The 72,089-nt window shown below is 35.5% G+C and overlaps 1 protein-coding gene across 1 annotated transcript; it reads left to right on the top strand.

Annotated features, from left to right (window-relative positions):
* Positions 1-15,932: 15,932 nt before the first annotated feature.
* LOC149580011 (uncharacterized) lies at positions 15,933-59,444 on the top strand. Its single transcript, XM_089788376.1, has 6 exons — positions 15,933-16,522; positions 56,717-56,956; positions 57,166-57,277; positions 57,547-57,721; positions 58,408-58,660; positions 58,803-59,444. The coding sequence occupies exons 1-6, from the start codon at positions 16,363-16,365 to the stop codon at positions 59,102-59,104; spliced, it is 1,242 nt and encodes a 413-aa protein (XP_089644502.1). The 5' UTR covers positions 15,933-16,362; the 3' UTR covers positions 59,105-59,444.
* Positions 59,445-72,089: the final 12,645 nt, after the last annotated feature.

The following is a 72,089-nucleotide window of genomic DNA, read 5'->3' as shown; positions in this document are numbered from 1 at the left end:
AAATAACTACAAGAAATTAAATGGTAAATGATGCAAAGTCCATTCACCCCAACATGCTACAAAAGACGGAATCAAGAAATGCATTTTCCATCTTGAAGATATCTTGCAATCTGAATATATATACAAGAAACAATGATAGTAAAAGCACATTTAGAGAAAACTAAAGTGACACAAAGTTCACAATTAGTGGAAAGAGGATCGATCAAACTCAAAGTTTTGATAAACAATCAACTTTCAAGTCTCCCTTCCCTAAAGCATAAAAGATGTAAAGACCTTATTATACATTTTCAATTACAATCACCATTACAGAAAGCTAAAACTCCTCCTCTGCATTACATAAAAAAATCACAACTATCCTACTTTCTAACATATGGTTTAGAAAGAGAAAATAAACCCTAGCTCTATTCCCTATAACCTTCATAAGAAAATGGCATAACTTTGAAAACTTCTCCCTTTTTGCTGTAGCCCACAGTCTGCAGCCTCCGAGAGAAAAGATGGAACCACTTGTTGTCTCTATTGCTGGCATCTTTATCTTTCCTGTTGTTGGTTTCTTTTCAGTTTGAGTAACTGATTCTTTGAAAGAAAACCCATATTTTCATCTTCCTGAGGTATTAGATCAACTCCAATCTTTTATAACATTACCTCTCCTTTAACTTTTAAAAAGTTTTTCTTTATAAGATAAACTTTACCGCAAGTTTGATTATTTTCAATGGCCTTTCATCTTTATAATATCATACTATGTTAAATAGCTTTCAAAGCTTTTAACACATTACAAAATTTCCCTTCGGTTGTATTTAATTAAGCACTTTGTGAGCACCTCTATGATATATGCATGGATAGGTGGCATTTGCTAGTGACAGAGGGTTGATCCGATAGTGTTGCACTCAAAAACCTATAACTTTTGATCTAATCATAATCAAGAAAAATAGCTTGGAGAGATTTTATATAATTAGTTTTTTTAAAACATATCCAAAATTTACCTTGATCCAACGGTTTGATTAGAAGATATAGCCCTCAAAACAAAACTTATTTTCCTGTCATCTGCATTTGTTACTGTCATTGCTAACCTGACAGTAGTGCACTCAAACACCTATAACTTTTGATCCATAATTAATATAAAAAACCACTTTGGAGAGGATTTAGAGAACTAGGTCTGGCCATACATAGCCAAAATTTAGCCCAATTCAAAAGTTTGATTATTAGATATGACCCTTGAAATATGACTTTTTTTATCATCTGCATTTGTGGCTGTTATGGATAATTCTGATAGACTTGCACACAGTCACCTATATCTCACAAACCAAACCAAATTATTGAGATCACTTTGGTGACAATTTATATATCTTGATTCTGTCCAACATATTTCAATTTTAGAAAGATCCAACGTTGGAGTTGGGAGTTATGGCCATGGAACTGAGACTGTTTTTCTAGAACAACAAACATCTGATTTCAACAAATCTTGATCTATTTTCTTTTATTCAAAACACAGCCCATTTGATAACATATAGAAATGTTAGACCATTTATGTTAAATATATATTTCCTTGGATCCAAATAGATGCATTCATCTTCTTCAACCACGAGCTCTGAATGATACAATCTATTCATTTGCATGCATGTTTTCCCATTGGCATATGGTTGATTATTGCCTCATTAATGTTGTTTTCTCATTGTTTAACATGCAATAGAAAAGCATTCAAAACCTTCATCGAGTACATTAGATGGAATATTAATATTCATTTTAAATTTATAATGCCAATAGTTGTCTCTAGTGCTCTTTGGTTGAACCTGTGCTTTGAACATATTGAACCAGTAAACTGAATCTTAGACCTCTGAACTTGACCTTACTATGAACTTTGTATCACGAAGCCTCCAATTTTTTGGGATAACAAACTAAAATTCTAACCTAGGAATTGAATCATTGAAACCAAGCCATTGAAACATACATATGAACCTCTCAGAACAAATCATTAAACCTGCATAAACAAATTGAACAATTTTGAACTAGTTTGAACTGCTTCGAACTTCAGTTCGAAGTGGTTCAAGACTCTGCACTTGAAGTTTGAACTATTGAACCTTTGAAACATCAAACTCACTGAGAACCTTTGCAACTACTGAACTAACAAAAATTGATCATGAATTGTGAACTTCTTTGAGTCAACCATTCTACACTTTCAACCATGAGTTTGAATTTTGCTTATATTGAACCTTTAGGACGGATCATTTGAACCACTGAACCATTTTGAACTACTTTGAACTAAGGTTCAAAGTGGTTCAAAAACAAAAATTACAAGTTTTAAAACCATGTCCATATTGGGTACTAACACAAAGACATACCACCTTAAAGCACAATCATAAGAAAGCATGTTTGAAATCCAACTCACAAGTTTTGCCTTTTTCTATGTCTCAAGTATCAAGTCTAAAGTTTCAAGTGTTCAAGTTTGAAGTTTCCAAGTGTTGAAGTTGCAAAAGATACATAACATTGTTTACTTTTCATTTTAGTTCAACTAGTTCAAGTGTTCAAGTTTGTAATAGATACATATAACAGTTCAAGTTTTGTTTCAATTCAACTAGTTAACAACTAGTGGTGTTCTAATATACCCAAAGCTCACAATGTAGAAACCTAAGCTTTGATACCAAATGTAATGCCCCGCTAGGGAACCCAAAAGAAATAAACCTAATATGTTACAAAGTTTACTGAACTATTTAAAAAAAAAAAAATTAAACAATATCAAAGTAACAATAATGCAAAAGCAATATATACATACACATCAAGAACACATAATCAATTACAAATACAGTTCCAATTCCTCAAGGGTTCCTTCAGATTGAGTCACATTTAAGAAAGTTTTATTAATAAGTTTAATTCTCAATGACAATATCCATAATCATAAAATGAGTAAACATATACATATTCATATAAGAAAATGCATAAATACAACTAACAATATGAAAGCACATCTAATGAATAACATCCACTGCACATGTCACAGGGTATGTGTTCAAAAATAGATACAAGTAGATCAATATACAATACAATATCCCATAGGATCTCAAAACACATGATACATAGATACATCAAATGAATAGAAGTCTTCAAGATAAAAGGAAGAATGATAATGGTACCACTATATCAAAGAGCATCCAACATCTGTCAATCTATGGGAAATCCAAAATGGCAAGAATACACTACCTCCCAACCACATGGTCACCTAATCAGACTCCCACTCTCACCATGCAGGAGAGATAATGTACAATCCACACGCAGATAATCAAATCATAAAATAATCCTAGGCAAGGAATCCTGATAGTCAAAACTACCTCAAGGGTAACACAAACTACTCAAGAAGAAAAGATAACCAAAGTTGAAATAACACTCATTCAATACCAACACCACAAACCAAGTCAACATCTAGATACCAAACATAAATCAAGTATCAAAACCCAAAAAGACACAACCACTTCCAAAACAATGTCAAGTGTCATAAGCACATTAACTAACATATAACAACTATCATCAACAAAAGTAAATTGCCAATCACTAACTCCAACAATAAAAAAACACCACTAATGAATAACTAATCATTCATTAATAAAATTTAATTGTCAACAATAAATGACATCTAATCAATGAGTAACAACTCATAATAAATACACTATCAAAAGTAATATCCAACAAGTACACCATTAGAGATAAATATAAGAAAACCATGAAGGACACTCAGGCTAAATATTATGGAGTGTCATCATATGAGTCAACTCTAAGGTTACCCTAGCAATCTCTTAGGACCCCGACCCCCTAGTGACTCTATGCAGAACCAAAATACTCTCCTGTGATGATGAGAAAACTAGTCATACCTCTCAAGGTATCATCTCTATCATCTCCATCTCATTCTTAGTTTATACAAGCACTGAAGGGATGAGAAAAAATCTCTAACTTATCTTTTTAATGTATCTCAAGGAAAAGGGCTAGGCAAAATATTTTAATTACTATGTTATCACTTGTTACACAACTTACAATGAGTTACCCTGGCAGCCACTTTGGGCCCCGACCCCCATTGCAAGCCACTCCCATAGACATGCACCTGGACTACCTTTTTAAAAATCGTAAATCACAATAGTGTCCCATATCAAAAAATGTAATATTGATCAAATTTGGTTCCTTAACAGGCAACTTAAAAAATAACATTGGTTTTCAAAACTCAAGTTCTCATAATTGCTCAATAGCACAAAACTCATAAAACATAAATTTCAATTCAAATCATAAATTTCATCATGTCATCCAATCAAATAATCATACAAGAAATCTCAAAAATGTTTTTAGTGCACATCCTAACTTGGCCAACTAAACAACCCACAAAAAAAACTATCAATAAAATAAAAATCACAAGACTAAATAGAATATTAGAAAACACATAGTTTTCAACTACATGATTTAATTCTACCAATTTTTCTTGTTTAGTTTGGGTCATAAGGATGTGTTTAAAAATAAAGTAAGAATATATCTGTTAATATAAATTGTTATTATACTTTTTAAAATAATAAGTATTTAAATATTCAATCTTTTTGTGCATATAAAATATCATGCAATACTATCATGTTACTAATTTAAATAATCTTAAATCACAAATGATTTAATTAATAACTTAAATGTATATTATTATATTACATAGTAATATCAATTTCATTTTCTAAAATATTAATATGACTTCTATTTAAGTCTAATATTAATATTTACTTTTCCTTTAATTCATAATGCACTTAGAGATAAAATTATAAATTTAATTTAGTTATTTATAATTTCTCTCATAAAGTCAAATAGTTATTAACTAAATGATTACAAAGTGAACTCTACCACAACTTCTCTTAAAATATAATAAAACTCTAAATATTTATTTATTAACTTCCCTCTTGCATTGATAATTATAAAATCATTTATATGCAACTAAGAGTTTAATTAAACTTAAATAATCATTAATACTAACATTCACTTTATAACTAAATGGATAATATTTATTTCATTTAGAAATTAATAAATTATTATTATTATTAAATAAATAAATCTGAAAATTATATTATATTTTTATAAAATAAAAATAAACATGCAATTAGAATATTCACATGTCTTCAATCTCTCAAATCATGCAAGCATACTATACTTAGTTTTTTTATTTTTAGCATATTTGTTTTCACGTGCATGTAACCATAACTTAGCTTTCTATTTTTAGCATATTTGTTTTCATATGCATGTAACCATACTATACTTAGCTTTCTATTTTTAGCTCATTTATTTTCACATTCATGTAACCACATTATACTAAGTTTTCTATTTTTAGCATATTTTTTTTCACATGTGTGTAACTATACTAAGCTTCTATTTTTACCGTATTTATTTTTACATGCATACATAAGTTTAGTTACAACATATTTTCCTCTCAATTAATCTTTTTTCTTTTTCCAATAAATATTGCAATTAAATTATTTTAGATGTAAGAATAATATTAATCTATATTTATAGAATTCATGATAATCACATAGTTATAATGACAAATTTAAAGTTGAAATCCTAACTATTCAATTTATTGATTTCTTCCAATTTTCAATAATCAAATTTTTGTTATATTAGAAAGAGGTTTATAAGAATATAGTCACAACAATTTTCTACAGCTTTTTCTATAATTTTCCTCAATCAAGTTTTCTTGATTGATAAGTTTTCATTTTTAAAATCTACAATATAATTTTTTATTCAACAATCAATAAAGTAAATTAATAAGCAATATGCAAACACCTAGGAAGACACAAAGATCTTTCAATAAAATTCTACAATGAGTTTTCAAACTCTACCTCAAAACCACAGCTAAAATTTGAGACAATCTATGAATGCATGCAAATCCAAACCCTCTGAAACTTTCAACAATTATTTTGATCCGATTATGAATTTACACTCCCAAAAACTTATGTAATTGCAAAATGAGCTCTAGATCTCTGATAAAGAGTTCTCCCCTAAATTGGGGCTCTGATTATGCAACCACGAGAGAGAACTCATTGATCAATTATTGTTTATTACTTTATTACCTTTCACCTTTTCATACACAACTCTTTTAGATATTTATTTACAAAATATCTTAATTTAAATAATTAGCTTTCTCTCCTTAATTATTTTTCAAAATATTTTTAATAATATATCTATTAATTTAATTAATAACATTATTTAGAGTTTATTATTAAAATAAAAATCTTAAATAATTATCATTAAATTAAATAAATATAACTACACCACAATTAGAACTATAACTTTATCTTTAAAGTTTATTCTTTTATATTTTATTTTCCTCCAGTTTATTAATTAGTTCAAGCACTAATTAAAGCATATTTTATTATTTAAATTAATAATAATAATCAAAGCTCATTGTTTAAATGTAACTCTAATTTAATTATTATTAAATAAATAATTATAATAAAGCAATATTAAATCTTTAATATTTTAATTCTCTTTTTGTCCAACTTCTTAAATTAAACTTCTAAATTAAATCTTGTAAACTGAAATACATATTTAATTAATTAATAATTAATTAATTTAATATCATCATATTTTAATTTTCCTTTAACCAATTTTCTAGATTTAGACTTTTAAATTAAAACACATATTTAATTATTATTTTTTATTAATTAAATATTCTCATGCTTTAATATTTTCTTTTTAATCAAATAATATTTAATTATATGATTAACTCAAATATTATAATTAAATCATTTACCAAATAAATCACATAGCAAAATCCACATAAAAACAACATTACCAAAATATACCAAAACTCAAAATCAACAACACAAACAAAAATAATCTCACAGGTTTAAAAAGGGTGGGAAGTTAGTTACGAGTCATCCTTGCAAGAGAAGTATTTAGGCTATGGTTGGGATTGGACCTGGACATTATCTCCTCATTCTTACTATTGAGTTATTGTGATAGGGCACGCTCATCCTAACAATTCAAGGAAGTCAATGCCCGGTACTTGCAATCTTGCATAAAATCCAAACATGTACATATGCATATATATTGAAACTGAACAGGCAATGGTGGGGAGTGGTACATCGTGTGGATCCTGACTAGCAGATGACTATGACTCCCTCCCTTAACCACATCAAACACGACAAATAGAAAGAGAAAATAAACACACGCACCATACAAATGCAAGTATGGGGTAAGTACCATAATAATTATAAGTCAAACATCAAATGCTCAGATAAAATAATGCATCGTTACAAATATGAAGTAATCATCATTGAAGCATCATCTAACATTGCTATGATAGGAATCACATTTATTAACTACAAATCATTAAAGCATCATTAATGCACCAGTAACCATAATCATTAAATAACAAATAAAATATAGTCAACTAAGTAATTATTTATTGTTATACATGTAATCCAAGTCATGAAATTATTTCATAATTATAAATCCAATACCCTTGAAACTAACACATGCATGAAATAGGCATAAAAAGAGTTTGGTAAATATAATGGAAAAGCAAACTCTAGGTGAGCACTACATCATAAGTGTATAAATGAATCCTCCCCCATCCATAGGAAGAATTCTCAAAATGTATGATATCTTTAGAAAATGAATAGGAGTATCCAACATAAGAGTATGATCAACTTGAACCATGCAATCCAACATCTCAAGTGAAGTTTAAGACTCATGAATACCAATCTCCAAAGACTCAAATATCTTCTCTGAAGATAGAGGGACCTCCACTAAATGTGTTATCAAAGGATCCACAACCATATCATACTCAAAGAAGGATCAAGTGGAAAACAATGATGAGGGTTAAAGTGTTCTCTCACAACAACTAAAGAAGTATCATCCTCATCAAAGAGAAGATTAATGTCATGAATAATGTATATGAAACCCTCATTATAGGACTCCTCAAACAAGTATACAATATTTTTCAAGAAGTCATCCCATGATCTATTTTTGGAAGATGAGAAATGCCCAGTTGCATAAAATCACAACCATCCATGGGTGTAGGAATGCAAGCATCATTGAGAGAAACAATAGAAGTGATCTAAATTGAATAAGTATAAGTTTCAACATGAATATCTATAAATCATCACCTCTCTCATGGAATGCAAGGCATCTAATCTCCCTTGAGGTATACCCATTATAGGAAATTTCATTTGCATAATCAGGTGGAGTGAGACAATATGCATATAGATCTTTTGGTAATGTAGGAACATGAAGGTCTCCAAGGTGTTCCCAAACAATGATCCATTATGTGTGTAGGAACTTAATACCTTTAATCTTGGACTTGACTTCAGTTAAGGAAGACCAATTGTTGTTTTAAGTAATTAATCCCATGATATCTCAATTCCTTTCCTTCCAAGCTAACTTTTTCAAATTGGACTTTGGCTTAGGAATGCGTCTATAAAGATGTGACAAGAATATTTTCCATCTACAGTAAGTGACAATGCCCTTTTCCTATAATGCAAAATTATCCCCAGTAAAATGTACAACTATGGGGTAGATTTTATGTTTCATTATTTTAACTATGATGCACTTCTCACATGATAAAATAAGATTAGCAAATAATTAAACCCCCTCTCTCCATGATGCAATAAATCAAAGAACCCACCCAAAATAGATAATTTTGGTACTTTGTATGTAGTGTGCATACAATTGTCACTTAAAATGGCTAAGTTGATTTCATATTTTGGAGATTACAATAGAAAATATGAAGCTGTAACATACTCAACCAAATAAGACACATTATCACTCAAGGATCCAATCAATATAAGTGCCAAAAGTAGGGCAAAATAGATCAATTGCTTAAAACGATATTGTTTCCTAAATAATCTGATAATCTAATAGAAAATATAGGAAGTACTCAAAAAATTATTCATTTAAAAAATAGCACCTAAAAATGTGTTAGTATGACCTGAACAAAGCCTCCTAAGTAGTGAAATTGAGGATTTCTTAGTTATAGCTATAAGAAATGATTTTTCTAAAAAACATAGTTCATGTTGATTATGACACTAGGGCACACACAAATTCTAAAGTTCTATGTGTTGATTAATCCCACATTTAACAAAATAGGAACTTTGTGAGCATTTATAGATGAATATTTGATAAAGGTTTGGCAAATAGCAATGTGAATTGTAGGGGTTTACCTTGGTCTCTAATGTCATTGGGTAGGGTTCGTGCTTTTCTGATTGTTGATGCTTGACATCTGTATTGTCACGAAACTTGACAAAACCAAATGGCTCTGGCCTTAAAAAAATCTTAAAAAATATAACTAATAGAAAAATAAAATTTATTTGCAAAACTGAAAAGGGAAATAATTGTAAATCCAAAATTTAATTTAAAAAATTCTTTTAAAAAATCAAATTACAAATCAGACTTGTGATTCAAATTAGACTTTTTCCCAAGGTAAACAAGTTTATAGTAAAAAATCATTGAAATGGCCACCCATATATAATGATGAAGTCATATCTTTCTCTATACACTTTTATAATCTATTGTACCTCCAAATTTGAACCATGACCCTCCAAAAGTTGAAATAAAAATCTCTTTAATGGTTATGCAATGAACACTCATATGGATTTGACATCATGTAAGAATTTCCCTAAGACAAAGAATGAAAATGCCAAAATCTAGAAGCTCGATAGATAACACAACAAGTAAGACAAAATGATATAATCCTCAATTTACTAGATTCAATGTTGATCAATAATCAACCAATAATGGATGAATGCAAAATAGATATGCTTGAGTATATAGGCAATGCATGGTAACTAGGAGTGATGCAAGATAGAACCTATCAACCACATAAGGTGAAATTACATGTCCACCAGTGGTGGATCATCCTCCATTGTACAAAAAAGTATGTGCAACAATGAGCTGATGATAATGTGATAAGAGAACTAAAGATGGATCTCACACATGAAGAGATATAACAAATAACTCCACCTCAAGTGGATTTTGTTAGAAATAGGAAATACTAAGAGGGGGGTGAGTCACTATTCCAACAATTTTTTGCCCAAGTATGGCTATAAAGGATTTTGTTAGAAATAGGAAATACTAAGAGGGGGGTGAGTCAGTATTCCAACAATTGTTTGCCCAAGTATGGATATAAAAAATAAACCTTATACACACATAGATAACTACATTGAATAGTAATAATGAACATCTCACAAAGAAACTCATAATACCACATTTTGTTAACTAGGGAAACCATAACAAAGGAAAATCCTCAGTGGGGATAGTGCCCACAAAATAATCTACTAATCAAAAGCACCTCATGAAAGATTTTGACCATGTTAGAAGTATATTATATACATATAGTGTATCTCTCCTTATTAGAGAACTTTGACATTGTTATAAGTCATAATCATGCTAGGAGTTGTATTACAAAATGAGCTCACAATTCTACAACACTATACAACTTTACAAGTAGTATAGAGAAATAACAAAAGTTGATTTTACAAATATCTCAAATATATGATTAGTTATATGTCGTTCCTTTCACCTAATCATGTCCATATACCTTTGCTCTTCTCTAACCATTAAAATTCAATATATCCAGCATAAATAAAGCTCACATATCATAAACATAACATAACATTATCATTGGTATCTTCACTAATCAAAATGTCCTTCCTTTATACCCTTCACCCTTAACTCTCAATCGAGTTAGCTTGAAAAACCAAGTAACACATCACCAAAACATATTATCACAATCTTCTAAGTAAGGGTTTACATCTAGGATGTCATCCCTACATTCCTAAGTCTTTGAATTGATGTGCCTTAGCCAAAATAATCATTATATCCTATTTACTTTGCTTCTACAATAATAATTGTCGACTAATTATTCATCCAAAACATACACTAACTATGATACTAACATAAGTGATTATACATAAATTATGTATACTCTACATTCTATCATATTCCAAATTATAGCCTTCCATCCGCTTCTAATGAAGCTCACTAAAAAGAATATGACTGATCTTTGTTTTCCTTTGTCATACTTAGGCATTGCTTCACTTAGTCATATCAAAACTACATTTGCAATATACGTGGTCTTAACTATGGATAGTGTTTCCATTAATGACAATATCCCAATACTTACCTAAGCCAACTTGCCAACAAATTTCTCCGACACTGTGTGCTAAACTAAAGTTCAACTTACCTTAGTTCTACATGACAACTAATATGTGAATGCATTACCTTAAGTAACTTAAGTGAAGTGTAATTATGATTAATTAATTACATTAATAATGATACCGATTAACACGAGTGTTGAAGTCCGATGACAATGAGAACACACCTAGGGCCCATTTGGTTGCTGGCATAGGAATTGAAAATTAGAATGGAAAAATGGAATGGGAATGGAAATGGGGAATGAGAATAGAAAATGACAATTCCAATCATGTTCAGTTCACTTGGAATTTGATTGGGAATATGTGAATACATTTTTTGGTTGTATAAAAATGGAATAGGAGTAAGGTCAAGTTTTGTATTTTTAAAAACATTTCACTTAAATTTTTTTATTTTAATTTATTATTTTTTGGTTAATTTTTTCAATAATGGTAAAAAGGTTTTTTTTTAATTTTTTTTTTTAATTCATTGAAATTAATGAGAAATATAATTTATTTCATTTTAAAAAAAAGATGTAATTAAAAAATGTTATAAAAAAATTATTTAAAAGTAAATGTAAAAAAAAAAATTGTTAATTTTTTTAAATTTAAAATTTAAAAAAAAAAAAAAAAAGTTAAAAAACTAAAATCAGGGTGAAAATAGAAATGGCCTATTCCAATAACATATATTTTTTTGGCATAGACATATGCTCATTTTATGGGCAAAATTGGACAATTCTGATTGAGCATACCAAATAATGAATATAAAACATATTCTAATTTTCTCTTCCTATTCCAACAACCAAACGAGCCTTTATATAAATATTACATTGTTTACATTGTAAACTCATAGTCTAAGAAGAAGTTACCACTTTTGCTAAGTACATAACAATTTTAATAATATCCTATTAATATATTTTTACATTATGACTATGCAATTAAATTCTATTATAAATTTTTATTTACATGATTTATAGTTCTTATAAATTATAAGATAATTTATAAATTTCTCTAAGTCTACTTAAAACTACAAACATTGAATTCTTTAATTATAGATTTTTTTAACTACAATTATACCTATACTTTTTTTTTCTTTTAAAATTTTGATATATTCTATTTATGTTTTCTCTAAATCATAAATGTAATTATTATATTAAGATCAACTTGGTAACTTTATTTTTTTACAAATTAATAAAAGTTAACATTTGTAAAGGTCGCATTTAAATTATAAATATATTTATAAACCCACAAAAAGGTAAAATAATCAAAATTTATTTTTCACAAATAAATAATTTAAATATCAACATAGTTTTATATCAAGCTTGCAACGAGAGGTGTTGCTACAAATTTCTTCTTATTTACTTATATTTTATATTTTTTAAACATAGGACTATTTTGCAATAGCAATAAGAAGATTGAAAGACTGTGTACATAAGGTTGTCCTTATTCAATTACAATTTTATTTTATAAAATACATAAAATAAAATAAAATAAAATAATAAATAAATAAATTTTACATGTTTTACAGTTCTTGTAAATTATAAAATAATTTATAAATTTCTCTAAGTCTACTTAAAACTACAAACATTGAATTCTTTAATTATAGATTTTTAAAAAAACTACAATTATACCTATACTCTTTTTTCTTTTAAAAATTTGATATATTCTATTTATGTTTTCTCCAAATCATAAATGTAATTATTATATTAAGATACTTAGTTTTTTTACAAATCAATAAAAGTTAACATTTATAAAAGCTACATTTAAATTATAAATATATTTATAAACCCACAAAAAGGTAAAATAATCAAAATTTATTTTTCACAAATAAATAATTTAAATATCAACACATTTTTATTTCAAGCCTGCAATAAGAAGTGTTGCAACAAATTTCTTCTTATTTACTTATATTTTATATTTTTTAAACATAAGACTGTTTTGCAATAGCAATAAGAAGATTGAAAGAGCGTGTACATAAGGTTGTCTTTATTCAATTGCTATTTTATTTTAGAAAACATATAAATAAAAATAATATAATTTAATAAATAGATAAATTTTAATATAAAAATAATATAAACAAATATTCCTTTTCTCACTATCCAATTATCCACATGTAAGATATAAATTATAGATAGTAGTTGTAATTATTTATCATCTCTTTTACAAATATCATATTAAGGACTATTTTCTCCAGCGCTTCTATCCTTATCAATCATTTTTAGTTATTTATATGGTTAACTAGGTTTTAATTTGTACAATGAAAGTTTATATTTGACCATTTTAATTTTTAATATAAGTTTAACAATGTCTAAGGTATATCAAAGTATTTTTTAATTAATTTTTTCCAAATGCGAAAACATCACTCCAAAATTGTATTGTTTTGTTTAAATGAAAAATTCGGGAAGAGAAAGAACTTACTATCATCCCAAAGTGATAGATGTTGATCATTACAATGAGATTGAGCTTCCTATTGGTACATGTGAGTGTGGCATTATTAAAATTAGTTCAAAAGTTAAAATGATTATGGGAATGAATGTGTTTTGTACAAATTTTTTATACTCTATTTATGTTTTTGAAAGTTAATGCAACAAAACAAGGGTGTTGGCCCTATAGAACACATCACAAGGGTAAAGAAACATAAAAAATACACACACAATCTATTAATTGTCAATAGATTGACAACCTCAACAAGTAACCAACAACATAAAATCCTTATAGAAGAACAAAATCATAAACTTCAAAACCAAAATAGCTAAACTATCACTGATAAAGAGAATATGAACCAAACTAGTAGTCAAAGACTTATAATTAACCATCCAAAAAACACGAGTGTTTATCATAGTATTTTTCGTAGTAAAACTAAAAGCATGTAGAGTATCAATATTAAACTTAATCCTACTAGGGGCTAACCTTAACACCAAAGTATAAGTCCAATAATAACTACTAAATAAAATCACCATGAAAAGGTCATGGGAACCTAGAAGGCACAAAAAATGAGACCTTAAAAGAGGCCAACAGCCTAATTTTTTTTTTCTTCCAATCATCATCATGTATAAGGGTAGCCCAGTCCTTCATGAAGAATTTAAATAACTCCTTGCTCTCCTTTACATCCTTCTTGCTCTTCTTGTTCATAGCCAACATTAAACAAAGAGAGGTGGTTGAACTACGCACAACTTTGATGGCAAATTGGTAAACATTGTACAATTTGGTATCAAGGTCCTCCAACTTGCTATCCGCCTTGCCAATTTTAGTCTCCACCTCCACCAAACAGTTCTTCAACGTGTCACGATCATATGTAGGTGGGAATCAACTTACTCCTCAAATAAGGGGCCCTTTTCTTTGGAATCAATTTTGATGGTCCCATTCATGGTCTCCATAACTTGATTGTGCTCAGTAGGGTTGAAATTAGTACATGCATGGAGTTGTTGTTAGTTTCGGACACAAAAACCTCTTCTACCCCCAAATCTACACTTTGGGTCTCTTTAGAATCAAAGTCAAAGACCACAATCACTTTCTTCTTCTAAGAGTTTTTGTTAAGACATTTGGAGCACGAGACATGTTTGTTTCCTCAGTGATCTCAATGTTAGAGTCCACTCTCATTTTAACTCTTTTTGGGGCCTTTGGATTAATCGGGGGGGGGGAGGGGGGAGGATGGGGGGGTGATCACCCTTTTTTGGCTTTCCTCATTTTTAAAAATTGTGGGTTCCTAATTAAGGGGGCAATCAAAATTGCCTTTGGGATGGAAGGGTTTGGCATTGTGACTAGGGCCAAGAGTGTCAATGTTGCAACTAGCGCACAAGGCATCAACAAGGCTTCCAACACAAGAGGAAAGGCTTTGGGGAACTCACAATAATTTGATAGGGAGGGCACAATGCTAGGTGGAAGTGTGTAGGTGAAAGATTAAACATTGGTGAAGGATAGTGAATTGTTTTCTAATGCTCTTGGCCTCATTGACTTCCTTAACATTACTTTCCAAAAGTGTAAAAAGGAAAAAGGAATGGAAATGTAATTGTGATTGCATAAGTGATTCAAAAAGGGCAAATGATAATAATAAAAAACATCGAACCTACCCTCCAACGTGAGGTACCTCATGGCAAGGATACAAATTTTGTCCTAAGGTTTCAGTAGCTCCTCTTAGTCGAGTCCACCCCCCAACTTCATAAGTTCCTCGCCCTCACATAAGAATTGGTTGAGAGTAGTAGTCTCTGGTACTTTAACCATTTTTTTCCCACTTGTGACCTATAGTGAAGAGGCCAATCACCTTAGCACCTTAGCAATCACTTCCTTGTTCACCTCAAAAGAGTTTTGACCCATACCGACCATTCTTTTATATATTATTATAACTAAGAGGTTATGAAGATTGTAATGTTTTAATATTATGACATCCCGTATTAGGATATTTTTATTTTAAGAGTGCCAGATCTAATAGAATTTCATAAGGTGAGCTATTTTATACTTGTATAGGATATAAAAAGATTACTGATCTAGATATAAGCCGGTTCAAATTTAATCATTGACCATACAAAGAGAGACGTCCACATAAATTTGTTTCCATAAAATTATATGAAAAAATAAAGAGCTTTCGAGAATAAACTGTATTTTTTTTGAAAAAACAGGCGGGATTGGATCGCGGCCTGCGGGTTACCATCATCGACATCTAGTCACTTTCCAACCACCGTTCATACACGTAAAGACTGATAGTTGGAATCTGTCGAATACTGAAACGAATATTACTCTTCACACGTGTGTACGAGTATCATCCCTTCAAACTTCACAGCCCTCTTCTTTTAGCACACGAATCCCGTTAATACATTCATAAAATTCTGATCAGGCAGTTAGGCTACCTTACAAGTTTACAACTAAACGGTAGCAAATGCAAGATCCTACACCTTATCTTATCATCAAGGTCAACCTGCTATAATCCCAAATGCTAAAAATATTCCTGCAGTCGGTATAAAACACAATAACAAAATCAATTTTAGAAGAGTTTGCAAAATCAAATTTCTGGTATTATGTAGAAAAACACTTGGATAGGAAAACTCGGGAGCTAAATCGTTTTTCATCCTCCTGTTGTCTTTTTCTTCAACTCAGCGCCAGGGTATTCTGAAAATTTTCATCACAAGGAAATCGGTAGAGTGAACAGGAAGAATTGAAGAGTTGGGTATTGAGTATTTTGTGAAAAAATTCAATACGGCAACGTGGTTATAAAAGAGGAGGATTAAATATGTGGGCAGCTACCTGCTGTTGTGGGGCGTGCTCGTCTGTTGCAGGAGGAATCTCTAAAAGATCTGCGCGGCTCGCCTATTGTGGGTTATTTGCATTGTCACTCATAGTTGCATGGATTTTGAGGGAGGTTGCTGCTCCTCTCCTGAAGAAAATCCCCTGTAAGATTTTTAACCAATTTTTACAAATGCATGTTTTGCATTTTTTCGTTTTTCATATTTATCGTATTGGTTTATATGCATGGATTCTAATCTCTTTAATATTTTCTATCAAATAGCTTCTTCTAATCTTCCTAAAATTTCGTTGCATTGGAATTTAGCTTTTGTTGGAAATACTGAGCAGTTCAACGACATAATCTCAATTTCCTAATTATCTTATATTTAATCTTCTTCACAACACTACCTGCGGGCTTCCTAAAATTTAGTTCGTTCGAAATCTAATTGCTTTATGGATAAAGCTACGTATACGTGAATTACATGCCTTTCTGTTATCTGATCTTCATCAAATTATCTCTCCATCCCCCAAAGCTTTTCAGGTTCTTATTACTTTTACCACTAATTGCATTAATGCAATAGATTTAAGTAGTTGCACAAAGTTTCTAGTCGCTGCACTACTGTTCTTGGTTGCAATTTTTCATTTGATTTCGTGACAAACATTTGGCATGCTAAATCCCCAAGCCATTTCAATTTGAAGGAAGCAAATGAAGTTCACGGGTTTTGTTCAACATCTTGTTTGGAATAAAATGGGAGTTTCGAACTTGATTTCCTTTGGAAGATGAATGGTTAGCCTTTGACGAATGGGGATCATTACCCAATCATTCATGATGACAGCTAGGGCCAAGAAGACGAAGAAAAGCAGGTGCAAGAAACTGAATGACATATGCCATATATCATTGTAGAAGGTAATATGCTAGTTAGGAATGAAAAACAATAGAGTAGGGATGTAACAGAGCAAGAGGTTGAAAATTATTTAGGCCGCTAGATTAGACTGTTTCTCATTGGCTCCACTATTTAAACTGCACCACACAGTGTTGCATATTGCATGGGCACGTTCACTTTTTTTCTCTTTGAACATCCTAACAAATTTTAATCATATAAAAAAATTAGATCTATTTAGCATCCACCATTCCAAAAAAACAGCAATAAGTAAAATAGTAACAAATAGGGTAGAGAAACGGCAAATAGAGCAAAAAGCTGCGTGTGCTACTTCTTGGTTCTAAAACTTTTTCCCAGACCTTAGTTTATTTTTTCTTCGCACATATAGAATCCAGTTAGCCATCTACCTTAGGAAATTCTTGCTTCAAGATACATTTAAATTTTCATTTGCATTGAGAAAACTTGATGAATCTCAAGAAAACATAAGATAATAACATACATATATAATTGTTAAATATGAACCAGAAATTAAGTAAATCAAATAATACAAATTTAGATGCAAAGCAATCATACAACACAAGGCAATTATCCTGGGAAAACTCTCCTCAGTGAGGGAAACAACCCAGCCCACCAAAATATGTTCCTTTATTGAGATCTTCAAATCAGTTACAAAGTCTCTGCACTTGACAAAAATTCTTCAATACTCAATGATCGTATATGATCAGAGATTTGATTCTCAATGCAAAATATGTTACTCATACTTAATAACAACCTGAGAATGTATTTATATGTGTCTATATCAGAATCAAAACAGAGAAATGCAACTCTACTTCAAAGCAAGCAATCTTCCACTAAGAGAACACTGTATTCTCATAAGTCTTGATCTGAGTATCCCAACCAACACCAAAAGTTGAATAATAGTTCAAAGCCGTCTAAAGACTTTTGATACACGAGAAGAATAGAATATAGACAACACAAGAGTCACTGCCCAAAAGATAGAGCAATACAAATGAATAATAATAATCAGTAATGAGATCCGCTGGAAATGAAGAGAGTAGACAGCTTCAACAAAACACTTGAATAGGAAGAGACGATTTTCGGATATTAAGAAGTATTACAAAACTTCCTTGATATGAAATGGCTTAAAAGGAGGAGACAATGCTGTAGTGCAAAGGTGAAGACAGGTAAGATAATACGTGGAAGCCACATCCATCAGAAAACGGTGCAAATATATATCATAATCAAAGCTGATTAGGATGATGCCGACTCAGCATATAGAAAACACAAGAGTGTCCATATATAACATTAGTGGCAGAGAGCATAAGAATGTGATGGCAAATAAAATATGAAATTGAACAGGAGCCAGCGACTAAGACTACATAGAGAATTATGAGAGTAATAGACTGCTTCTGACATCGCCTCAATAAATCCATGAGCATGAACAATTCAAGCAGCAGGAAAAACTAAATGAAGACGTGTATCGCAGCAATTTAATTCAACTCAACCTCTTAGCAAGAGAGAGATCTTTAGTTTGTCATCTCATGACATGTACACATAGCTGCAACCAAAGAAAATGTCAACATAAAATCTTGTCATAGATTTTCTCAATAAAATTGTTATCTCAGTATAACACCATTGAACATAGCTACTCCCAGAGGGTGAACCATAAAAGCATAAGATAAAGTCATGAAATCATATACAACTTCCACCATGCCTACTCTTAGAGGGTGGAATGAGGGCTTTCACCTTAGACTTCTCCCAGAGAAGAATGCATATCCACCATATCTACTTGTAGAGGGTGGATCAAGTGATTTCACCTCAAACTTCTCTCTTAGAGAAGAAGTCATTGACAAGGGATTGCAACTCAAACTTCTCTCATAGAGAAGAACTCATTAACAAGGGATTCCATCTTGAACTTCTCTTTCAGAGAAGAATTCATTAACAAGGGATGGCACTACCTCGAACTTCTCTTGCAAAAAAGAACTCTATAACCATATGCATACAATCACTCAATCTAAGATTCTCTCTCAACAAGAGCATCATTCTCTACTATACCAGGCTTATCCCAGAAGTAGAAAAACTTCACTCTTGGAAGTGGCTTGGTGAGAATGTCTGTCCGCTCCTCTGTACAAATGTACTTAAGCTCAACGGCTTTCTTTTGAACCATATCCCTCAAACAATGGTATTTAATTTCCACATGTTTTGTCCTGACATGAAAGACTGGATTAACTTAAAGCTTCACACAAGTTTGATTATCACACATGATCACAATAGGTTCCAAATGCTGTTCAAATAAATCTACAAGTAATTTGGGAAGCCACACAACTTCTTTTGCAGCCATACATGCTGCAACATACACTGCTTCAGCTGTACTCTGGGCCACACAAGATTGCTTCCTGCCGCACCAAGAAACCATGGCTGAACCTAGGCTGAAACAATATATTGAAGTACTCTTCCTATCAGGTACACACCTTGCCCAATCTGAACAGAGAACCCTTGTAAGTTGAACTCAACATGCGAAGCATATTTTAATCCATATCCTATCGTATCATAAACATATCTCAATATATGTTTGGCTACCACAAGATGAATTTGCTTTGGTTCACATATAAACTGACTCAATATATCAACTGCATAACATGTATCAGGTCTTATATCAACCAAGTAAATTAAGGAACCAATTATTTGCTTGTACATGGTAGGATCAACTAAATCTGAAACAGCTGTTTTTTCAGATTTGCATCCATAGGAGTAACGATAGATTTACATTCTAGTATTCCAAATCTTATTAAAATATCTATTGAATATTACCTTGACTTAATATAATTTTGTATGATCTTTGCCATACCTCAAGCCCAAGGAAATAATTCAGCAAACCAAGATCTTTTATTTCAAATTCTAAAGTAAGCTCTTTCTTACACTTAACAATGAGATCTTCATCACTAGTAAGAAACAATTCATCAACGTAAAGCTCAGGAATCAATACCTTATCACCATTTACCTTGAAGTATAAATTTGGATCAACATTGTTCTTATGAAAACCCAAACTAAGACCATATAATGCCTTTTTCAGCTTGCACACATGAGACTCCCTACATGAATCACAAAACCTTTTGGTTGCTTAATGTAAACTTCCTCTGCAATTACTCAATTTAAAAAGGTTGTTTTTACATCCATTTGGTGAAGTTTTCAGCCCTTCACTGCTGCATTAGCTATGATTGTTCTGATGGAAGTGTAACAGGCTATTGGTCCAAAGGTTTCTTTATAGCCTATGCCTTCCTTTTGTGAGAAATCTCTAGGTACAAATTTGGCCTTATATTTTTCTATACTACCATCATTAGCATGTATTTTAAACAATCATTTAGAAGAAACTACTGATTTACCTTTTGGTCTTGGAACTATATCCCATACATCATTTTTAATGATAGAGTGATACTCTTCCATCATGACATATTTCCATATTGACCGACTTGAAGCTTCTTCAACACTAGAAGGTTCAGAATCTTCAGATGCAATAATTAGGCTCATTAACGCTACATAACCAGCATACTTATGAAGCCTTTCACCTTCTTTGAAAGTGCCACACAAGGTTGCATGTTGTTCAGCTTCTTCCATAATGTTTCTGGCCCACAAAGGTCTTTTCTTGTTGGCTGAAGAAGTACTAGGGCTTGCCAAGGTAGCAGTAGGATCTATAGGGTGAACTAGATCAGCTGAAACATCTAAATCTACATTCTCCCTCTAAATCTCTGAAAATGCATCCACATCATCCATCACCGAATCTTGAGGATGCTCAAAATCTTCCGCATCATTTTCAATGTTAAAATGTTTGTAAATCTTGCAAGCTATATTTTCATCAAAAGTAACATCCATGCTTAATTCAATTTGTTTTTAACCTGTAATATATATCCTGAAAGCTTTTGAAGAATCACTATATCCAACAAAGATGCCTTTCCTTCACGAAGATTCTAATTTTGATTTTTCCTCTTTTGGGATATGACTATAAACTGGGCATCCAAATGTTTTGAAGTAACTAAATGTCTGGTTTGATACCTAGAAAAGCTTCTTCATGACTTATATTGTCAAGAATCTGGTGAGGACTACGATTCTGAATTAGAACTATTATCTGCATGCCTTAGCCCTTTGAAAAGTTTGAAAGCTTTGATCATGAATCATTGCATTTACTGCCTGAATAATTGTCCTATTTTCCGTTTTTGTTGAGGATTATAGGGAACACAAAACTCCCTCTTAATCCCAATTTCAACACATTAATTATGAAATATACTTGAAACATATTCTCTTCCATTATCAGACCTTAAGATCTTAATCCTTTTGGTAGATAAGTTTTCAACAAGATCTTTGAATTCTTTAAAATGGGACAGCACCTCATTAGATTCCTTAGAGTTAGAAAATAGATCCAACACTTTATTAGAACAATTATCTATGAATGTAACATAATACCAAAAATAACTAGGAGAAGCAACTAACATGGGACCACATAAATCTGAATGAATTAACTCTAATATATCTTTAACTCTACTTTCACTATTATTAAAAGTGCTCTTAATATTCTTACATAAAGTGCATCCCTTGCAAACTCCTTTATGGCTTTGGTTCAGCTTTTGAAGACCATTTACAAGTTTTTCCACAGGGGATAAAGCTCTGAAATTTAAATGTCCAAATCTCTTGTGCCAAAATTCATTTGAATTTGAAGTTTCATGTGCAAGTGCATGGATATGACGGGTTGAAAGCTTGTAGAGACTATCATGATCGACTCCAATCTCATGAGCTGATTGAATACTAGAGTTCTTTTTCCATGCTACAACTTTACCATCAACAAAAGCAACATGATACCCTTTGTCTTCTAACACTGATATAGAGATCAGATTTCTCTTTATGCCAGGTACAAACAATACATCACTTAAGTGAAGTGGATTTCCAGAATCTAATTTGAAGGGGGTAAAACCAACACTCTTTATTGAATAAATTGCATCATCATGAATTATGACTTGTAGGTGAGAATCTTTTTCCTTCAAATTAAATAGGTATTCTTTGTATCCAGTAATATGACGAGATGCTCACTGTCAATTAGCCATTTATCACTTTTTGTAGGAACATTACTAGAGAGCACAGATATAAATAAGAATCCCTTAGAATTTTCTCAACTCCTTTTTAGGAGGAAAAAATTCTACATTTGCAGCAGCAGTTTAAGGCTTTGATTTAGAGTTACAATCTCTAAGAAAGTGCCCATACTTGTCGCATTTGAAGCACTAATCCTTGAAGGATCCCTTTTCCCTTTCTTGGAGTCAGGGGCTGAGTCAACGTTTTGATGTAGGAGCATCCTGGGAATAAGAGCAATCTTGCATCACCCAAAAAAAAAAAAGAAATTTATTTTCAGTCTTGTCTATTTTAAATAAGGATTAGTAGACAGGGTGGTTGCTATTTATGGGAGCTTGCTATTTTTTACTAAGTTTTTCATACGAGCTTGGAATGTTCTCATTTTCTACATGAAGGTTCATTTTAGAGTTATAAGCCTACCATAAAAATCTCATTGCTCCAACTTAAGTATCAGAAAAGTTATTGCAGATTTTCGGTGGAAATATTTGCAAAAAAATCTTCAGGCTCACCATTAGAGGCCTTAGAGTGCTCGGATGAGGTCCGAAAACTCGATGGAAGGGCGCTAGCACAGTTTCGAGCTTGTAGATCAGGAGATGGCATTTCCAAAAAGTGGTTATAATAGCCAATTGGAGCAACGGTTCGTGAGTTATGGACTTTCTAAGTTGGGCTACCCGAAATATCTGAAATAATTGTCAAAGATGTATTTGACCGACTCTATATGTATTGTTAGGGTCCGTCAGCTCTAGGTATTAAGTTTCAATGTCTAAAACATTCCTGGGCAGCATAAAATTGCCTATTTAAGAAAGGCCCAAACATTCTCTAGAACAGCTTTGGGTGATAGTTCGCAGCTTGTCTTGCAAATTATTGTAATGAAGGCGCCCATGTGGGTTAACAATTGTACTTGTGAATTCTGTAATTCTGCATTGCAGCGCAAATAAGAAGTCCATATTTTGTTCTCGCATTTGCTGTTGTTTCTTTGTTTTCTATTATGGTTTATGGTATTAAGGGGAGCACCCTTCATCAAGTTTTAGCTTTGAATCTCTTGAAATTTCCTTTCTTCCCTTTTCCTTTTGAAGTTTGAGTTGCAAGTACCTGATCGTCTTCATGATGATTTCTATGACTACTTCCTCTTGCTTCTAATCATGAGTAGATCTTTGCCTGCAAATGAGTCACAAATTGCACTAAGCTGGTGCTTCAACTTTGTAATTTTCATAAAGTATGAAACTACAGATTCACCCCTTGCCATCTTTACATGACGCATCAATGCAAGGACTCAATTGGTATCAAGGACTCAATTGGTATTATTAAACTCATGAAAATCCTTGAGAGTCTTGAACATCTCTTTTTAACGATAATCTTGTTCTTCTACCGAACTCTTTCAACTCATTAGATGGCTCTGCAACATTAGAATTGACATAATCCAAAAGATCATTCTATTGAAGAGAAATCAGAATCTTGGGCTTCCATGAAGCAAACTTTGAAGAGCCATCTAACCTATCTTCAACTTTCAAACCATTCATTATTTTCACACACTGAGGATGATGAGTTGAAAGAGAAGCAAAGAACACAAATTGCAGAATACTTCTGGTTCTGGATCAAATTTCTTCATATCTGCTCTGATACCATGTTAAATTTGAACCAGAAATTAAGTAAATCAAATAACACGAATGTACATGCAAAGTAATCACACAACTCAAGGCAATTATCCTAGGAAAAATCCTTCTTGGCGAGGTAACTACCCAGCCCACCAAATAATGTTCCTTTATTGAGATCTTCAAATCAGTTACAAAGTCTCTGCACTTGACACAAATTCTTCAATACTCACTGATCATATATATGGTCAGATATTTAATTCTCAATACACAGATATGCTACTCATACTTAATAATCAAAGAAAATGCAACAACACATTATACTTCACAAACTAAGAATGTATTTATATGCATCTGTATCAAAATCAAAACAGAAAAATGCAACTCTAAGCAAGCAATCTTTGACTAAAAGAGCACTGTATTCTTAGAAGTCTTGACTTGAGTATTCCAAAGAACACCAAAAACTGAAAAACAGTTCAAAGCCATCTCAAGAATAGAATTCGGACAACGCAATAGTCAACGCGCAAAAGATAGAGCCATACAAATGAATAATAATAATCAATAGTAACATCGACCAGAAATGAAGAGAGTAGACAGCTTCAACAAAATGCTTGAATAGGAAGAGACGGTGCTCGAGTAGGAAGAGATGGTTGTTGAACATTAAGAAGTTTTCTAAAACTTCCTTAATATGAAATGGCTCAAAAGGAGACAATGCTGACGTGCAAAGGTGAAGATGAGTAAGATAATATGTGGAAGCCGCGTCCATCAGGAAACAGTGCAAATATATATCATAATCAAAGCTGATTAGGATGATGCCAACTCAGCATATAGAAAACAAACGGCGGTCCATAGATAACATCAGTGATGGAGAGCCATAAACACACAATAGCAAATAAAATATGAAATCGAACAGGAGCCAGCAACTAAGAATACATAGAGAATTATGAGAATAATAGATTGTTTTTGAAATTCCCTTAATGAATCCATGAGCACAAGCAATGCTAGTAGCAGGAAAAACTGAGTGAAGATCTGTATCACAGCTACTTAATTCAACAATAATAACATTTTAAATGTTGTTTGCATGGAGAAACTTGATGTTTCTTATCTGCAACCTATTGCAATCTGTTTCTTCTCAATAATTCCATTACCTTTGCTGTTTCTGATTTTTGAAACTCTGGTCATAGGTAGTAGAATGTGTGATATTATTTTATCAGAGAGGCTCTATTTTTGAGTTATGGTTGTGTCATGCAACGTAGTATTAGAGATACATGGATTTGCTCATGTCAAATCTGACATGTGAATTGATGTTTGAAGTTAAATCCAAATCTATAGAAGTTTAAAGCTATGAAAGATCTGTGTTGTTTCTAATAATTCTGTTGAGATCTAAAGTGGAACAGCACAGATAAGTCTCAAAACACTTTTTGACAATTTTTGTTTGGTTATCATTTTGCAAATGGTATATTGGATTTGTTTAAAATTGGGTACTATGTCATGGAAAAGTTCTTTCTCAAAGTGGATAGTAAAAATGGACTCACAATTACAAACAATGAAAACAATATGTTATGGAGGTTGAAGATCTGGTCAATAAAGTTTTGGGCAATGGTGGAGGATGTAAGAATGATTTTACCTTTATTGCATTGACAAATCTTTCATTCTTCAACAATATTTTTGGTTTCTTGTTCTGTTCCCCTCCCAAAAAAAAATCTACAGAGCCTTCATATGTACTTAAGAAACCTGAGTACCCAGCTGATTGCAAAGCATGTAGTCCCTGGTAGAGCTGGTGTGGTAGATGTTCTGTGTACCCTAAGCTCATTTAGTTGTGCCGACAACTCGTGCACCTGTTGCATCCGAGTGTGCAAATTCAGTTTGGCTTGCATCTAGAGTTCTAGTGCTCTCTTCATTATGTCAGCTATCTTTTGGAGCTCTACTTCCTTTGCATCCGACTCTCTCTTTGCATCCCCCAACTGAGATACAACTGCTGCCTTCTCTGCAATGAGTTTTGCCTGCTCCTTTTCCCAAGCTGCCTGTTGGGTGGCCAAACTCGCTTCCACTGTGGCTAGTCTGGTAGCTGTCTCCTCCCGAGCCCTTATTGCTGCTACTTGATCTGCCTCACTCCTGCGTATAGTACGCCTCCTGATACACCTGTACTATCCCCCGTGTGAGCTGCTCAACTCTGCTCTCCACCACAAGCTCCTGAGTATTCCACTCCTACCGCATCTCTGGGGTCTCTATGTTTGGCCATCCTCTCGCCTTGAAACATAACGAGAAGGCTATTGGACAACCAACCCACATAAATGCCAAGACTTGCTCTAACTCCCGTACCACCGACTCCAAAGCATGTCTCTGTGCTGAGACTACTACTCGTCTAACTCGAGTCAACACATCTACTAAGTATGTCTCAACATCCTCCTCTATAGCTGTCAAAGGGTCAGATGGTATGGTGTGCTCTGTGGCCATCGCTGTCTCTACCGCTTCTAGCATCCTCTTTGCAGTACTCCTTGCCGGAGGTGGGGGTGGTGGTGGCTCTACCGTTATGTTAGGATGACACTTTGTTGGGGCTGGAGGATCTTTTACCTCAGGTACTTCTCTCATGGGTGAGATAGTGACAAGTGTTGATACTACCGGTCTGATGCTGAATCTCCTACCCAAATACCCACTCAAGTCCTGCTTACTTAAGTCCTTGGTTGCAGTATCCTCATTGGTCGCCAATAATGCATCGCCTATTGTCACCACAACATCAGATCCCACTACCTCCAGTTTGACTTGTGGTGCTCTCGAGCTCTTAGGCATCTCCTGTGCCGATAACTCTATCACCGCCTTTGGTAATGCTGTTGTTGGTGATGGATGTGACTATCCCAACTACGGCCATGGCCTTCGGAATGGTCAAGTCTTTACAGCCGGTTGAGCCGCTATTGTCACAGGAGTCATCACCACTGGTTGCCTAAACTATTTGAATCCTGGGATATGTACACTGTGCCTACCCACCGGAACCAAATGTGTTATTGTCGAAAGCGCACGTCACGGAAATAGTAGTGGTGTTGCTGTAATAACTTCTACCTCTTCGTCATCTTCTTCCTTTCCGTCGGTCCCACTCTCATTAGATGATGTCTCCTGCCAAACACTATCCGTATCTCTTGCATCCTGTCTCGGTCGCTTCTGCCCAACTGTGGTCTCGTTGCCAAGTGTGTCGAGGTAACCCAATCATGTAGTGAGGCATGTAGAAGGTCTTATGCTGAAGTGTCATGAACTCATACATCCTTTCTGCCAGTAGTGCAGCCCAATTATACACTCTCCCATTCAGTAGCCCGTTCATCATCGCGACCTGTGGAAATGAGATATTAGATGCATGGCTTGATCCTGTGAGCCTGCTCTTTACCAGGTCCATGAGGTAGTGCCAATGCCCTTCTTGAACGTTGGACTTCTTCAGCGCTCTGCCCTTCGAAGTGTCCATCAGAGCCTCTTTTTTTGCTTGCGACAAGTCACCGCATATCAACTGTATCAGCTGCGCCTTCACCTCTAGATTTAACTTTTTCGGCTTGTCAATTTTCTTCCCCCCTTGTGCATGGCCAAGTATTCCCAATACCCGCGTGAAATTTGGTGCCTTGAATGAAATTGCTAGGTCACATCCGAGATAAGCAAACAAACTGGTTCAAGAGAACTGATCGTAAGTCTGTATCATCGTGTTCAAAAAGCCCTTGTAATCTCAAATGAAAAATACTAACATTTGTATTGCCTAGTCTACCTTTTCCTTTCAGATGCTATTCTTCACTGAATGGTTCTCGGGTTTCTCCTGCCACCATCTGTTGCATTTGGCTCCATTCAAGCTTTCGAAGGAAACATTTTGTGGTGTGAGGTGATTGGGTGCAACTGGTTGTGCTACCTGCTTGCCTTTCTTTTTACTTGTGTTTGTGCTCGTGCCTCTTGCAACACGCACTCCTAACGGCAAGGTCTTCACATTTCTGTTCATGGTTTTGCTCGTTACCGAATCTTCGTCTAACTTCTTCCAAGCTCTCTTTCCGCCTGACTGCATAATTGTCTCTTCTTGTCTTTTTGTGCATGGAAAACGGTTAGGTTACTTGACTCTTCCATACAATTCCTTTTGATTTGCTGAGTCCGTATGACTCTTGAACTAACAAATTGTGTGCTTAAACAAGACACAATACATGCCTTCTTTGCTTCTAATACCTATGTTTCGTGAGTCTGTACAACGCCTTTGCTATCTGCTTGCAAGACTGAGAAAGTCCATACCTATTTTAATTGTTCATAAATGTTTTTAGGAAAACACCGTGACTTGTTTCTGATGTGTCGTACGGCTTCACCTTGTCTCCTTTAGCTGCGTACTGGCCTTGCCTTCAATTACCATTCTTTTTGATTCATCCGTACAGTGATCTTCTAACTGGGTGTACGGGGTTTCTTTTCTCATATGTGGCCTTACGGATTCATTGTTTCTCTCCTGCGGTTGCTAATGTCGTACGGTAACTCTCTCCCTCTTTCTCTACAGATTGTACTGTATGGTGTTCTCCCCTTCATCTTTTGCTCGCCATTGTACAGTGGTGTCTCTAGGTTCAAGGAGGCTTAATCAACCGTATGGCCATATGCATGAACTCAACTTGCAGTGTTTTCCTAATTTGCTATCGTGGCCGTATGGTCCAATCACTTACTCTGTGCTCCTCTTATATGGTTTGAGGCCGTACGGTTACACCTACTATAACTTGTCTTAGATGGCTGTACGTCATACGTGACGTACGTTGTTCTATGCCCTCTTATCAAGGTCGTACGGTGTACGGTGGTCTGCACCCTTTCTTTTTCAAGACCATATGGTGTACAGGTAATATAACTCTGTTGATTCCCTTGTCTGTACGGTGGTATTCCTATGTAGGTGTCATACGGTCTTTACCCAAATGGTCTCATATAGGCCATACGGAGCTAGGTATGGTGTTTTGTTTCCACATCATAATTCTTTGCTCGCAATTATAAAAAATCCTTATGCCAATAATTGTGTATAGCTTATTATTAGTAGTATAAATATTTATTTTATTTTATTATGTATATATTACTTGTTACTTATTTATACTACCTACTCTAAGTTGTTCGTCTCAATCTCATTCTCTCCCCCGACATTATTCCTTTCATGATATATTTTTAATTTTGACCCATTTAGTGCATCGGTCACCTCTTTCCCGTCTAGCGTTTGTTTATTGCACACGGTAAACAGATACTTATTGCATTAATATATTAGAATGTAACACCAGACATATACTTATTCATATAAGCAGATATGCAATTCCAATTACAATGATGATTGATAAGCCATTCGGACGATGTATATATACTTCTTGAAGGAGTGACTCAACTGTTACACAACCTTTCGGATACCAACTCAACCCATCGGCTACAATAAAGTTTTTACTGACCACATTATCCCCCCAAAAAGTAAAATCGTGTCCAGACGACAAAATAGAGACAACTTATTCATCAAAATTCAAAATATGTCTCAACAACTAAGAAGAAGAGGGATGCGTCCCTGGTAATGCTAATGTGGTATACGTCTTCTATGCCCTACGCTTGTTCAGTTGTGCTCGTAGACCACGCACTCGCTTGGTTGGTATCTCCAAATCTGCCTCAGCCTGCATTTGAATCTCCAAGGTTGATTGCATCATCTTGGCAATCTTTCCAAGCGCTGCCTCCTTTTTTGTTGACTCCTGCTGTAGCTAACTCTTCTCTCACCTAGCCTCATCTAGTTGAGCCATAAATGCTATCCTCTCAGACTCCCAAGCTGCTCTTTCTGACTCTTGAGCTGCTCTCTTTGCAATTAGGTTTGCCTTCACTACTGTTAACCTGGTAGCTGACTTCTCAAAGTCCTCTCTACCACTGCCTGGTCTGCCTAGCTCCTCCGAAGAGCATAATAAGCATCACGATATATCTGGACTACCTCACGAGTCAGAGTCTCTATGCGGCTCTCCACAATCGACTCTCTGGTGGTGGCCCAATCTTGGCACATCTTTGAAGTCTCTACACTAGGCCATCCACGTTCCTCAAAGCAGACTAAAAAGGTAGCTGAGCACCCTACCCTCATGAAGGATATGACGTGCTCCAACTCCTGCACCACTGAATCTAAAGCTCGTGTCTGCACAAAGATTACTACTTGGTGAGCTCAAGACACCATGTTAACTAGAAATGTCTCAACATTCTTTCCCATTAATGTCTCCGGCCCTACTGTAGGCTGTTGGGTGCCCATAGTCGTCTTCATTGCTTCTATCATCCGCTCCGCTATGCTATCTGTCAAGGAATGTGGTATCTTATCGATCTGCATCGGGCAACTCTCCTCCACCTGTGTCTGTGTGCCAATAGAGTCTACTTCCGGGGCTACTTCTTGCGCAGGTGGAAGAATGCCTGACGCTTGTGGTGCCGGTGTGAGGTTAAACCTCGTATGCTCAAATCCTGAGATCTGCTTACCCTGTTCAGCTCCTTTGCTACTGGCATTGCTAACAATGTTGCGTCTATTGTGACCACTGTGTCTGAGGCCACTACATCAAAGTGAACACCGCATGTCCTGAAACCCTCAACTGCTTCTGCCTATGTAGGTACCTCCATCACTTCCTCTTGTGTCTCTAACCCATAATTGTGGCTGTATGTGTTTGAGCCCCTAACTCTGGTAGAATCACGACTATAGTTGGCAAAACCTCTCGCTCGACTGAAGGCTCAACAACCCCTAGAGGTGTTAATGTTGGTTGGGCTGATGGCCAGGGTGCTGTCCATGTTGTTGGTCGGTGATCGGAGTCATAACCACAGGCTGCCTAAATTGTCCAAATCCAGGAATGTGCATGCTTACTGGGACTAAGTGAGAGTGAGATGTAGCTACGAGGGACCTTAGAAATAATAGTGGTGGCTTTGTGATGACCTCGACGTCCTCATCATTCTCCTCATCCTTCACATCCTCCTCTGAGTCGTCAGTGTCTTCAGAGGATGTGTCTTGTCTCCCACTATCAATGTTCCCGTGCTCTGAGCTTTCTACCTCCTATCGCATCCTCTTCTGTCTGATGACTTTCTGCCCTCCTGGAGTATCAAGGTGCTTCCACTACATAATCGGAGGCTCTCCTGGTTCTATTAGACCTAGCTTGATCTCCAGTCTATCAGCAGGTATCATTTGTGTTGTGGTGTCGAGAAATAGACCGATGGCGTAGTGTGGCATGTAGAATGTTTTATGTTGCAATGTCATGAACTCATGCATGCACTCAGCCAATAAAGATGCCTAGTCATATTCTCTACCAATTATGATGTCGTTCATCATGCTCACCTGTGGGAATGAAATATCTGATGCCCTACTCAATCCAGTGAGTCTACTTTTTATCGGGTCCATTAGGCACCGCCAGTGTCCATGTATATCGAATTTCTTCAATCCTCTTCCCTTCGAAGTATCCAATAGAGCTTCATTTTCTGCTTGAGACCGTTTGCCACACACCATATCTACCAATTGTGCCTTCACTTCTCGACTTAATTTATTTGGCTTGTTAATTTTTCTCCCTCCCTACGCATGACCTGGTATGCCGAATACCCTTGTAAAATTTACTGCTCTAAAGATATCACGAGGTTTTGTCCCAGATATGGAAATGAACTTATTCGTGAAAATTGGTCGTAGGTTTCTAGCATGGTGCGGAGAAAACCCTTGAAGTTGCGAATGCAAAACATTGACATCCACATCGCCCATTTCACCTGCGCCCTTCTTATGCTTTCCTTTGCAAAATGGTCATTCGAGGTCTCCTGCTACCACTTCCTACACTCTAGTTTGTTCAAGCCCTTGAATGTGGCATTCTGAGGTGTAAGTTGCCTATACTTCCTGCAATATGCACTCCCGATGGTAAAGCCTGTACATTTCTGTTCATTGTGTTGCTTGTCGAATCTTCTTCTAATTTTTTCTTCCACGCTCTCTTCCCGGTTGAATGCATAATTGTCACCTCTTTTGTCTATTTGCTTGTCAGAAGCGGCTGCAGAAGTGGGTGAAACAGTTTCACAACTATTGTCTACCAATCTTTTGCTTGAGTCTAGCTGTACGATAGGGTTACAGGACGACACTTTGCCTTAGCATGTGCTTCTCCAGGTACCTATGATGTCCGTATGGTGATGATCCGTATTCCTCCTATGCTTGTACGATGCTTTTCCTCCTTTCCTATCTCTCCTTTGCTCTTTACGATGCCTTTTACTTGTGCTAGGTATGGCTGTACGGCCTTTGTGGATTGACTTCTATGTGTTGTAGGTCCGTATGGTGTGCTTTTCTTGCTGTTGTACAGGATTTATTGTATCCTGATGCTATCCAATCCTAGTATTACTTCCGTATGATATGGTTTAATCTTGCTCTCCTTTCCTTGAGTGGTCGCATGGTATGCTCGAGCTGCTCAACTTTCGGGCCGTACGGTATTTCCTCACAGCCGTCTGCTTTGTACGATGAGTTCTGCAATCCGTACAGTGTGCTTATCAACTCTTGCTTGTGGCCGTACAGTCTCAACCCTCCTCCATATCTTCATGCTTATGGTCATACGGTCTCTTTATAGTTGGATGTATGTTGCCATATAGTTATGCTTTTTTCTCACTTTGCCTATCTATACGCTAGTCTAGTTCGCATCATGCTCCATATTGTGTCTCCTCTCTTTTTGTTTTCTTTCACCAGGGCTATATGGTGTCCTTTATGGTCTTTAGGTGGCCTTCTATACTGACCGTACGATGCCTTTTCTATTTGTTTATAATGAGCCCTGCGGGTTATAACTTCGTCAAACACCAAATTGTTTTATAATTCAGTTTGTCAAACACTTTGCAAGCAAGCTCTGATACCATTGTAATAATCCGACTGGCTCTCAAACAAACTGTGCTGAAGAATTGATTTTATTTTTATTTTTTTTGTTCTTGAGGTTTTGCAATTTTGATAGAACAATATAGCAACAAACTAGAAGATTTTGCAATAAAAATTTCAAATCAAATATTTAGATATTACATAGGGAATATACAGCTGAAAAATTCTAGATTTCAATATCAACTTAGATACTAAGTATTTTGACAAAATACCAACAACCCAGTTGATAAAATATTCCCTATTATCTAAAGCAACAATATCCAGAAAAATTAGAAGTTACAATCCATGAACTTATAGGTAAGACATGCCTTGAAATCTTCTGAATTGAAGAATTCTTTGACAAGCAAATGCAACTGCAGATTTGGAAAATGCTGCTCCCAAAGTGTAGATAGAAAATAACACCCAACAATAGATATAAATTGGTGCTCAACCAACTCCAAATTAACTAGCACACAATTTGATATAACAGTTCCAGTGAATCCCTTCACAAATTCCAGGACAAACTCCAGTAGCAAGAAAAATTTAACTTCTCCTTAGCAACAGTTAATACAATAGGAGAAATGACAAATCGTATACCTCAATGCAATTTGCCAAGCAATCTCAGAATTGAGTCTACAATACTTCAGCTGTAGATCCCAAACACTTATACTTTAGCAAGGGCACAAAATTTCAGAACTTCAAAAGTGTCACAAAGACAACAAAGAAAGATAAGATAATTATATAATTGGATGCTTTACTCATCAAATTGGCTCATATTTATAATCTACAAATGGCACAAAGTTTTCCAAATGAACTTCACTTAAGAAGCTTCCCACACACAGCATTAAAATAAAATGCCATTAATATAATTTATTAATTGCTTTTGGCTCCACAAATGACCTTTTCCACCATAACTTAATATTTTGACATGCAAGACCACTGTTTCTTGTTCCCACGATTTAAAACTTTCCATCCTAGTTCCAACGAGCTATGATACTGAGGTGACCAACCAACAACACCAACAAAAATAGCAACCTCAGCGTATTTAGATGAATAATAATAATAATTCACTTGTCTTGCGAAAACAACTGAAGAAGCATTAGAATCGAAATCTAACAACACCAAAGTGATCTTGATGATGAAAGACGAATGAACCTGATAGGGTGACTTACTATAAATAGATGCTCCCTCCAAAATTCTTGGAGCCCAAATTGGAAGTCCGAAATAAAAACTGAGAGCATCACATTACTCTTAACTCAACTGAGCTCATCGGAACCAACAGTTTGACTTACTATAAATAGTAAGTCTCTCAAATGGAGCCAAAACACACCATAGGCTACTGAAAAGCCTATAACCCCACAACTGTGACCCTCAAATCCCATTGTCAGCTCACAAGAGTCACTATGGTGAACTGACCAAGCCAATTGCAGGAACCTGCTAAAAATGGGGACATTACATTGTCCCTAAGTTCGTGCGGTGGTGTTTCTGTTTGGCCGTAAATAATCTTATCTTTGTTCTAGTAAAATAATCTTTTTACATCTACTCTTCTGTCTTGTTCTCATTTTGCACATATTTATTATAATTAACTATATTTATTTATCTTATATATATTACTACTTATTATTATATTTTTGTACTTCCTTTGAGTTATTCATTTTGGGAAGTCTCCTTCTCTCCCAAAACCTTTTATCTCTCATGGTAGATTTTTAATTTTGACCCATTTACTGCATCCGTCACCTCCTCTCCATCCAACATCCATAGCTTTATTGCTCCATTATCACCCACTTCACAAATTTTATATGGCCTGCCCCATTTCACCTTGAATTTGCTCGGTTTGATTTCACTACGCCCATTGTACTTCAATACTAATTGACCCAGTTGAAACTTGCTGAGTTCTAAGTGCTTGTCGTGTCATACCTTGTGTCTGCAATGTAAAAAAAATAGCCCATTGTGCTTGTAATTGTTGGTCATCAATTTTATTGAAGTTGTGCAATCTTTCCTTGAGACTTTCCATATATCTCAACTTGTTTTCGATTGCTATTCACAAACTTGGTACCATGAACTCTTTTGCTACTATAGCTTCCTGGCCATACATCAACTAGAATGGAGTGTGCCTTGTGGTGACTTTGTATGAGGTACGGTATGCCCATAATGTCGATGACAACTTTTCCTCCCAATCCTCACTTTGAACTGCCCAAGACTTGTGGATTATTGCAACCAAGATTTTGTTTGTGGCTTCCACTTGTTCGTTTGCTCTAAGGATAGTACAGGCTTGATAGAGAATGGTATATTTTGAACTCTGTGGTTAGTAGTTGAATGACATGATTGACAAAATGTCCCCCATAGTCGCTTGTCAATTGTATTAGGATCTCGTACGTTGTGACGATTTGCTCATGGATAAATCTTGTCGTGCTCATTGCAGAGTTGTTTGGTAGGGCTTGCGCCTCTACCCACTTGGTAAGGTACTTTGTTGCTACAACAATGTACCTGCATCTCTAGGTTTTGCTCACCTTGAGGGGTCTGATGAAGTCCAACCCCCAACGTTTGAATAATTCTTGCATGTGTGAAGGTTTCAGAGGCATGAAATCCCTCTTCAACGGTGTCTGGGCCCCTGGCACGTATCGCATGCAATGACCCACTCCCTGGCGTCGTTGTGCATAGTTGGCCACCATAACCCTGCCAGAAGTATCTTTCGTGCAGTTGTATCTGGACCCATATGTCCTCTTGTGGGTCTTTCGTGTGCTTCCTTCAATAACTTCTGTATTTCTTCCTCTAGAACACATTGTCGTAAGATCCGGTTGGGTCCCATCTTATACACCATCCTGTTAATCAATTGGAACATTTGACTTCTCAACACCAGTTTCTCCTCTCGCTTGGCGACATCTTCCTAGGAAATCGCACCGTCGAAAGATATTCCCCGATACTTGCATACCAGGATGGTAGTACGACAATTTGGAATAGTTGTGCGTTGGGAAAATCATCGTTGACTCCCTCCGGAGGTTCTCCCGACTTGATCCTTGATAGATGATCCACACTTTCATGGCTTTTTCCAGGCCGTACCACTATTTAAAATGTAAACTCCTACAACAATAATAGCCCTCTACTTATTCGTCCTTGGATGATCAGTTTGTTCACGAGATATAATAGTGCTTGATGATCTACGTAGAATACAAATGGAGTCACCAACAGGTAATGTCTTAACTTCTGCACGACGTACACCATTTCTGAGAGCTTCCCATTCTGTGTTACTATAATTCTTTTTTGCCTTAGACAATGGTCTACTCGCAAAATATATCAGATGGTTCAATTTGTGATCACTTGTCTGTGCCAACGTTGTTCCACTTGCATAGTTCGATGCGTCAACATGTACATGGAACTCCTTGTCCTAGTTCGGATAAGCCAGAATAGGTGTTGTGGCTAAGCATGTTTTTAATCCCTCAAAGGCTTCATTCTGCTCTGTATCCCATTTGTAGGTTTCTCCCTTGCAGGTTAGCTTGTCAAGCGAGTAAGACATTTTTGCAAAGCTATTAATGAACCTTTGGCAGTATCCTGTGTGTCCCAGGAATGATTTTAGCTCAGTCACATCTGTTGAAGGTGGCATTTCTAGGATTACCTGGACTTTGTTAGGATTCGTCTTTAATCCTGCTTTACATATGATGTGCCCCAATAGTTTCCCTTGCGATACCATAAATTTGCACTTTTTTCAGACTTGGTGCTAGTCTTGCTCATCTACATCTTTCCATGCATTCTCTGAGTGTGGTCAGATGCTTGTCCTCCACATTGAAAATTGACCAATTGTTTAGAAATGCCTTGAAGTTTCCAACTTACATCTTGTCGAAGATGTGCAGGATAATTCTTTGAAATGTTGCCGAGGCATTGCACAGACTGAACGACATTTTATTGTAGGCATATACCTTATTTTCTACAATGAAGGTTGTTTTGAGCCTATCTTCTTCTGCTATAGATATCTAGTTGTATCCGGAGAATCCATCCATGAATGACTAAATTTCATGTCCTGCCACTTCTTCCAAAATACTGTTAGTGAACAATATCGAAAATGGGTCTTTAATCATTATTGCATTCAAGCTTCGGAAGTCTATGCATATCCTTATATGAGTGGTATCTTTTTTCAGAGATATCACAATTGGGGATACCCACTCGCTTGTTTATACCCTGGAAATAATGTCTGCTTCAAGCATTCGATTAATCTCATCTGTAACCCATACAACATAATTTTTGTTCATCTGGTACAGTCGCTTTCGTACGGGTATTGCTCCTTCCATTAGTGGGATGCGGTGGATGCATAATTCCGGCGATACCCCTTTTAGGTCTTTATACGTCCACGTGAAAACATCCTTATATTCCATAAATATTTTAAACGTTGTCGCTTTCAGAATTGGATTCTAGTCATCTTCCACAAATATATTTTTTGGGTTGGCCTCATCCCCTAAGTCTATTGTCTTCCTTGTGGGTTCTTTGTATTTAATAGGCTTATCTTCACTAAATGTATGCGCAGGTGTTTCATCTATCTACGCCTCTCCTTCCTTCACTTCTCTATAGTCTTCCGAAAATTCATTTTCCTCTCCTTTTTTCCATCCTCGACCCCTAACATGTGGCAGCTTGGAAAGAGCTTATAGTCCTCCATTTGCCAATGGAGTAGATTGTTTACCGAATCCAGGTCGTCGTCATTGGACCCTCCTTCCACCCTTAGGATTCTTTCTTTGTTGGGTTCCATTCGTTTCTTCCCTTCATCATCTCCTTTGCCTTCTGAATCTGATGATGCTGCCTCCTCTCCTACCATCTGTGTATATAGCTCAATTACAAATCTCCTATCTCCACCTTCTATGGACAGAGTATTCCTTTTCCAGTTGTGTTTTACTTTTGCCTGTACTAGCCAGCCCCGTCCGAGGATAGCGTCGTACCCTTTTCTTTTCAACGGTATGACAACGAAGTCCAGTAAGAATGGTTGTGTCCTGATCATTATAGGTTGTGCCATTAGGATCCCTAGGGGTTTGATCCCATGTTGATCGACGGTGAGCAACTGGAATGTAGGTGACCATTATGTAGGTGTCCCAACTTCTTTTATGTTTCTTCCAGCAGTACATTCATTCTAACCCTCCATCTACGATGGTTTTCGTGAGGATGCTTATGAGAATACCCATCTCCACTACTGCTGGGTGTCTTCCTGTGGTGAGCGCAAGTAGCATTGGTTTGCTGTAGTCGTTCCACTTCCACCTTATCCGTATTTCTTGGCTCTTCCATCAACTTCGGAGATGGTGTCATGTTTAGGATTGTTGTCTGTAATTGAGGCATTGTAAGAAGGTCATTCAGCTTCAAGGGAACCTCAACTTGCATTACCTCCCGTATAATATTTTTTTTTTCTTGGTTTCTCCTTGAGGTGCCAGCAGTGTCCTTTGTTTGCAATTTTTCAGCCTCCATTTCTTTTTTTAATTCTTCTTGCATTTGTTGCAACCTTTTCTTTTCCTCTTCTGGATCTGGATATATTTTCGCTTGCACGCGAGTAATGCTAATGTCTTCTCATCATATGTTTCTATACTTAACAGGTTCACCCTAGGCTTAGGGCATTTTGAATCCTTATGGTCTCCAGGGCCACACCATTTGCATAATAGTTGCGGTGTTCCTTTTTTACTACAATCTTTGGCAAAGTGGCCCTAGAGGTTGCACGCACAACATTGTATCACTGGCCATCTACTTGGATCATACTGTATCCGACTTCGGCCCCCATTACTATTGTTATTATTGTTGTTGCCACCTCGTCCGCGTCGATTGTTGTTTCGGTACCTTCCTGAGGTTGCCGCATCATTGTTCGTATTTGTTCTCGCTCTTGAGGTGGACACTTGTTGTGTTAGCAATACTTGTTGGTGTCCCTTCGTTTTCATATTGAACGAGCATTCCTTGGTGGAATGTCCTCAATTTGTCTGATATCACAAAATTGGTTCTTAAGATAGAAGCCCTTTGTGTGACCCTCCTTACAATTCGAATACCACTGTTCCTCTTCTCTCGCTTGGCCAATATTCTTTTTCATGTATTTGAATTCTTTCATCATACATAGCATGTTCTTTTGCAATGCCCGAACCTTTTTACTTGATTCCTTGTTGCTGATACTTTTGGAGTGTAAATCTTTTGAGTTCGACGATCTATCTTTCTTCTTTTTGCTTGTTTTCTATTCTCTCCAAGTCCATTACGCGGTTATATTCGTCGATGTATGATGTTGGAGTACAATTTTCATCTTTTTCTTTAGTGCTAGTCGTAGCCCTTCGACAAATCACCTTTTCTTCAACTCGTTTGCTAGTTGGCTTTTCATTTTTCCTACCAACTCCTTCAGCCTCCTCGCATATACGGGTATAGTTTTATTCTTGCCTTGTTTAGTACTGTAGATTTCCACTACTATCTCATTATCATCCCTGAGTAGTCGGAACTCTGCTATGAATTCTTTCTTGACATCTGGCCATGTAAACTTTTGCGAATCGGTGTCTTAAAACCAATCGATCACTATACCCCGCAGGATATCCGAAAACTGTTGAACCCATTCATCCTGATCCATTACATAGTTTGCAGTCTAGATTGTTTCACATGTTTTACAATGCCTGACTTGATTGGCCGTCCCATCGCCATTAAATTTCGGCAATTTTTCCTTTGGTCCTTCCATTGTTAATTTCTTCTGTATTTGCAATACTTGTGTAGCTACATTGTTCTAGACACTCGCATTGTTTTGCACAATTGTGCTACTTCGGACACCCGCGTTACTCTGTGGTGTGAAGAGGTCTTCTTCAACTTCTACCCATTTGTCAGGTGTATTGGGAACGAAGAGTTCACCCCACGTTCGTGCTCCATAGGCACCTTGAGCCGTGCAGGTTCCTTCTCTTCCGTTTGGATTCTCTACCCTTGGCATATACAAGTTTAGGAACTCCTCCCTTGTCTCTTCTATCAAATTCAATTTCTGTCACGTTTCCTCAAGCAAGTCCTTGACACTCTTTGGTCTGCTAGGTGAATGCACTCTCTTGGTCCGTGCTCCTTCACCACTTCGGTGCCCGTTGGTGAGCTGTTGAAACTTTTGCCTTTGCTCCGCCTGTTATGTGAGAATTAATGCTTCCCGTGCTGTGTGTACTTTTTAAGAAAATTTGGCATTAATCTTCATAAAACCTCTTTTGTACCAGGTTCAACCGGCAACGATGCCAAATGTTTACTGTACAGGGTAAACGAGTACTTATCACATTAATAGATTAGAATGTAACACCAAACATATACTTTATTCATATAAGTAGATATGCAATTCCAATTAGATGATGATTCATAAGCCATTCAGATGATGTATATATACTTCCCGAAGGGGTGACTCAACCGTTACGCAACCTTTTGGATACCAACTCAACTCGTCAGCTACAATATAGTTTTTACCGACAATAGCTTCCATAGTTTTATTGCTCCGTTATCACCCACTTCATGAATTTTAAATAGCTCGACCCACATCACCTTAAATTTGCTCGGTTTGATTTCATTGCGCCCATTGTATTTTAATACTAGTTGGCCTGGTTGGAACCTATTTAGTTTCAGATGTTTGTAGTGTCACACCTTGCGTCTGCATTGTGAAACTTCGGTGGCCCATTGTGCTTGTAGTTGTCATTCGTCGAGTTTATTCAATTATACAACCTTTCCCTTAGAATTTCCATGTCTCCTAGTTTATTTTCAATCGTTATTCGTAAACTCGGTACCATGAACTTTGTTGGTACCACGACTTCCTAATCATACATCAGTTGGAACAGAGTGTGTTCCATGGTAACTTTATAAGAGGCATGGTATGCCCATAATGCCGATGATAGCTTTTCTTCCCAATCCTCCCCTTCAATTGTGCAAGACTTGTAAATTACTGTAACCAAGATTTTTATTTTTGGCTTCCGCTTGTCGGTTTGCTCTACGATAGTACAAGCTCGATAGAGAATGATATATTTTGAATTCCATGGGGAGTATCTAGATGACATGGCTGACAAAATGTCCCCCACAATCGCTTGTCAGTTGTATTGAGATCCCTTACCTCCTAATGATCTTCTCGTAGATAAATCTTGCCATGCTCATTGTAGAGTTGTCTGGTAGGGCCCACACCTCTACTCGCATGGTAATGTATTCTGTTGCTACAACAATGTAATGCCTACCCCTAGTTGACTTTCTTGTTCTGTTGCTAGATTCTTTTAGGCATGTTCTATAATTATGTTTTATGATTATCAGTACTTGGTTACCGGATTTGAGTAATTGTTATTTCATACTTAGTTGATTTATATGTTGAGTTAGTTATTGCATGTGCTATGATTATTTCGATGATGATACATGTATATTCATTTAGTGATTTTCAGTTATCTCATGATGATAGTAGATGGATTATTTATATGTAGTTCTATGGTTACCCCATACTTGCATGTGTATGGTGTATTTGTCTGTTTTACTTTATGATTGACGTGTCTAATGTGGTTGAGGGAGGGAGTCATAGTCACTTGCTAGTCAGGATCTACACGATGTACCACTCCTCGCCATTGCCTGTTTAGTTTAGAATATATGAGTATGTACATGCGTGGGTTTTATGCAAATTGTAGGTACTGAGTATCGACTTCCTTGAATTACTAGGATGAGCGTACCCTATCATAGCATCTCAATGGTAAAAATAGGGAGATAATTCTTGAGTCCAAACCCTAACCTCGAGCCAATTGTCCTAGAAAGTAGGACAAGTATCTGAGTTGTTTACTCATCCGAATTCGTCAAGTGATGTGAATTCGTGATTTTGACCCTTGAGTTTGATTTTGTGCTTTGTCTTGCAGTTGAGTTTTTGTATTTGGTCTTGTGGGTCTGTGACGAATTTCTGTTATAATTAAATCGAATTGAAAGAGTATTTAATAATTTAATTTAATGAAAATTTTATAAAGAAAATTCAATATTTAATTATATTTAATTAATTAAATAAAATAATTAAATTTGAGAGATTTTATTAAAGTTCTAATTTTGGCGTATTTATATTTATTTAATTTAATAATAATTTATTTAAATAATAAACTCTAACTAATATTATTAGCTAAATTAATAAATATATTATTAAAAGCGTCTCTTGATTTAATTAAAGAAGGGAGGGAATTGATTTAATAAAGTTATTTAATTTTAATGCAAAAAGCTTGCACAGGAAATTAAAATATAATAAAATAATGATGAAGGAAAAAAGGGGTTTTCCCGTGATTGCATAATCGAAACCCTAATTTGGGGAAAAACTCTTTATTAGAAATTTAGAGCTCATTTCTCCACACACAGGTGTGGAGGAGCTGATTTCCGAGAAGAGGGTGTTCAAGAGAAAAGGAAAATTCTTGCTTTTTATGTGCATTCGTTTTTTAGCATTGAATCCAGGTAGGATCTCGTGAGTTTTGAGTAGTAGTTCTTTCATTGAAAATATCTGTCTTCTCTGTGTCTGAATAAAATTGCTTTTAGAATTTCAATTGGGTGAATACTCTTGTTTGCAAATCTATCGTTCTTTGTTTTCAAAGACATCTATGAATGAATTTAATCTTTTGAAATCCTTGTTTGTTAATTTGAGATTGGAAACCCTCGTTTGATTTACACTGGGTGATTCGTAATGGATTTGTTAAAATCGGGATGTGGGTTTTGAAAAGATAACCAATTTTGTTTTATAGATTTTGACTATTTGATCCAGGGTTCTATACTAGGTTTATATTGGAAAATTTATAATATATATATATATATTATAATAATAATAATAATAATAATAATTACAATTACATAGTAATTTGTAATTACTATGTAATTGCATTATTAAATATTAAAAATTGGGGAGCTTTTTATAGTTTTTGATGGCACATAAATTTTTTATAAATAAAATATAATTGTTTTTGGGTGGGCGGGGGCCACCACCTCCCCACCCTCCTTTCCTCCTCCATTGGCTGGCGACAGTTTGATTGCACATGATAAGCTTGCTATCGAATCAAACTTGCTGCTGCGACAACAAGGTTGCCGTGGCACCCATGCCAAGCCTACGGGCTTTAAAACTATGCGATGGTAAGTTTTTTTTTTATTAGTTGTTTTTTATTATTATAACTATTTTATATTAATAACTTTATTAATATTAATATAATTATTAATTAGTAATGTTATTAATAATAAAATTATTATTATTTTATTAATATTATTATATTAGTCAATTTAATAATTATTATTAATAATAAATAATATATTTTATACATTATTTTATTATTAATTAAATAATTATTAGTATTATTAATTTAATAATAGTTAATAAAATTTTAATAATATTATATAATTATGCTATTGTTGTAGATATAGTTAATTAAAGTTTTAATTAATTTACTATTACAATATGTTTGTGAAGTGAATGGATAATTGTAAATTTGGAAATTGATTGTTTAGTAAACTCGGATTTTACTGGGCGGTGTAATTTAAATATGAAAATGATTCATAATAATAGGGAAATTTTATTATTCGAAAAACTTAGTAATTATAATACTTTGAGAAGATGAAAATTGAAACCCTGTCTAAACTATAATACTTGGAAACAAAAATTGAAACCCTGATTGTATATCAAACTTTTGCGTTTTGTAGACCAGGTGAACTATGAAAACTATGTTTAAACAACTTTTTATGATTTGTTGAGTGTTCAAACTCGTGTGGACTCGAGAACTCTAGCAAATCTATAATACTTGAAAACGAAAACTTGAAACCATAGTGAAAATTGAACTTTTGTGTTCTCAAAACCTAATGAATTATGAAAGTTACTTTGTATGTACTTTATGTGATGTGTGGTTTACTACTGTGGGTTTCGCGTTTGGCTTAGTGCTTTGACCAGTCAGGATGTTTACCAGAGGCTTGGGGGAGTTTGTTCTGTGATGATGTTAGGTATTTGATCTTTTATACCGGACCATTGTGATGTAGTCACATGTCTTCTTTGAATTGTTGGTCGTTATTCCTTTCCATTTTTCTTGTGTAGGATTGAGGTGAATGGTATGACTCTTTTGGTATAACTTTTGAGTCTTCGATCAATTATCTTTGGATTGCTTTCCAGTTGCTTGTTTAGGATTGAGGTGATTATGTGATTTTTTTTTTGGGGATATCATGTTACGTCATAGTTTGGTATATGTGTATTGGATTTTGGATCAGTCTTGTTAGAATGGTTGTATTGGTGAAATCTGTGATTTTGATCAGTGATATTTCAGTACTTTCTAGTTGCTTGTTTAAGATCTGTATGTCATGTTGGGAAGTGGCTTGCAATGGAGGCCGAAGCCCTAAAGAGGCTGCTTGGGTAACCTATTGTAGGTTGTTTTAATAAGTGATAACATTTTATTAAATGGGTTTTAAATGAATTAATAAGATATCAATGCCACATAAAGTCATTAGGGGACCGGAGTCTTGAGGGACTACCAGGGTAACCTTAGAGTTGATTCATTAGTATGCTTTGTCTGTATGAAAGGATACTGATGCCGCATAAAGACACTAGATGGCCGGAGTTTAGCTAGGCTGCCAGGGTAACCTTAGAGTTGGCTCATGCGATGACACTTGTCCACTTGCATAGTAGATTTCCTACGTGTCTGTGTTGCCTCTGGGTTTAGATGATACTTTTGTCTTGGTACCCTTTGAGATAGATTGCTTTCAAGTGTTTCCTTGACCTAGATGTTGGTTATGACTTGTGTTTTGGATATCCATTTGGGACTTTAGTTTATCTCCTCACTGCAGTGGGAGTGGGCCATTTAGATTCCACAAGGTCGGGTGGTAGTGCATTTTTCTTATACCATTGAGTGAAATGTCCCTTTTCTGATTTTTCATGATATTTCCAACCTCTAATCAGATCTTTAAAATCAAACAACTGCTATCACAAAGATCCACCAAATTCCTTAAGAAACCCCAAATCGGGTATGTTGAAAATAGTGCTAAAAGCTTCACAACTTCACAAATTATTAATGAATCTGAAAATGGAAATTTTTTACAGAACTTTCAGCAGCATAACAGCCTACAAATTGATATTTCCAGATCCGTATAGCCTTTACACAACAGCTCGAAAATGTAGGACCAAAACTATGCTCATCGGGCTCCCGAAATAGCACAAAATATGCTCGGAAACACCACAAGAACACTAATAATCTATCTCAGAAGTTTAATCACGTCCCAATATATATATTCAGCTCTATTTTAACAGCTTAAAGTATAAAATACAGCAGCAACCAAAACTGATATGAAATACTCAACCGGAAACACCAAACTCTTACAAAAATACACCCGGAAACTCACAAATCTGCACTGTTCAGCACAAAGGCAAACTCTGTATGAGCATGCACATGGAATGGCTTCAAACTCCCGTCCTTAGCCTTCCTGGAAACCTGCAAACTCCCGTTCTTGGGTCTCCCTGGAAACCTGCAAACTCCCGTTCTTGGGTCTCCTTCTCCACAGGTTTGGCAGCCTCTGAAGAATAACAAAGAATGAGTGAAAATCAAGTCTGGAATCCCCCCAAAATGCCTCCAAACCTCTTTAAAAAGGGCATAACTGTAACTCACGTCCAAGAGAGGTTAATGAAACATATTTTAATAATAATTATCATTTATTAGTCCAACGGTTTCCAAAGATTAACTCCCTTTTTCCGAAACTTCACTTTCTTGGGCCTGCCTGTCTTAGCAAAGATTATTATTTTTTAATTATTTGAAAAGGGGACATGACAAGTCCTCCCCTCCCAAACATTGCTTGTCCTCAAGCAATGGCTGAACAATAAACCAATCAATCCTCCTGGATCCCAAATGTAGTCATGAACTATACTACTACCAATTAACACAGACTCCTGCAAGATCCTCTGCAATATGACCAAGAGGAATCCATAATCAAACTGGCAATTATAGCTCAACCAAACTCCAAAATCACCATTACCACAGTCAAAAACCCATGAGACACAAACTCTTAGAATATCAAAACCCAAGTAAAGTGGACTACCAACATAGTAAATACCATCAATGCATTCCACTGGCCTATATGGAATGTACAATCCAACTCTGCAACAATGGTGAATGCTCTCAAATGAAACTATACCAAGTATGGAGAATCCACACACTATACAACTCCTGCAGTCAACACAACTCTGTAGATCATTGGCCACTGTCTCATAACCATAACTCCCATGCACCCCTGATGGTGAAAAGCCATCACAAGATAAACAACAAGAAATGGAACCCAAACCAAATTTTCCTGCCATCAACTCCTCAGCATAAGGATCAATTGTTAACTGATGTACATACCTTGCAATATAATGTTGATTAAAAAAACCAACCTCAGTCAACAACTCACCATGAACAAGTGATACAACCCACTGTGACTGATCACTAGCTAAGTCAGGAGATGTCATAGCCAAAGGAGTAGAATCAATAACAACACTTGCTGAAGCATCACTCCAAAACTCCTGCTCTAAGTCATGTATTATCAAGCTATCAACTACAAAACCTGTCGCCATGTCGTGCCCATCACAACTCTCATCTCGAGGCATCAAACTATTCCATAATTGATGATAAGCACTAGGAACCAAAGTACATCTCTGTATCATAATCTCATCAACATGGTCATCAAAGGTAAATTGATGAGCGTACCTCACAGTGTAATGCCGATAGAATGCGCCAATCTCAGTCAGTGGCTCAGACTGTAATCCAGATGAAACTAACTGCAATTGATCATCAACCATGTTGGAACTGACTACTACCTCCAAAGATATCACCAAGGGAGTAGTATTACTATCAGGAACCATGCCAACTGTCGACTCACCAACATCACACATGACCTTTGATACATCTCTAGTCTCTGTGCCTTCAGTACTAGAGGCCACCACCCTGTCAGGCATACAATAATCTGCTACAATACCCAACTCAACTAAACCTGACTCTAGTGGGAATGAACCTGATATGCCAATGTTAGTATCAAGGATGGATGCATCCCCATCTCCATTGTCTCTGACAATCTCAGTCATGGACATCCTCGAATCACCAAACACCATAGCTTGTGACTGTATAGAATCAGATAAAGACTGTAGTCGCTCTAACTCCATGGTCACCTTAGCCAAATGAAACTGTGACTCCTTGAAAGCCAACTGTGTACTCTCAAGAATCTCAAAAGTCACCTCAAGCTGCTCAGTAAGCTCACTCACCTCATCTTCCTTGGCCAACAATGCATCATATGTTGTACTACCCCACTCCATAAGATAATCTCTATCAGCTACCAACTGCATATAATTCTGTCTCAAAATCTGAATAGCCTCCCATAAAGAGTGGATCTTTGTCAAGGAAAGATAACTTCCTTCCTGCTCATCACTAGTAGGAGAACCCCATCCATAAACTGCTAATAATTGACGAGCAGCATCAAAATGTTGGCAAGTGATAGCAATGTCTCGGTCACTAACTCTCAACTGATTAGACACATGATGGCATTGGCTTGACTGTCTCCTACAAACCTCCTTTGATGCACTGTCTAAAGGAGTATCCTCAAAGTTACTAGTCTCTAGAGTATTACCATCCATGTCCTGTGAATCAACTCTAAAGCTCATATCAACATACAGAGTATCAAAATTTGTAGCACTGCTGTCCAACTCCTCTGTACCCAAAGAAACTAAGTCTTCAAAATTGCCCACTACATCCTCCTGGATGTCATCGATGCCAATATGATCCTGGGACTCATTTGTACACACTGCCAAATATGAAAGATCATCAACACATTCCAGCAAGTATGGTCGACTGGATATATGAACAAAGCCCAACACCGGTGTATAAAAACTAATACCAACATCAGACAAGATATTGGCACAAGAAAAGACAACACCGTGTAATCTGCTAATCAAATCCATGATAGCACCCAAACAAACACTGCGACCAAAAAGTGTTAAAGATCTCCAGTCAACTGAATCCCAAACACCAATATAACAATCTCGTGTCCATATCCGTAAACTAGAATCAACTGGTAACTCAAGCAAACTCCTCACCTGAGTAATATGACCAATACCAACTAACTCCACATACCTGTCATGATAAGGTAATGAAGTCACAATACTATCTTCACTCACCTTCAGCTGGCGGGATAAATCATGTGAAGTACTACCTGCCTCAACCTCATGTGATGAAGCATCTAACTGCGCTTGGTACTCTTTCTCAGCAAATTCATGAATGCTCAATGTCTGCTCATCTCTACTAGGTATCTCACCATCCTGCACAACAACATCCTCATAATCATCATCTGAACCCACTACACTGTAGTCACTGCCTGTTGTAACTATACCATCCTGAATACCTGTGGCATCACCCTTTGACAACCTGTAAACAATTGTCTCAATTTGAGTATCAAGTTGACTGTTACTATCAATCTGTGTAATATCCTTTCCCACCACCTCCTGTGGCAAAGTAGAATCTGAGACCACTACCTGGCTATCAGCTAGTTTCTCAAACTCCTCATGCAAGTTCTTGGGAATTGTGTCATCTGTCCTGTGAGAAAATCTGCCAAATAGAAATCCAGTCAACTTATCCACCTTAGCTGGGTCAGATAACATGTCATTTATACGGTGGTGCTCAACCAACTGTTTAGACATGTCATGGCTTATTTTCATAAGTTTATCTCGAATGTCTAAATAACCATCCTTTCTACTATTTTGACTCTGGATATCAATTGTCCAAGATCGTTCCCTCTGAGACTCTGTACTATACCTGTCCATTCTGGATAAAGTAGAGTGTAACCCCAATAGGATATAACTTCTTCAAACACCAAGAACTAACATGCAAATGATTAGAAGTAGCATGCAACCATAGATTTGGACATGCAACTGATTAGAAGCAACATGCAACCACCAAATTATGACATGCAAGATCTGGGTAGTTGTCAAAACTAACATGCAAGATCTGGGTAGTTGTCAAAACTGACATGCAAACTTCTACAACCACCAAATTCACCAAGAACTAACATGAAAATGATTAGAAGTAGCATGCAACCATAAATTTTTACATGCAGCTGATTAGAAGCAACATGCAATCATAAATTATGACATGCAAGATTTGGGTAGTTCTCAAAACTGAAATGCAATATCTGGGTAGTTGTCAAAACTGACCTGCAACTTCTACAAACCCTCAGGCTGGCAAGATCATGGCTCTGATACCACTGAAATGTCCCTTTTCTGATTTTTCATGATATTTCCAACCTCTAATCAGATCTTTAAAATCAAACAACTGCTATCACAAAGATCCACCAAATTCCTTAAGAAACCCCAAATCGGGTATGTTGAAAATAGTGCTAAAAGCTTCACAACTTCACAAATTATTAATGAATCTGAAAATGGAAATTTTTTACAGAACTTTCAGCAGCATAACAGCCTACAAATTGATATTTCCAGATCCGTATAGCCTTTACACAACAGCTCGAAAATGTAGGACCAAAACTATGCTCATCGGGCTCCCGAAATAGCACAAAATATGCTCGGAAACACCACAAGAACACTAATAATCTATCTCAGAAGTTTAATCACGTCCCAATATATATATTCAGCTCTATTTTAACAGCTTAAAGTATAAAATACAGCAGCAACCAAAACTGATATGAAATACTCAACCGGAAACACCAAACTCTTATAAAAATACACCCGGAAACTCACAAATCTGCACTGTTCAGCACAAAGGCAAACTCTGTATGAGCATGCACATGGAATGGCTTCAAACTCCCGTCCTTAGCCTTCCTGGAAACCTGCAAACTCCCGTTCTTGGGTCTCCCTGGAAACCTGCAAACTCCCGTTCTTGGGTCTCCTTCTCCACAGGTTTGGCAGCCTCTGAAGAATAACAAAGAATGAGTGAAAATCAAGTCTGGAATCCCCCCAAAATGCCTCCAAACCTCTTTAAAAAGGGCATAACTGTAACTCACGTCCAAGAGAGGTTAATGAAACATATTTTAATAATAATTATCATTTATTAGTCCAACGGTTTCCAAAGATTAACTCCCTTTTTCCGAAACTTCACTTTCTTGGGCCTGCCTGTCTTAGCAAAGATTATTATTTTTTAATTATTTGAAAAGGGGACATGACATTGAGATTCGACCGTTGGATGCCGTTGTTGGATGTGCTTATGCAATTGATCATTTCTTTCCGGTTTTATATTTCTGTTGGATGGTTATATCATGTTATACTGTACTTGATTTATCAAGGATCGAGATGTTGTGTATTATTGATGATGTATATTCTTTGAGCTTTTCATACCTTGTGATGTAACAATGGATGATTATGCATTCTGGTTATGCCAAGTGGCAACTTATGTAATTGTATATTTATTTAAATGGATTCATACTTTTGGTTAAATTGGATTCATACTTGTGATTATTCCATGATGTGGATTTTGGTTGTGTTAGATTTAATATTAATAAAACTTTTACATGTGATTCTACCTCATGAAGCTCTTACGAGATGTAATATGTTTTTTGATGGTTGTATGTATGTGAGTTATTGCTTCCGCTATTTTATCTCTTGTTGTTATTGCTTCCACTATGTTATCTGTTGATGTTATTATCGTTAACAAAATTTTTTTTGACAAACTTTGTGAAACTTTAGGTTAATTTCTTTTGGGTTACTTGGTAGGGTGTTGCAAACAATGTACCTGCATCTCTGAGTTTTGCTCATCTTGAGGGGTCCGACAAAGTCCAGCCCCCAGCATTACAATAGTTCCTGTGCATGTGAAGGGTTCAGAGGCATGAAACCCCTCTTCAGTGGCTTCTCGGCCCTCTGACATGTATCACATGCAGTGACCCACTCCCTGGCATTGTTGTCCACGGTTGGTCACCATAATCTTGCTAGAAGTATCTTCTGTGCTGTTGTGTCCGGCCCCATGTCCTCCTGCTGGCCCTTCATGTGCTTCCTTCAATACTTTCGGTATTTCTTCCTCCAGAACATTGTCGTAAAATTTGGTTGGCTCCCATCTTATATAGCGACCTGTTGATCAACTGGAACGTTTGACTTCTCAGCACCCATTTCCTCCTCTCGCTTGGCGACATTTCCCTAGGAAATTGCCCTGTTGAAAGATACTCCCCAATACTCGCATACTAGGATGGTAGTACGACAATTTGAAATAGTTGTGCGTCAGGAAAGTCATCGTTGACTCTCTCTGGAGGTTCTCTCGATTTCATTCTGGATAGATGATCTGCATGAACGTGGCTTTTCTCGGGCCGTACCATGATTTTAAATGTAAATTCTTGCAAGAAAAGTAGCCATCCGCTTATCTATCCTTGAATGATCGGTTTGTTCACCAGGTATAGCAAGACCCAATGATCTACGTAGAACACGAATGGAGTCACCAGTAGGTAGTGTCTAAACTTTTGTATGGCGTGCACCATTCCGAGAGCCTCCCATTCTGTCGTGCTATAATTCTTTTGTGACTTAGACAATAGTCTACTTGCGCACCGGGTGGTCCTATCCGTGATCACCTGTTTTGCCAATGTTGCTCTGATTGTGTAGTTTGATGTGTCGACATGTACATGGAACTCCTTATCCCAGTTAGGATAAGCTAGGACAGGTGTTGTGGCAAGTCATGTTTTCAATCCCTGAAAAGCTTCATCCTTCTCCGTTTCCCATTTGTAGGGTTCTCCCTTGCAGTTTGTTGAGTGGGTAAGATATTTTTGCAAAGTTCTTAATAAACCTTTGATAGTACCCTATGTGTCCCAAGAATGATTTTACTTTAGTCACATTTGTCGAAGGTGGCATTTCTAGAATTACTCGGACTTTGTTAGGATTTGTCTTTAATCCTGCTTTGCATATGATGTCTCTAATAGTTTGCCTTGGGGTACCATAAATATGCACTTCTTCGAGTTTAGTGCTAGTCATGCTCGTCTACATCTTTCCATGCATTCCCTGAGTGCGGTTAGATGCTTGTCTTCTGCCCTAAACTAACCAATCATCCAAGAATGCTTTGAAGTTTTCGACTAACATCTTGTCCAAGCTGTGAAGGAAAATTCTTTGAAATGCCATGGGGCATTGCACAGACCGAACGACATTCTGTTGCAGGCATATACTCCATCTTCTACTATGAGGGTTGTTTTGAGCTTATCTTCTTCTGCGATGGATATCTGGTTGTATCTGGAAAATCCATCCATGAATGAATAAATTTCATGCCCCACAACTTCTTCCAAGATACTATCAGTGAATGGTATTGGGAACAGATCCTTAATTGTTATTGTATTCAAGCATCGAAACTCGACACATATCCTTATTTGAGTGGTATCCTTCTTCAGTGATATCACAATTGGGGATACCCACTCACTGGTTTGTACCTGAAAAATAATGCCTTCCTCAAGCATCCAGTTAATCTCATCTGTGACCCGTGCGGCATAGTTCTTGTTCATGTAGTATGGTCGCTTTCGTCCAGGTATTGCTCCTATCAGTGGAATGTGGTGCACACACAATTCTGGTAGTACCCCTTTCAGATCTTTGTATGTCCACGCAAAGACATCCTTATACTTCATAAATATTTTAAACGCTACTGCTTTCAGAACTAGATTCCAATCATCTCCCACAAATATGTTTTTTTGGATTAGCCTCGTCCCCTAAGGTCACTGTCTTCCCTGTGGGTTCTTCATATTTAATAGGCTTATCATCACTAAATGTATGTACAGGTGTTCATCTATCTGTGCCCTTCCTTTCACTTCTCTATATTTTGTTGGAAATTCGTTCTTTTCCTCTCCCTAACTTCCTTCCTCGACCCCTAACATGTGACAGCTCGAAAAAAACTCATAATCCTCCATTTGCCAATGGAGTAGGCTGTTCACCGAATCGAAATCGTCATCGTCGGATGCTCCTTCTAGTCTCAGGATTCCTTCTTTGTCGAGTTCCATTCGCTTCTTCCCTTCGTCGTCCCCTTCTTCGCCTTCAGATGTTGACGACGCCACCTCTTCTCCATTGTTTGGGTGTGTAGGTCGATTACGAACTTACAACCTCCTTTGTCCATGGACAAAGTATTCTTTTTCTAGTCGTGTTTCACCTTTGCCTGTACCAACCAGCCCCTTCCGAGAATGGTGTCATAGCCTTTTCTTTTCAATTGAATGACCGCGAAGTCAAGTAAGAGGGGTTGTGTCCCAATCTTTATGGGTTGCGCCATTAGAGTCCCGAGGGACGGTGAGTAGTTGGAATGTAGGCAACCATAGAGTAGGTTGCCCCAACTTCTTCCATATTTCTTTAGGCAATACGTTTACGCCTGACCCTCTGTCTACGATGGTATTGGTGAGGGTAGTTCCGAGAATACCCATTCAACTATTGTAGGGTGTCTTCTTGTGTTCAGCGCAAGTAGCATTGGGTTTGCCGCAGTTGTTCCACTTACACCTTGTGTATCCTTCCCTGACTCTTCTACCGCCTTTAGGGGTGGTGTCATGTATAGGATTGCGGTCCGTAACTGAGGCATTGCAAGAAGAAGGCTGTTCAGCTTCATGGGAACCTCATCTTGCATTACTTGCCATATGATACTTTATTCTACTTGGTTCCTCCTTGAGGTGTCGGCAATATCCTTTGTGATTTTTCAACCTTCACTCTTTTTTTCTATTTTTGCTTTCGCTTGCTAGATCCTTTTCTTTTTCTCTTTGGGATCTGGATACGTTTTTGCTTGCACACGAGTGATTGCTAGTGTTTTCTCATCGCATGTTTCTATGGTTAACAGGTTCACCTCGAGTTTAGGGCATTTTGAATCCTCATGATCTCCAGGACCGCACCATCTACACAACAGTTGCGGTGTTCCCTTCGTAGTACAGTCTCTCGCGAAGTGGCCCTCTAGAGGTTACACGCATGGCATTGTATCATCAGCTGTCCACTCTGATCGTACTATATCTGGCTATGGCCCCCGTAATTGTTGTTGTTATTGTTGTTGCATTAGTTGTTTCGATACCTACCTGAGGTTGCCACATCATTATTTGTATTTGTTCCCGCTCCCAAGGTGCACACTTCTTGCGTTCGTAATACTTGTTGGTGTCCCTTCGTTTTCATATTGAACAGGCATTCCTTGGTGGAATGTCTCGCAATTTGGCAGATATCGCAAAATTGGTTCTTAGGACAGGAGCCCTTTGTGTGGCCCTCCTTGCAATCTGTACACCGTAGTTCCCCTTCTCTTGCTTGGCCATGATTCTGTTTCATGTTTTTGAAATCTTTCATCATATGTAGCATGTCCTTCTGTAGTGCCCAGACCTTTTTACTTGATTCCTCGTCGGTGCTGCTTTCAGAGCATGAATCTTTTGAATCCGACAATCTATCTTTCTTCTTTTTGCCCATTTTCTGTTTGCTCTCCAAGTCCATTGCGTGGTTATATGCATCAATGTACGATGCTGGAGTTACAATTTTCATCTTCTTTCGAATTGTTGGTCGTAACCTTCGACGAACTATCTTTTCTTCAACCCATCGGCTGGTTGACTTTCCATTTTTCCAACCAGCTCCTTCAGCTTCTTTGCGTATACGCAGATTGCTTCATTTTTTCCTTGTTTGGTACTAGAGATTTCCGCTACTATCTGATTATCATCCCAAAGTAGTCAGAACTCTGCTATAAATTCATTTTGACGTCCGACCATGTAGTTAACTTCTTTGGATTAGTGTCTGAAAACCAATCGATCGTTACACTTCATAGGGTAGCTAGAAACTGTTGGACCCAGTCATCTTGATCTGTTTGTAGTCCAGATTGTTTCACATGTTTTACAATGTTTGATTGGATCGGCTGTCCCATCAGCATTATATTTCGGCAATTTTTCCTTTGGTCTTGCCATTTTTAATTTCTTTTGTATTTGTGGTACTTGTTGCGCACTTGCACTGTTCTACACAACTGCGCTACTTTGGACAACCACGTTACTCTGTGGTGTGAAGAGGTCTTCTACAAGCGAAGTTGTTCGATTCTCAACTTGTATCCATTCGACAACTCGAGCTGTGAGGGTTCTTTCCCTTCTGTTCGAATTCTCTACCCTTGGCATATACAAGTTTAGGAACTCCTCGCTTGTCTCTTCTACCAAATTCAATCTCTATCGCGTTTTCTCAAGCAAGTCCTCAGTCTGTTGCTAGGTGAATGCACTCTGTCAGTCCATGCTTCTTCACCACTTCGATGCCCGTCGGTGAGCTGTTGAAACTTCTGTCTTTGCTCCGCCTATTGTGTTAGAATTAATGCTTCCTGTGCTGTGCGTATCCCATCCTTGTCTTTTATTTTATTCTTATCCTTATTGAGCAAATTCGGCATTAATCTTCATAACACATCTTTTGTACCAGGTTTGATTGGCAACGACGCCAAATGTTTTTTGTACAGGGTAAACGGATGTTTATTGCATTAAGAGATTAGAATGTAACACAAAACAAGATACTTCATTCATATAAGTAGATATGCAATTCCAGTTACAATGATGATTCATAAATCCATTCGGACAATGAACATATACTTCCCGAAGGGGCGACTCAATCGTTGTGCAACCTTTTGGAGACTAAATCGTCTTGTTGGCTATGATATAGTTTTTACCGACAACAATGTTCATCCACTTGGGGATGGGTAATGATAGTGCTCGTAGAGTTATTTAGTTTTAATACTTGCAAGACAACCCATTTGTCAAAACATCGTTCATTTGTTTTTGGTAGGTCTTATTATAGTTATAACCCATTAGCTTTATGATCCATTTTTGTTGCTTAGGAGGAGATTCATTTGAAAAATTACTCAAAGACATTATGGTCAGTTTTGATGCAAAAGTCTCTTCCCACATGGTACGAGCGCTACTTGTTTACTATATGAAGTATGGTTACCATCTCTTTCTCATAAGTTGAGTGGGTGAGGTTCTTGTCTGTAAAGGCCTTGCTGGTGAAGGTAAAGGTTCTTCCTCCTTGCATTAGCATGATACCCAGTCCACTTCTCAAAGCATCACTTTCAGTGACAAATGGCTTGGAGAAATTAGGCATAGAAAGATTTGGTGTACTGCACATAACTTGCTTGAGAATTTCAAAGACCTTTTCCACTGCTGATCACTGAAAGACCTCACTTTTTCAACATGGCTGTAAGTGGAGCTGCAATTTTCTTCTAGTCTTACTTTCATACTTTACAATCTGTTGTCACAGCTAGGGAGATAGGTGTGTTCATTCCATATGTAACCTGGCAAGTGATGTTGAAAGTTCATTCCACATTCTAGAGAAATTCAAAGCTGTAAAAGGCAACTGGCTTAGTGGTCGAGCTCCTAGGAGTGCGAGCACAAATTCTTAGTTTTGCATATAGCCTGTTGATGTCTCATGACATCTCCTGTCTGTTTTATTCCCAATTTCATGTTATTTCCAAATCTATATGCTTAATGATCGTGGTAGTAATGTCACAGCTAGAATTAGAAGATTTGCTTTATTATTAAAATTAGGTGTACAAAATATTTACAAGTTTTTATTCAAATTCTACCCTTTTTTGGACATACCTTCTTTTTCATGTTCTTTTGGGGCTATGCCACGGATCAAACAATTGAGTGGCCATTAAGTTAGTTGCCTTATGTTTGCATGTTTTCAAACTCAGAACTATGTAAAGTTTTACTTCATAAACAATTAATGTCTTACTTCTGAGATCAATTATTTCCTCTGGGAATGATCCCTACTTAAGTAATGTTGTTATTGTACTTAATTTTGTGGTCTGTATCATTGAAACCTTTCATAGGCTGAAAGCAGCCTTCCACAAGTTTTTGTTTTAATCCAGCATGTGAAATGTGTTGCAGTTGACTTCCACGTATGTGTTTGATTTCACATCATTGATGTGTTGAAACTCGCAAGTAAACTATGAAACATAAGAACTATCTAGAGCAGTCCTTTGCATGATTATTATAAAAATAAAAGTTGGAGTCAGAAGGCCAAACTGAGTTGTATCTTGTGAGAAAGTTTGCTATAAGAAAATTGACAATTTGCATTCCATGCAGGGATCAATCATTTTACTCGCACCCCTTCAACAGAATGGTTTCAGACAGATGCTGTGTTGCGTGTGAGTCTGGGAACTTTTTTGTTCTTTGCAATATTTTCCCTTGTGATGATTCGAATTAAGACCCAAAATGATATTCGAGATGGCTGGCATCATGGTGGATGGATTGTGAAGATGATTTGCTGGTTTGTACTGGTAGTCCTGATGTTTTTCCTTCCCAATCCCGTGATAAGCGTTTATGGTAAATACCATCCTTGTGTTAAATTTTTAATGTCAACGTCAATGAACTCAAGTTGCATTGTTGTTAATTTTATCAAGTGATACAAGCAGAAGTTTGATTCAATTTAGTTGCTGACACTATAGTACATGTTAGAATTGTCTGAGTTTCAGCAGTTTTTCCTAATTAATGAAGATGTATAAAGCTAATGGGGATAAGTTATTCAATGGCAGAGACATTGTCAAAATTTGGTTCTGGCTTCTTCTTGCTGATTCAGGTGATTATGTTGCTTGATTTCACACATACTTGGAATGATGCATGGGTTGCTAAGGATGAACAATTTTGGTACGCACTTGTTTTTCAATTATTTAAATTTTAAACAACTGAAAATTACAGTCTTCCTATCTTCTCGTCCATAGCTATAACCCTTGTATTTCAACATAACTATTGAGAAGCAGTTTTTATTCTCATTACATTATTTTGTGTGAAGAATTTGTTGCTCTTAATAATTACCATGTGTTTGTTCTCAGAGATTCCAGAAACTTTGTATCTTATTTCAGAACGGACTGTATAAACCAGTTGTTTTTTAATTGTAATTATATATTTACTTGCAGGTACATAGCATTGCTTGTTGTATCACTTGTCTGCTACATTGTAACATTTGCGTTTTCAGGGCTACTATTCTACTGGTTCAATCCCTCAGGGAATGACTGCAGTCTCAATATTTTCTTCATTGTGCTGACATTGGTTTTTGCAGTTGCATTCGCACTCATTGCATTGCATCCCAAGGTACAGTTAAATCTTGCTATTGGTTTTACAAATGTTTAAAGCTTTATATGTTTGAACAAAGGATTTCCACATCAAGAACTAAGATCTGTTTGAATAGAATATGGCAAATAGGAATTGACTTTTCCTTAATGATGCTAAGAGTACTTACAGCTTGGACAGGTTGTGCTTCAACCTTGACAATGCTTTGGAAAAGAACACAGTTGTGTTGGTTCTTATTAATGCAATGAATTGTAGCAGCAACCCTAGCCTATCCATCCATCTTCAAGAAGTCAGCAGCCACCTTGAGATACTCCCAAATTCTTGATAAAAAGATTCATTTCTTGTGAGAACATTACCAAGTTGGGACTAGTCAAAATTGTAGGGAAAATGAATCATATATTGTGATTACTCATTTGAGTTCAATTTTGTTGGCTCTTTCTGCCATTTTATCTTGTGGCCCGTCTAAGCTTTTTGGTTATATTCTTTCAACTCTAGTTGCTAAATTTTAGGTGAAGCCCACGCAGAGTATAAAAAGTAGCCACTGAAAACTTGTTGTATGTGTTGATGGTTAAAAGGCATTATTGCATACATAGATGGGCCAATTCTTCATGTTTTATTTTTTATATTTTATACCATGTAAACCTATTGGCTAGTGATTGGCCATGGACTTAAAAGTGTTGTGGTATCATAAATGTTTGTGGCGGCAGGTGAATGGAAGCCTCTTGCCAGCTTCTGTCATCTCTGTATATTGTGCATATGTGTGCTACACTGGACTTTCAAGCGAACCAAGTGATTATGACTGTGATAGGCTCCATAAACATACAAAAGCTGTCTCTACTAGTACTCTTATTATTGGGCTCCTGACAACGGTTCTGTCCGTTGTCTATTCTGCAGTCCGTGCTGGATCTTCAACTACATTTCTTTCACCGCCATCCTCACCACGGCGAGGCACATCACAAGGTATCTTTCTGCTTATAATATTTATCCCATGCACTTGTGCCCAAAGTCTGAGCATATAATCTTATAGACATTAAGTATACATAAATCTAAATTTGGCTCTTTTTCAATTACCTGGTGCGCTTAATGATGGGTTTGTTTCCAGATTCGAAGAAGCCTTTACTACCATCCAAAGATGAAGAGCAAGGTCAGAAGGATGAAAAAAAAGATGAAGCACAACCGGTTGCCTATTCCTATACCTTCTTCCATTTGATTTTTGCGCTTGCCAGCATGTACTCTGCAATGCTTCTTACTGGTTGGACAAGCTCAACTGCAGACAGTGAGAAGCTCATTGATGTGGGTTGGCCTTCTGTTTGGGTCCGTATCTGCACAGAGTGGGTCACCGCAGGCCTATACATTTGGTCCCTGCTTGCTCCTCTTATTTTGCCTGATCGGGAGTTCGCCTGACTTAAATTTTTCCAAATCCTCATAGTGGTTGGCCACTGTGCCATAAGACTTTCTAATCAGTGTCAAGTAAGGTATTCATAGGAATCTTATGTTACAGCAAATGAGATGGCATGGAAACTTATATGCATGGAGACTTACATAAATTCCTGGAATTGTTTCAAGCATTTGAAGATTGTATGTAAATATATTTTCAATTAACCAGCTTGAGCCTGAGCTATGCATAAAAGCTTTTTGTTTATTATTCCCAATTTTAAAACTGACGATATTTATAAATAGTGTCTTGAAAGAAGTCTTGTAAATAAGAGTTATTTTGTTAATTAAAAAATGGCCATTGTGTAAATTGAGGGCAATAATGTCTTTTAACAAAATTGTGTCCATTTGTTATGTTCAACATTGAGTAGCTTGTCTTTTTTCCTTAGGTTTTGAGTTTTTTTTTATTAGTGTCGTAGATGCAGTAATTAGTTTATATATGATATACTTTTGTGTGAGTTTTAACTATGATATTTCAATCTTCATACAACTAAATACCAAAATTTCAATTTTTAATCCTTAAATCTATTATTTACTACATTTGAGTCAGATCACCACAAAGAAATCTGACAAGTCACTCCTTTATTTGTGGATTCAAACCTTGGCATTCTAAATTTAAATTAACAACCCCCTAGTTTTTCACTCGCCATTGTGAGGCAGCTTATTTCATGTGATATGTTGATTTATGTGTTTAACGGTTGTGTTTTATCTGTTTGAGATCATAGTGGAAGAAAAAGAGAACATTTAGGTCAAAAGAGCTCGAAGAAGAAATTAATTCGCATTGTTTATTTAGTAAAGGAATTTGTATGGTTGCTCTAAATTAGATGCACATAAAAATCACATTTTTTACTTTAGGGAAGTGAACAACAATAATGTTTGGTCAAATTCATAGGTTGGTTATTTCAACAAAGGATTTCTTGATAATTGGACACAAACATTTGCATCAAAGTAAGAGTTATTTACAAGCTTACTTTAGTGTCTATTTTGATCATTAGTCAAATCTAGGTTAATTGTTTGCACTCATTACGTTAACACATAATTTTAATGTGACTGTGACTTTTGTACACTATTTGAAGTTGATGTCTCTTCCATAAATTGTGAATCCAATATTTTTTTAAAGTCTTGTTAGGTTTTGCCTTCTTTTCTTTATGGTTTTAGATTTGATTAGTTATCCTATCAAAACAACTTTAAATAACTTTATTAATTCTCAAAACATGTGATCAATATAAACAAAAACTATAAGAAGATAACCATACACAATAATACCAGATATGTTAACTAGGGAAACTCTTGATCAGAGGGAAAACCCTGGTGGCAATGGTACCCACAAAATGATGTATTAATATATAAGTTCCTTGTAAGAGGATGGACCCTGTTACAAGTCAATGAAATGCATTCAGTACATATTAGTCCATGTTAGGAGATTTTGAATCCCTGTGAGAAGATTCCAACCCTTTTAGGAGTTGTAGAAGGTAGAAGGATCCACTTTTCAAACAACTTGAGGGGCAGACCAGAGTTCACTGTCCCACTAGCCTCTATATTATCCCTTGCAGAGTAATACCAAATGATCAAATCTCCACTAGCGCTCACTGCCAAATGTAATCATTGTGCTCATTCATTGTGCCTTTGCTGCACCAAATACTTCTTAGATCTCAATCCCAGATCCGCAAACTCACATCACAATAAACCCATAGATTGCTTACTCGCATATAATTCATACTTACAATTCCCTTTCTATTTCAAAAGCATTTCATACACATTACCACACTTATCGCAAGGAAAATAACTTTCCTTTATACCAAGTCCTCAAATTAATTCATTGAGTTGGCCTTGAGACTTTCTCAAATTACAATTACAATAGGACCTCATTGAGATTCATGTGACATTACATCTTTTCATAATTACATAACACTATGAGCTCAGAATCTTTAGAAATCTTTCACACGTGCGACCTCGGACTTTGTGTGCTCACTGACAAAACAACTTTTATTAACTTTATTCATTCTCAAACATGTGATCAATATAAACATCAACCATAAGAAGATAACCATACACAATAACACTATATATGTTTACTAAGGAAACCCTTTGATCAGAGGGAAAACCTTGGTGAGGATGGTACCCACAAAATTATGTATTAATATATAAGTTCATTGTAATAGGATGGACCATGTTAGGAGTCAATGAAATACATTCAATACATATCAGTCCTTATAAGGAGACTTTGTTCCCTGTGAGAAGATTCCAACCCTATTAGGAGTTGTAGAAGGCAAAATGATCCACTGTCCAAACAACTTCAGGGGTAGACCACCAAACTCACTGTCCAATTGGCCTCTATATCATCCCTTGCAAAGTAATACCGAATGATCAACTGTCTACTAGCACTTTCTGCCAGATGTTATCATTGCGCTCATACTGTGCCTTTGTTGCACCAAATACTTCTTAGATCTCAATGCTAGATTTGCAAACTCGCATCACAATAATCCCTTAGATCGCCTACATATAATTCGTACTAACAATTCACTTTCTATTTCAAAAGCATCTCATACACACTACCACACTAATCACAAGGAAAATAGCTTTCCTTTATACCACGTCCTCAAATTAATTCATTGAGTCAACTTTGAGACTTTCTCAAATTACAATTACAGTAGGACTTTATTAATATTCACATTACATTACATCTTATCATAATCACATAACATTGTCGACTCACAATCTTTACAAATCTTTCACACGTGTGATCTTGGAATTCACATGCTCATCATCATCATTAGGTTGTCGTATATCTCTATACAACTGTGCATGGCCAGATTCTATCCTTGTCAGGAGATATAATTCAAACATCATAAATTGCTTCTTAGTAACTCTGTCTGTAAACTGTCTTCTGTAAATCTCGAATAACTATTACCAATCATTAACTTTCTATATGTGCTCTTAACAATAGCATCAGGACACCCCATAGAAGACATCCTCAACTCCACATAACCTCATCTGGAATCCTATGTTTGCTACTCTATCAACCTTCAGTATGTTGAAATCAATGACAAACACAATCATGAATGCAAGATGTAACCACTGTAATAAACTCTCAAGTGCTCCAACAATGCTAGGATACTCCCCCATAGGAGTATCATCAATGATCGTGCTAACAATATCCCACTTTGGCATTGATGGTAAATAGATGAAAAATATCTATGTTCCATGAATACCAAATACAACTTTGTTGCTACTACTGTTCTCATATTTTCAAATCCTCTTCATCAATCAAATCAATCTCTTAGAGAAACACATCGCCCCCATTGATATACTTCCCCCATTCACATCAATATTTTTTTCATCTCATGAACAATTCTCCCCCAAATCCATAAGATATTTGATTATGTACTTCTCTTTCCCATTCTTAGGAGATACTTCTCTTCCTCATTCTTAGGAGATGTATTCCATGCATTCTCCCCCATTGACATCAATAACAAAGGTATCATTATGTCAATCTGTTGCTCAATATCTACAATCAAGCTCAAGTGTCCAAAGACATTGTTCAATACCAACTACCAACAGTCTTTCATGACTCATCTCAAACACGAATACTCCCCCATATAGGAAGCATCAACATTCAGTCTAGATAAACAATAGTGCTTTGTACCATTGGATTGATGTGATATATGGATCATCTACTCTAAAGTAGGCAAGGAAAAAATCCTAAGTGTTCTTCTCAAATACTTAAATGTATCCTTAGGTAAAGGCTTTGTAAATATATATGCTTTATGTTCCTTTGTATTGACATACTCCAATCTAATGTCTTTCTTTGCAACCTTCTCTTTCAAAACATGATAATAGATATGTGCTTCATCTTAGAATGTAACATAGGATTTTTAGACATACTTATTGTACTTGTGTTATCACAATGTATGACAATAGGTTCAGTAAACTCAACTCCAATATCCTTCAACATCTGTTCATCCACATAATTTGATTGCAATTATTTGCTGCTACTACACACTTTTCTTTTTTTGTACTTTGTGAAATGCAATCTTGTTTCTTGCTTAGCCAAGAAACCAATAATCCTCTTAAGAAAAATGCTCCACCACTTGTACTATTTTTGTCATCCATACTGCCTGCCCAATTTGCATCATATATGCACATAGAGTAAAGTCATTTGATTTGTCATACTGCAACCCAAAATCAGGTGTACCCTTCAAATATTTGAAAATCCTCTATACCGCTGCATAATGTGCTTCTTTGGGACCAACTTGAAATTTTGCAACAATTCCAACTGCATTAGCTATATCTGGTCTAGTGAGTCAAATATTGCAAACCTCCAATCATGGATCTCTACTTTTGCTCAACAATAGGTGTCTCATCTTTTCTAGATAACTTATGACCACTTACCAGAGGTGTACTAACATGTTTACAACTTTCCAAACCAAATATTTTCAACAAATATTTCAAGTACTTAGTCTATGATAAGAAAATACCTTCACTATTGTGCACAATCTGCAAACCCAAGAAATACTTCATCTCACCAATCATGCTCATCTCAAACTCCTTCATTTCACTAGCAAATGCTTCACTTGCTTCATCGTCTCCTCCAAAGATTATATAATCCACAAATACTTCAGTAATTAGCAAACCATTCTCAATTTCTTTAAAATAAAAGTTACTATTTGCAATATCTTTAGCAAATCCCAGTTTTTCCAAATATTTGTCCAATCTCCTATACCAAGCTCTAAGTGCTTGTTTCAAATCATATAGTGCTTTCTTTAACTTGCAGACCACATCTCCTTTTTTCAAAGGAAATCCTTCAGGTTGCTCAATGTAAACTTCTTCTTCAAGTTTTCTATTCATAAATGCTAACTTTACATCCATCCGATACACACTGAATTTCATGTTAGCCACATAAGCCAAAACCATTCTCTAATTTCTTCTATTTTGGAAACAGATGCAAAAGTTTCCTCATAATCAATACCTTCTTGCCGTGAATATCCTTTACATACTAGTCTTTCTTTATTTCTCACAACCTCACTTTGTTCATTCATTTTATTTCTGAAAACCCACTTAGTTCCTATATGTTCTTGTCCTTAGGTCTAGAAACCAATTCTCATGTATCATTCTTCTCAATATGATCTAACTAATCTCTCATAGCTTGAATCCAAAAGTTGTCTTTACTAGCTTCATCTATACTTTTAGGCTCTACTTGAGAAATCAAACATAGTTCTTCTCTTTCTACCTTATTTCTTATTGTCACACCTTTGTCCTTGCTTCAAATAATTTGATCTACATGATGGTTCTTTATCAGGTTCTTGTTAGGCATCACTGCCTCAACTCTTACTTCAATTGTAGGTTCACTCCTTGGTTCTTATCTCTATTCTGCAATCTGTATATCATTTTACAAATCTATGTTAGTTTCATTAAACAACTCAACATTCTCTTGATTATCCTTTGGATTAGTTTCTTCATTAGAATCATAATCATCAACAATAGTTACTAAAGTTGTCTCTTATATTACTTCCTGTTTCTCAACCAATCCAAGTTCATCATCTTCATCATCACTAACATTCAAGAATTCTTCTAATCTTGATAAAGTTTCTCATCATAAAAAAGACAATCCTTAGATATTCTTGGTTTGTAAGGCTTTCTAGTCTTCTTTACTCTCTTAAGACATTTGGATGAAAAATGACCAAATTATTTACATGTCCAACAAACAAAATTTTTCATAACTTCATCTCACTGCTCATCTTCTTCTTTCCAACTATCATAGTTAACTCTATCAAACTTTGAACTTTTTTTTTTGAAATGACTCACCATAGATCTCCTTAAGCTGTTAAGTTTTTCCTTCAAGGATTTGACACTCTTATACCAATTGTTAGAAAGTAAAGTCCACCAAGATAACTATTGGTGGGGGGGGGGGGGGGCTGGTGAATCATTTATCCTATCAAAAAAACTTTTATTAACCTTATTAATTCTCAACCATGAGATCAATATAAAAAACAACTATAAGAAGATAACCATAGATAATAACACCAAATATGTGAATTAGGGAAACCCCTAATTAGAGGGAAAACCTCGGTGGGGATGGTACCCACAAAATGATGTACTAATATATAAGTTCTTTGTAAGAGGATGGACCCTATTATGAGTCAATGAAATACATTCAGTACATATTAGTGTTTGTTAGGAGACCTTGAATCCCTCTGAGGAGATTCCAACCCTATTAGGAGTTGTGCCAACCCTGTTAGGAGTTGTAGAAGCTAGAAGGACCCATTGTCCAAACAACTTCAAGGGTAGACCACTAGACTCACTATCCAACTGGCCTCTATATTATCCCTTGCATAATAATACCAAATGATCAATTGTCCACTAGCACTCTCTGCCAAATGTAATCACTGTGCTCATTCATTGTGCCTTTGTTTCTCTAAATAATTCTAAGATCTTAATAATAGATCCACAAAATCGCATCACAATTATCCCGTAGATTTCTTACTCACATATAATTCGTACTTAAAACTCACTTTCTATTTCAAAAACATCTCATCCATAGTACCACACTAATCAAAAGGAAAATAACTTTCCTTTATATCAAGTCCTTAAATTAATTCATTGAGTCATCCTTGAGACTTTCTCAAATTAAAATTGCAATAGGACCCCATTAAGATATACATTGCATTACATCTTTTTATAATTACATAACACTATCAGATCACAGTCTTTATAAATCTTTCCCATGTGCGACCTCAGACTTCACGTGCCTATTGACGTTATCATTGGGTTGTCTTCTATCTCTGTACAATTGTGCATGGACATATTCTATCCCTATTAGGATATATAACCAGAACATTATAAACTATTTCTCAGGAACTATGTCTATAAACTATCATATGTAAATCTCAAATAATTGTTACCAATCTTTGATTTTCTATATGCGCTCTTAAAAATAGCATTAGGACAATCTTTAGAAAATGTCCTCAACTCTGCATAACCTCATCTGCAATCCTTTGTCTGCTACTCTGTCATTCTTTAGTATGTTAGCATCAATGAAAAACACAGTCATGAATGCAACATGTAACCATTGTAACAAACTTTCAAGTGCTCCAACAATGCTAAGATACTCCCCCATAGGAATTTCGTCAACATTCATGCTTACACTTTCATATGTTAGTTTACTATTGGTTATAGACTACGTATTTAGTGGTCCTTGGTTGATCCTATGGATTTCTCATGCATCATGATTTACCCCATCTTTAATGGGGACTCCTTTGGATTGCTTTGTTATTTTTCATGATATATCCCTAAATGATTGTGGAGTATATTCTAATGCACCATGTATTGAACAAACATATGAGTTGGATATATATGAGGATGAACAATACCAAGAGACCCTTTAATACTTAGTATATGTTATGTGTCATTGATGATATGTATATTCTATCCTCTTACTTCTACACATGTTACATGGAACAATATAAGTTGAGTACACTTTTACATTCCATTATTAGACATTTGAATGAATTGAAATTTTTTATTGCTCACTATGAACAAATATTTAATGAAAAAATTGTATCAATGCATTATTGTGCAATCATTTCATTGTAATAGTTTGATTTATCATTTAAGTGAATTTGTGACACGGTGCTTTGTGAAATATACAGTTACACTATTTCAAACCTTTATGCATCATTTATCTTTATGAGATTAACCATTTGGTAATGTGTAAAAAAAGCTTGATTGGTTATTCAATATTATTCTTTTATTCATTAAAAAATGCTTCTTGATGGGATTTGTTGAATAATATTTTTATATGGTTTCCATAAATTTTTTTAGGACTTTTATCTACCTAAGTATGCTTATGATGTTGAAGACTTGATCATTTTGATATGTTAAAATATACATGTGATAGACTCTTATTCTTATTAATATAATATTATAATATCGTTAGATGGATAATTATGTGAGCAAATGTGATGAAAATATATGCAAATGTGTTAAATTTTGTTAAGTGTGTACTAACTATATGTTGCAACATTTTGATATTGCAAACTAGTTTACTTCCTACAACTTAGCACTATAAGAAGTCTTGCAACCATGTAATGGAGGAAATTTGAATTGATCCAATATAATGAATGATGTAGTACAAGGCTAGTGTATCCCCAAAGGAGAGGACCAAACCCCTAGCTAAGAGTCACATAGCAAAAACACAACAAGATACAACAAAAATAATCTCTTTATTAATAGAAGATCTAGTTACATCAATTGAACATCAAATATGTTGGGTTGTAAGTCTTTCCCCATTACAACCAATACAAGAATCCAAATTACAGACCAATTATATTAACAAGCTTCTTCCTAATGATATTTTTCCTTTTGTTCTAACCTCTTTTCCCATTTCTTATCTCCTACCCTCAAGATACATCTTACATTACATAAATATCCATCAAGACATGCAAGTCAACTCAAAGATCACAATTCCTAAACTAAGAAATGTGTTACATAATATAGTCCACTGACCTCTTTAAGGTTAAATGAGTAAATACATTGGTAAGCATAAGAGAACTAGTGAATTTAGATATAGGTCCTCACATGATCCAAGAAGCCACACTCAAAGCCATGAAACCTCACAAGTGAAGATTAATATCCCATAAGCAAGTTACCATGCATCACCTGATGTGCTACTAAAGAATACACCACCCAAGAATAATGAATTAGATTTTCCTACATACAAAATATTAAGACATGCTACCTTAGGAGGATGATCCATGATTGGTCCTTGTTAAGAAATCAAGTTCGCATAAATTGGAACCTATGATCTAGTGATCACCACCATAAATACTCAGACTAGAACTAGAAAACATAAAATTAAGCAATTTTTTTTTAATGATGCAAGATCTCCAACAACCCAAGGATTCTCTTGAATCAATGAAGCTACTGAGTTAATCTATCAAGAGATAAGGATGATAGAGACTGATTCAAATATAGGATTGTTGTTTACAATGAACTATTTATTGTTTTTGTTATCATATAAGGAATAGGTAGTTATGTTTTAGCTATTGATGTTGTACAATCCTAGTAGGACTTTCTTATGATTATTTTTTCTTTATGCCTTAATAAATCTTCTTCACTAGATTTAAGGAGCTAGTCGCTAGATGCTTGAATAATTCATATTGACAATAAGATCTATATATTAAAGCTCCATGTACTTGTAATGGTTAACACCATTTTAAAAATATATTCACATCTTAGTTGAGTATATCATCTTCTTATATTGTTGTTTTCATGTACATATGAATACTAAAGCTCTATTTTAGCCTTTTCTTCTATTGATTACAACAAGATTGTCCTAGGGTGACCACTTGAGGTAGACATCATTCATTGATCTTTATTTTCTTACAGTAGGTAATTTAGTTTTTAGTTGATAACTTAGTTTTGCAACTTGAACAATTTCACTAAGTTAAGTAGTGATATGTCTTTAATTCAATTGTAGCATACACAATTTTACATTATTTATATGTTAATTATTGTTATCATTGCTTGGAAGTTATTTAATCTATTTCGTGGAATAAATTGTTATTGATTACAATCTTGTTTTGAGAATTTTATGATTTTCCTTAAAAATTACTTTTTAGTAGAAAAAGTGATAATTTGAATGACATCATGATGCACATATAGTGCTAACTCTTTTCAAGATTTCATCTATGGTTTGATAATTAGATATATCAAAGTATCCATAAGAGTTTCCCATTAAGATAGATTATCTCTAAGTTTAAGAATGGCATAGCTACGATCGTAGTTTGATACATGAAACACTACATTTTTGGATCATTGTCAGTGATGGTGGTAGATCATGGTTTTATTTAGTTTATTTCATTGTTTTTCAATCTTTCCTAGGAGTTTATATTGTTTTTTCCATCATTTAGAAACTTTAAAGATGCTGCAAAAATGTATATTTAACTCAAAATATGTAGGTTGCCTAAGAAAGGATTCTTTCTTTCATATGCAAAGGGATTCTCTTGGAAGGTTTCTTCCTTCAATTAGCATGAAACCCCTCATATAAATAAACTTATCATCTATGACCTCCCCATAGTCATCTTAGATCAAGGTCATCTCACTCTTCAAGAGCTAGCATTGGGGATCAAAATAATGACAATTCTACACCTACTTTTTGTTTCCCTATAGCCCAAAAAGAAAGGAAAGCAACTTTTAAGAATAGACCACCTTAAGCTCATTCTATTTTTCATGGGTTAGTGATTGAGGACCTTGACGCCTTCCTCTTTGAGTTTGATTTCTTATTTAAAAATTATAACTACTCTATGAACACCTATTGGTTAAAACTATTCCTTGTCAGCCTCAAGGATATAGCCTTGAGGGTCATTAGAGGAATAGGACGATATGAAATTGAAGGTTGGGCCTCTATGAAAGATAATTTAATTAATAAGGATTAATTCAAGGGAGGAAATTTATGTGGCTATGAAATTTTTATAATGACTCAAAGGAGGATGAACCATTAGAGGATTACTTGGAGCATCTCTCTTTCAATCTCAAAAAGTCCATACATAATAGACTAGGGGACGAGTCTACCAAAATCATCTTCCTTAGGAATCCATGAAGGTTTCTTGGATGGACTAGACCTAATGTTGGAAGGAGAGACTTTCATAGAAAGGAAGAAACAAGACACACTTCAAGCAAGGAAGAAATAAGAGGAAGAAAAATAAACCTTGATGTAATACTATCCTAATTGCCATTGATAAAATGAAATATTTCAAGGGAAAATATTTTTATATCTTGGAGGGGCATTCTTATTTCAAGGAATTGGAAGATGATGATGGCCAAGAATTCTAACTAGCTAAGAGGAACCCACGAAACCAAGAATAAGGTATGCCTCACAACCAATTTTTTTTTAACATGCCTTACTCAAAATATCCTTCATAGAAAAATCAACCTCCCCAAGGTTGAATGAAATATGGTTCTTATTCATGGAACCATGGCCTCCATTCTAACCCTCTAAACAAATTCTTAGCAAGAAATGATGAAGAGGTAATCAACCTTGGGGAAATCAAAATGTAGGATATCAACAACAACAACTACAAGTTACTCCCATTTAGCAATCCATAATGCCTAATCTTTATAATAATCTCTTTTCACCTAAAAAATATACTCAAATCCATTCTCTACATAGATGTAACCTAAAAATCACTCTACTCAATAGTTATATGCTAGTGACATAGAATGATTCCTTACTTATGTCCTAGATATCAGTATTGTGCATCTTCGGTCTGGAAAAACTTTTATAATCCTAACTTCATCTCTTATATTAATAGATATTCTAGAGCACCATGCTTCAATAGTTCTCTATCCACCATAAAGTGAGAGAATCCATATGGATAGGCAAGAATGTACTAAGAAGACAATCGTACCTAGTGAGTAATAAGCTCCACCATTTTCCAAGAGGCTAGATGAGGAAAAAAAAGAACCTACACTATATCTTTCCTATAAAAACTAAATAATAATCAATTTTAAATAACTTTATTCCAAGCCATAAAATTTGTTTCCACCTATAAAGAACCATCACATAATTTTTTATTAAAAACTTAGGATAAAAGAGAAAGGACCCTTCTATTGAAAATTGGCTGATGAAGATAAGTAATTGTTGTCATTTATGGAAGCACATGATATACATGCTTTATAGGAAATATCAAAAAATAAAGATACTTAGCTTTTGGTACTCATAAAATTGTCTAAGTATGAATTTGGTTTACAAAAGTGTATTATTTTGTATGTAACTTGTTATTGGCATCATATTATGACTATCAAAGTTAGATCAAGATTGTATACATGTTTATGATGACATATATAACTTCAAAAGTCAGTAAAAACTATACAAAAAAGAGATATTCATGTTTTACCAGTAAAATAGGATAGCAAAATTAAAGGAAAGGAATTATTTTGTTTACAAAGTAATTACTTGACTAATTAGGGCCGACATCCTAGATGTTTACTCTTAAGTTGGAAAAGTATATTATAGTCTTAGCCAACCTAGAAATAATTTGTGTAAAGGCATGGTATTTATGCAAAGGACATCTTGTGAAGAGAAGTGTACCATTTTTGTGCTATTGTAATATGCAAACTTTATGTGAAAGTGATATATGCAAAGTTTTTGTAAAACTATTTTTTTGATCCAAGATCAAACTGAAGATTAGAGATCAGTTAAGAAAGAAGTTACAACTCCTATATACCAGAAGTCTAATTAATTTTTTGGGAAGTGAGCTTTTCTTGTAATTGGAAGTGCATGTTTGGGCAATGGGCTCATCTTGTATCTATTGTACTACAACTCCTAACAGGGTTGGAATCTCCTAATAGGGACTCTCTATAATGAATTTTCTCATTGGCTCCTAACAGGGCCCATCCTCTAATAAGGAACATATATATCAGTATATTATCTAGTGGGTATCATCCCACCAGTGTTTTCCCTTGGCCAAGTTTCCCCTAGTAAACAAAATATGGTGTTATGAGTCATCTTTGTGCATGGTTACTATTATTGTTCAACATTAATTTATTTCTTTGTTATGTATGGTTCAAAGTAATTAATAATATCCAGTTGGTGACTAAAGTTTGTAGATTATTAATTCACCTGCCCTCTTAGTAATTCCTATTTCTAACAATTGGTATCAGAGAATAGTTACTCATAAGAGGCTTAATAGCTTGAGTAAGATCCCTATGGACATGGAATAGTTGATGAATAACCTTGAAGAGTCACTTGAACAAATTGATCTTCTTACTGAAGAAAGGGATAAGCTGAAGGATAGATATGAAGACGCCGAAGTATATATTAGACAATTGAAGGAAAAGATTGAACATCTTAGATCCAAGCCTAAATCTATTGAACCTAAAACTAGTGATAATGATTATTCTAAGCTGAAGATGGAGTATAAGATCTTGAAGCATGAATTGAAGATTACAAAAC

Source organism: Cupressus sempervirens, chromosome 1 (assembly GCF_028749045.1).
Source record: "Cupressus sempervirens isolate cs-2001-9-10 chromosome 1, ASM2874904v1, whole genome shotgun sequence".
Classification (NCBI taxonomy): domain Eukaryota; kingdom Viridiplantae; phylum Streptophyta; class Pinopsida; order Cupressales; family Cupressaceae; genus Cupressus; species Cupressus sempervirens.
The sequence above is the reverse complement of the archived record's forward strand: the minus strand, read 5'-3'. Positions and strand labels throughout refer to the sequence as shown.

What these genes read in the sequence shown, in the direction of transcription:
- LOC149580011 (XM_089788376.1), top strand. Translation starts at nt 16,363, where the DNA reads ATGTGGGCAGCTACCTGCTGTTGTGGGGCGTGCTCGTCTGTTGCAGGA. An exon ending in TCATTGCATTGCATCCCAAG is followed by an intron (nt 57,722 to 58,407) that starts GTACAGTTAAAT and finishes TTGTGGCGGCAG; the next exon opens with GTGAATGGAAGCCTCTTGCC. An exon ending in ACGGCGAGGCACATCACAAG is followed by an intron (nt 58,661 to 58,802) that starts GTATCTTTCTGC and finishes GTTTGTTTCCAG; the next exon opens with ATTCGAAGAAGCCTTTACTA.